Raw genomic sequence first — 60,948 nt, 5'->3', positions numbered from 1 at the left:
GGTTGTTTGGTACGTGTGCCAGAGATGTTCCCTCAGTTCCGTCAGTTGTCTCCCACGGGTAGTTAAAAATCAGACAATACCGGGTTAGAGTCCACAGGTTTATTTGGAAGCATTACTACTTCCAAATAAACCCGTTGGACTATAACCTGGTGTTGTGTGATTTTTAACTTTTGTGAAAGTGAGGACGACAGATGCTGGAGATTAGAGTCGAGTGTGGGGTGCTGGAAAAGCACAGCAGATCAGGCAGCATCCGAGGAGCAGCAGAATTGCGTTTTGATCCACCCCAGTCAAACACCAACACCTCTTCATCATGGTTACGTGATGGGTGTTTGTGACGTTGTTTTGAAGTTGTAGAGGTGTACTGTACCTTTAAGAGATAGGGGAAGCTGGCGAGGACTTAGAGGTATAGTGTACTGAACAATTTAAAAATGTAGCTGGAATTATGTTACCATGGTACAAAAACAAAGTCAAATTCAGCTAATCAGTTTAAGATATGCCCCAGATAACAAAATCCAATTGAATTTGAATTTTACTGTTTGGGATGATATCAAACTAATGAAATGATCCGATGTTTTGGGGTATAAAATCAGACATTTTGAACAGTTAGGGTGAGAACTACAAAGAGCTACCAAGAAGCAACAACTGCTAGCAAAATAGCTGTTTGAGAGATACCTGAATATAAGAAATTTGTGCAGCAGAACACCAAAGTCGACCTAGAGGAATTGACAGAGACAGTTCAACATCCAAAGACTATTACTAGGTTTGAAATTGATTTTGCTTTAAATTTGAGAGAATTTATTGGACCAGTATTGTAAAGTGGGAGGTAAAAGATAGGGCTGAGAGAAAGCAGTTGTAAAAATATGTTGTTTAATGTTCTCTGTTGGATTTAAAGAATAAAACTCTTAAATTTTAATTTAAATAGTGACCTCTGGACTAGTTCTTTGCCTCTTGAAATTTAACAGATTACAGCGCAAGGTGAGCTCCTGTGTGTCGGGTTTAAAGTTAGCAGAGGAGTTTCCCTAGTGTCATAACAAACTGTTCAACCTCCTGGTGGAAGTAGCGTCCAGCAACTGCAGTCCTCAGTTTCTCTCAGTATGTGTGAAAATATTCCTACCACTTTTCGCACCAGTAAAAATGTTCTTCTGTGTCCCATTGACACTATAAAATCAATATTTGCTTGGAATGCAGCAGCAGAAAGTACTCAGCTTATGTGGAGATGTGTGAGCTTATGTTTTAAGTCAATAGCTCTTGATGAAAATTTTTCTTTAGGTTTTCCAGCATTGGCAGTATTTTGCCTTTGTAGTGTTTATGCATGTATTAGGAAGAATTATCACCCTTTTCTAAGTTCAGGAATTTACAAGTCCTACTCTGATCTGACTACGGGAGATGGCTTGGTTTCACTCACCACTCGTTATTCGGTCACCCTTTTGGCTCCAAGAACACATTTTCGACAAGGTAATTTTATAGAAAACTCCAGAGGATTCTGATTCGCAGGGAGTGGAAGAGCCTGCATACTGGAGAGCACACGCTGCGTCTAAGAGACCATAATCTCTTCCTATTAAAACACTCATAGTCTGCTTGAAAATGGGAGTTTTCCTTACTACCCTCAGAACCAGTATTATATTAATTATTTTCTGCTTCATAACAATTAAGATGTACCTGAGAGTTGTCACTATTTATTGCTCCACTGCAGTCAAGTACCACTAACAACGTATCAACCTAGCAGCCCCATCAGCAAGAATTACACAAGTGCAGTTTGAGACTAAAGTACAGTATGATTTTTCTAATTTAGGCAGTACCTTGGGATTGAGGATGCCTTCATTCCACTTGAATGGATTCAGAGAGGGCTGGTGAATCCCCCTGCAAACTGCAGAAGCTGCCACATGTGTAAATGGTGCTTGGAGAGTCAGGGAGTTGAGTTGTTTAATGGTTTGTGCACTTGAGGACCAGGATCTCATTTTACCAGGGAGAATTGATCAGGGTGACCAACTATCCCATAGTAGAGGTAATTGTCTGGTTCATTGGAGATGGAATGCTGCTTGGCCTAGAATTTTGACCCTTAGGGTTTTGCACAAACATTGCAGGTGCCTGTACTCTGCACCTTCCACCTGTTCTCAGGTTCACCAGCAACACCCCTGCTCCTAATAAATCTCTCAGACAGTGTAGGATCTATTTCTGCAACTACTCTTTTGCACAGTTGTACAGTGCTCACTTCACACCTCAGAAGCACCACCAGCAGTACCTTCAAAAGATCCTCCAAATCCAGTAGCAAGAATGTATCATTTCAACAGGAATATCTTCTCCAAAGCCAAGATAATCAGCTTGGGCCACTGAAAACTCAAAACCAGCTCTACAGGCCAGGACTTGTATGCCTGGCACCAGAGTTCCAAAGCAACAACTCTGTACAGAACTTGGGCTTCAGGAGAACAGTGAATTAGGGATGCCCTCAAAGCAATCCTGAAAAGATCAAATATCCTCATTCAGTCACAAAAATCTCTGGCTTATGACTCACTCAAATAATTATGGTAGGCAAAAAATATCAAGACACTTCAAGAACATAGAACCCACACCATATTTACTGATCTCAAAGCAATTTGGGGGATCACCTGATTTTGGGTGAGCTCGTTTGGCTAATACTCAGATATACATGAGGTATAAGTTTATGAACCAACGAACCTTCGGGAGATAGTACTTGCTTGGAAATGGTGCTCCTCATTCATGACAATCACCAGTAAACAGCCACCTATGGTCACTCAAAACTGGATGAACTAGAACATATATTGAACGTACTAGAAGATTTTCTATAGTGTTGCTTACATTGGGTCAAGTATCACTATAAATATTAAGTGAAAGTATGTGAAAATATCGTAATTGTTTTTTTTTTAAGTAGCTAAATAAAAAATGTTTTTCACATGAAATTTTTAAATTACAAAATGATGTTTACTGAAGATGTGTTAAATTATTTCTTGGATAATAGTTAATATTAAAGTTTGAAAATCTTACAGGAAATTACATATTTTCCATTCAATAGCAACTAATTAGTATTTTCATTCACTGCACCTACAGGTGGTAATTTGCAAATAAATGAGAACGTATAATTCTATTAGCTTGATATTCTTTCTGCAGTTAAATTTTATTTAAGATTACTTGAAAATCAAATCAATAATTTAGTCCATATTCAAAAAAAGTTAAACTCAATGTATATTTCCCATCAATTTTAGTCCCATTAACCTTCCTAATATATTAGTTAGTTGTATTTATTTCCTCTTCCATTTTTGTCCCTTGATTATTTAGTATTTTTGAAATACTGTTTTCTACTATGAAATATGATGCAAAATATTTATTCGACTCCTCTGTCATTTCCCGGGAACCCATTATTTCCCCAGCCTCATTGTGAGCCGCCAATATCCACTTTGGCCTCTCTTAATTGGTAAATACTTCAAGTAGCTTTTACTTTCAAGCTTACCCGGTTTATTTTCTCTTCTGTTTAGGTCATCTTTTGTTGGTTAAGATTTTCCCATTCCTTGGCTCACTACCAATGCCTGCCATTGTACATTTTACTTTTAACTTGATGCTATCCTTAAGCCCCGAGTTAATCCCTTTTAGTTTATCCCCTTCCTAGAGTCCTCCTTTCTCTTTGGGATATATCTTTGCTGTGAATCATGAAATATTTAATTAAACATTTCTCATTGTTTCTCAACTGCCTTTATTGGTAAACTCCTTTTCCAGTCAACTCTTCCCTCATTTTTTTGTATTTGCCCTTATTTAAGTTTTAACATAATTGTTTCTGATTCAAGTTTCTCAATCGGAATGCTAAATTCTACCTCATGGTCACTGTTTGAGTAGATCTTTATTCCCAAGACCTTCCATTTGACTTTTCCAATCTACAAGATTAAAGTCATCCGTGATCAATTAACACCTTTTTTTCTCCCCCATATCTTATGTATTCTCTGACACACAGTAGCTCAGTGGTTAGCACTACTGCCTCAACACCAGGGATCTATGTTCAATTCCACCCTTGGGAAACTGTCTGTGTGGAGTTTACACATTCTCCGTGTCAGCATTTCCTCTGAGTGCTTTGGTTTCTTCCTGCAGTCCAAGGATGTGCAGGTTAGGTGGACTGGCTATGCTAGATTGCCCACAGCATCCAGAAATATGCAACCTAGGTGGGAAAAGCAGAGTTACAGACTTTGGGGGAGGGGAGGGGTGTAGATCTGGGTGAATTGCTCTTTGGAGAATATGTGGACTTGATGGGCCAAATGGCCTACTACGCCCAATGTTGTCTTCCCATTGATATTTCTTACCTCCACCGATATGAATTCTATGTCTTCTAATCTAAGATCATTTCTGGCGATTGTACTTACTTTCATCCCAACCCACCACCTTTCCTGCTTGCCCCTCCGTTCAAAAAGTCACACTCACCTGAATATTTAGTTCCCAACTTTGATCTTCTTATAACCATGTCTCTATAATGGTTGTAAGATCAAACCTATTAAACTCCATTCATTTATTTTGTTCAAAGTGCTGTGTACTTTTAAGTAAAGAACTATTAATTTTGCCTTTCCACTATAATTTCCCACCTATGAGCCAAGGAATGGCAGGTGGAGTTTAATTTATCTAACTGTGAGGTGCTTTACTTTAGAAAGGCAAATTAGGGCAGGACTTATACACTTAATGGTAAAATTCTGGGGAGTGTCGCTGAGCAAAAAGACCTTGGAGTGCAGGTTCATAGTCCCTTGAAAGTGGAATCTCAGACAGGATAGTGAAGGCAACATTTAGTACATTTGCCTTTATTGGTCAGTACACGGAGTACAGGAATTGGGAAGTCTTGTTGTGCCTGTAAAGGACATTAGTTAGGCCACTTTTGGAATATTGTGTTTAATTCAGGTCTCCCTGCTATAGGAAGGATGTGGTTATACTTGAAAGGGTTCAGAAGAGATTTAAGTGGATGGTGCCAGGGTTGGAGGGCTTGAGCCATTGGGAGCTGCTGAATAGACTGGGGCTAGTTTCTCTGGAATGGTGACGTTAGAGGCTTCTAAAATTATGAGGGACATGGATAGGGTGAATAGCCAAGGTCTTTTCACCAGGTAAGGGAGTCCAAAACTAGCAGGCATAGGTTAACGGTGAGAGGGGAAAGATTTAAATGGGACCTAGGGGTAACTTTTTCCATAGAGAGTAGCGCACATATGGATTGAACTGCCAGAGGAAGTGCTGAAGGCTTTTGACATTTAAAAGGCATCAGGATGGGCAAATGAATAGGAAGGGTTTAAAGGAGCATGGACCAAATGTTGGCAAATAGGACTAGATTAATTTAGGATATCTGGTCAACTTGGACCAGTTACACCAAAGGATCTGTTTCAATTCTGTACAACATTATGAGCTGCTATTTTTCTATGTTTGCATATTGTCATTTCCTGTTGGTCTCTGGTATTGTGATCCAAATAGCTGCCCTGCACTGCACTGCTGCCATTTTGTTTTGTTTAGTTTTATAAGCCTCAACTTAATAATTAGCTTAAAGTCCTCCCCATAGCCTTAGTTATTCAATTCACCATCACAACAGTCACAGCGTGGTTCAAGTGAAACCCATCCCACCTGAACCCATCACTGGCTGGACCACCATTTATTGCCATTCCAAAATTTCCCAGTGGGCAGTTAGAGTCAACCAAATTCATGTAGTACAGACAAAGTAAGGATAGCAGTTTTCTTCTCCCTAACGGACATTAGTAAACCAGATGGGTTTTTCTGACAATCGACACTGGTTTCAATAGCCATCATTAGAATCTTAATTCCAGATTTTTATTGGATTCAAATTCCACCACTTACCATGGTGGGATTTGTTCCAGGAACCCAGGTTCGTTATCTGGGTGCCTGGATTAGTAATCTCGTGGTAATACCACTATGCCATCATCTCCCTCTTTTCTTGTATAAAAGAATGAGCTAAAATCCCTTTCACCCACATCAATCTTTGAGGAACACATTTAATTCCCCAACTTGATTGATCATCTGCCAGTTTGCTCATGTGCCATGAAGGTTCTGATTATAATTTAGCTCCCAACTATTCAATTTCATTTAGTACCTCCTTTCTGTTCACTCAATGATGGCAAAAGAATGAATGCGGAGGTAATTTTCAATTAACTTTTGATTATGTAATTAACACTTATGATCCCAGCTGATGTTACGACTAGATAAGTCAGATCTCAGAAATGGCTTGATACATTTTGGTTCAGTTAATTAACATCCTGGATAATCAGATTCACACAAGGCTGCAAGCTTTCTTCAAAAAGTTTGTTACACAAAAAAAAGTGAAAAAGCAAACTAGACTATTTACATATAAAACCTATTAGAATAAATGACAACATGTAGCAAAATAAAGTTCAAACTGTCTCCCATCACTATCCACTTCAGACTCAAAGGGTTTCAATTAATTGACTCCTGACAGTTTCTTGGGCTTGGCCCGTGGAGACAATTTGATCAGTCTTTACCAAATATGCAGAGTAGAAAGTAGTTTAGAGCACAAATCTTTTGAAGTTGCAACATTAAGTTAGAACAAAAGAAAATTTTACTTTCTATGCAACATTTTGTGGTATGGTTCTGTGGCTAATTTCTGGCTGATCAGATTTATTCTTTAAACATTAAATGGTCCCAACAGGGTCATAACACAATTTGAACTTAAGTAGTTGTGAATTAGTCCAGAAAGTCAAGTTAACAGGTTGGAGATGAAGAGAGTGACGTGTACATGTCAAAACTCTGCCACATTTTGATGAGAAAGGTGTTGAAGTCTTCTTTATTTCATTTGAAAAATTGGCAAGGCAGATTAAGCGGTCAGAGAACTTGTGGATGCTAGTTCAGACTAAACTGGTAGGCAGTGCTAGTGAGGTATTTGCTGTGCTGTCCGATGACAGGTCAAGAGATTATGCAGATATCAAACAGGCTATTTTGAGTGCTTATGAATTGGTACCAGAAGTGTATAGACAACAGTTCAGAAACAAAGAAGGAACCAGGTCAGACTTATGTTAAGTGTGAAATAATTAAACGGTCATTTTGATAGATGGGTGCGGGCCTTAAAAATAGTTAAGGCATATGATAATTCGTGTGCATTATCATGGAAGTTCAAGAACTAAGAGTGGCATAGATTACAGATGAATATACATTGGTGCAAAGGCAAAATTTAGCTTCTGACAGTGATTTCATCCTCTGAACAATAAAAATTGGGAGAAGGGGAGATCCTACATTACAAAACAAAGATTAGAGCACACTGGTAATAGCTTATCACAGGTGAGAAAAGCCCAAGAGGGTGAAAAGGAGGTGAAAGGCCTCAGGTGTTTTCACTGTGCTGAGGTGGGACATGTAAAGTCACAGAGCTGGACGTTAAAAGAAAGGCACTGTGGGAAAAGATGTGGTAAAAGAAGCAAAGCCAGTGGCATTAGTGAAAGTAGAAAAGGAAACCTCAAGAGGAGCTGAGAAGCTGCAGGAGTGTGCACAGCCTAAGCAGGGGCTGGGTATGGGGTTCATGCCTGATCTCTGTAAAGCTTTACCCACAGAGGTGAAGTCTTACTCAAGAGAACAGGGGGAGAAAGGAAAGAAGTTTAATTGAGAGATATAAGGTCTAATCAGTCAGTCTCTAATGGTAAGAGATAACCTGTTACCCAAGAGTGGTAATTTGTGGGATGGAGGGATAGAAATGTAGTGTTCTTCTATGTAAAGATCAGGTTGGAGAGCCAACTCAAGACTGGGGAAGTAACAGCGGAGTGAAAGAGTGTCAGTTCCAGGAATACAGTTCTCACTACAGGAAGTGATGTCACCAACTCAAGGAAACCAAAACATAAATACAGTTTATTCTTGGGAACGATTTAGCAGGATCCAAGATGGAATTCTGGATTAGTGGTGCTGGAAGAGCACAGCAGTTCAGGCAGCATCCAATGCATCTCGTCCACATCTCACACCTCCGCCCTCAGACCCCACCCCTCCAACCGTAACAAGGACAGAACACCCCTGGTGCTCACCTTCCACCCTACCAACCTTCGCATAAACCAAATCATCCGCCGACATTTCCGTCACCTCCAAACAGACCCCACTACCAGGGATATATTTCTTCTCCCCACCCCTTTCCGCCTTCCACAAAGACCGTTCCCTCTGTGACTACCTGGTCAGGTCCATGCCCCCCTACAACCCACCCTCCCATTCTGGCACCTTCCCCTGCCAACGCAGGAACTGCAAAACCTGCACCCACACCTCCATCCAAGGCCTTAAAGGAGCCTTCCACATCCAAAGTTTTACCTGCACATCCACTAATATCATTTATTGCATCCGTTGTTCCCGATGCGGTCTCCTCTACATTGGAGAGACTGGACGCCTCCTAGTAGAGCACTTTAGGGAACATCTCCGGGACACCTGCACCAACCAACCACACCGCTCCGTGGCCCAACATTTCAACTCCCCCTCCCACTCTGCCGAGGACATGGAGGTCCTGGGCCTCCTTCACCACTGTTCCCTCAACACCAGATGCCTGGAGGAAGAACGCTTCATCTTGTGCCTCGGAACACTTCAACCCCAGGACATCAATGTGGACTTCGACAGTTTCCTCATTTCTCCTTCCCCCACCTCACCCTAGTTCCAAACTTCCAGCTCAGCACTGTCCCCATGACTTGTCCTACCTGCCTATCTTCTTTTCCACCTATCCACTCCACCCTCCTCCCTGACTTATCACCTTCATCCCCTCCCCCACTCACCTATTGTACTCTATGCTACTTTCTCCCCACCCCCACCCTCCTCTAGCTTATCTCTCCACGCTTCAGGCTCTCTGCCTTTTGGGCTTTTGCCCAAAACATCAATTTTACTGCTCCTCTGATGCTGCCTGAACTACTGTGCTCTTCCAGCACCACGAATCCAGAATCTAGTTTCCAGCATCTGCAGTCATTGTTTTTACCTCCAAGATGGAATTGACACCCCTTGTTGTGGAGAAGTCAAAGGAAGACAAGGAACTGAAGAGTTAAAAGAAAAATACCCTGGAATTTTCCCAGACTGCACAACAATAAGATCCCACTATCATAAGTCACAGCACAAAGCAAAAACTCGAGAGAAAGATGAAGGAGTTGAGATTCAGTTAGTGGACACCCTGTTTGATGTAATGGTGCAAGAAAAATCTGAACAGGCAGGGGGTCAGGCACAAGTGTTTAGTCTTGAAAGCCTAATGGACTTACAACAGAAAGATGACACATGCATACTCAGTAAAGGAGGCAGAATGTATTCCTGAGAATTGTTATCTGAAAGATAGAATCCTAAGACGAAAATGGAAACAACAACAGGTTAGTGCAGAAGAGAAACAAGCAGAAGTGCACCAGATTGTGTTGCCGGTAGCATACAGACAGGAAGTGTTATGGGTAGTACAATAGGTGGTCATATAGGTGTACAGAAGACTCAGGCTAAGGTACAAAAGCATTTTTTTTTGGCTTGGACCGCACAAGGATGTGGTTAACTTTTGCCGTACAGGTCATGTGCCAAATGGTAGGTAATCCACAGGCAGTAATAATACCAGCATCTTTGTTGCTAATTCCCCCATTCGAAGAACCTTTTGCGCAGGTTAGGATTGATTGTATAAGTCCCCTTCCTGAAGCTAAAAATGGGAACCAGTACTTGCTAACCATAATAGATGTATCTACCAGATTTCCACAGACAATTCCATTTGAGTATTAAGGCAAAAAGGGTTATAGAGGAGTTAGTAGCTTTCTTCGCGCAGTATGGGCTACCCAGAGAGATTCAAATCAGACCAAGAGTCTAATTTTACTGCTAGGCTGTTTAGGAAGTCATGGATAGCTGAGGCATGCAGCACTTTAAATCAAGTGCATATCATCCTGAATCCCAGGGAGCTTTGGAAAGGTTGCATCAGACCCTGAAGACCATGTTAAGCGACCTGTTAGGATTATCTAAATGATTAGGATAAAAGGTATACCAATGATATTGATTGTCATTAGAGCTGTCCCAAACAAGTCTACTCAGTTTACTCCTTTTGATTTAATATTTGTACATGAAGTGAGAGGGCCATTGAAATTAATCAAAGAGAAATTGACAGGACTGAAGTCAGAGATGTCACATTTAGATTATGTATCGGAGGGGAGGGAGAGATTATATCAGGTAGGTGAGTTAGCTAAACAGCATTTGAACATGGCACAGCATAGAATGAAGCAGGTGGCAGATAAAAACTTGAATTTGGATGTTTTCCTGTGGGGATAATGTATTAGTATTGTTACCAGTGGTAGGAGATCCTTTCAAAGCCAGGTTAAGTGGTCACGATCAAACTGAGAAAAAAGTCAAGTCAGGTAAACTGTCTGGTAAAGATGCTGAATAGAAAAGAAACACTGTAATGGGTATGTCATATGAATATGTTGAAACCTTATAATAGAGTCAGATGTACAGCATGGAGACAGACCCTATGGTTCAACCCGTCCATGCCAACCAGATATCCCAACCCAACTTAGTCCCACCTGCCAACACCTGGCCCATATCACTCCAAACCCTACCTTTTCATATACTCATCTAAACGTCTCTTAAATGTTGCAATTGTATCAGCCTCCATCACTTCCTCTGGCAGCTCATTCCATACACGTGCTACCGCTGTGTGAAAAGGTTGCCCCATAGGTCTCTTTTATATCTTTCCCCTCTCACCCTAAACCTATGCCCTCTAGTTCTGGACTCCCTGACCTCAGGGAAAAGACTTTGCCTATTTACCCTATCCATGCCCCTCATAATTTTGTAAACTTCTATAAGGTCACCCCTCAGCCTCCGATGCTCCAGGGAAAACAGCCCCAGCCTGTTCAGCCTCCCCCCTACAGCTCAAATCCTCCACCCTGACAACATCCTTGTGAATCTTTTCTGAACCCTTTCAAGTTTCACAACATCTTTCCGATAGGAAGGAGACCAGAATTGCACTCAATATTCCAACAGTGGCCTAACCAATGTCCTGTACAGCTGCAACATGACCTCCCAACTCCTATACTCAATACCCTGACCAATAAAGGAAAGCATACCAAACGCCTTCTTCACTATCCTATCTACCTGCGACTCCACTTTCAAGGAGCTATGAACCTGCACTCCAAGGTCTTTGTTCAGCAACACTCCATAGGACCTTACCATAAAGGTGTACAAGTCCTGCTAAGATTTGTTTTCCCAAAATGCAGCACCTCGCATTTATCTGAATTAAACTCCATCTGCCACTTCTCTGCCCATTGGCCCATCTGGTCAAGATCCTGTTGTAATCTGAGGTAAACTTCTTCACTGTCCACTTCACCTCCAATTTTGGTGTCATCCGCAAACTTACTAATTGTACCTCTTATGCTCGCATCTAAATCATTTATGTAAATGACAAAAAAGTAGAGGACTCAGCACTAATCCTTGTCACACTCCATTGGTCCCAGGCCTCCAGTCTGAAAAACAACCCTCCACCACCATCCTGTCTTCTACCTTTGAGCCAGTTCTGTATCCAAATGGCTAGTTCTCCCCGTATTCCGTGAGATCTAACCTTGCATAATCAGTCTCCCATGGGGAACCTTGTTGAACGCCTCACTGAAGTTCATATAAATCCCATTTACCACTCTGCCCTCATCGATCCTTTGTTACTTCCGCAAAAAACTCAAGTTTGAGAGACAGGATTTCCCACACACAAAGCCATGTTTATCCCTAATCAGTCCTTGCCTTTCCAATTACATGTACATCCTATCCCTCAAGATTCCCTCCAACAACTTTCCCACCACTGACATCAGGTCCACTGGCCTACAGTTCCCTGGCTTGTCCTTACCACCCTTCTTAAACAGTGGCACCACGTTAGCTAACCTCCAGTCTACCTCACCTGTGACTATCGATGATACAAATATCTCAGCAAGAGGCCCGGAGACAGGGAATTGTAGAAACAGATGTTAGTTACTGCCCCGCAGAGTGTGGAATCAAATCTACATGTTGTGGTGGCACAGACTTGATGGGTTGAATGGCCTACTTCTGCTCGTGTCTTATGGTCTTAACCGCTTTGTTTTCATAAGCACAATAACATCCATGTTCTTATTCCAGTCACAAAATGTACTCTTAGCAACAGTAATCAAGAGTGCTATTCATGTCAGAAGCATATGGCCATCCTTCTTAAATTTATTTCTATTTAATTTTAATTCCACAATACTTAACGTTCATCTAAAGACAAGCACAATACTGTTGCAATAGTTCAGCTGTGGCATGAGGTTTCAGTTTCCTTTTACATACTGAAACAAACTGTCAGAGAGAACCACAAATCTTAATCTGATGTCACGTCCATACTGCTTAACAGCAAAATCACAAATACATTTTTAGATTACTATCGTTCCTTAATTAAATCAAATTGGTCTATAATCCAAAAACTGGACCCTTGCTAAATTTAATGTATAAATGCTTTAGAGAAAAAAAGGTATAGCCATAACTAGAGCTTTTCATCAATTATTTATTGTCATAATCAAATTTTGATTCAATTTTGATTTTAGTAAAAGAACAGAAGACAAGAAATACAAAAGCAGTGTATAAATGCTCCAACTAGATCTGCATATTCACATTGCAGTGGACAGATCAGTATAAAAATAAGACCCCAGAAAATAAACACTTGTTTGACAAAATATATCATTTTCTCTCAGTGCTACATTGACGATTTCTCTTTACATATTAGTATAAATGACATAAAAAATGTCCAATTCTTCAGCTGTATAACATAAGCAGTGAAGCTTCCAATATATTGCAAAATATTTACATTTGTTAGTTTTATTACTTCAAACTCTAAGCATCAATACCAATTGCTGAATTATAAACCAGAATGCAAAACATCCACCACTGTTGAATGCCATTTGCAAAGGCTGCATCTACGAAAGCCGCTTAAATGCAAAGGAAATGAATCAATTGCAACGATTTTAAAGGTATCTTCTTTCTCTATAAAGAGAGATTACATAAAACATAAAAGATCCACAGTGCAGATACAAATACTTTCATAAGTAAAAATACAATTGCTGGCTACTAATTCCAATTATTACTTTTGAAAAAAACATGCTGACTGGCAAAATGAGACCCACAATTATTCCTTCTGCTTCCAAAACAGCAATGACTAAAGACTTCAAATACTTGCCCCATAAACTTACTCGAATTGATAGATTCTCCTGCTGTTTGAAAAATAATGCCATTTCTATTCCAGAAGTGCCAGTCGAATACTGAATTATATTAAAAGGTCAATGCTTAATGCTTTTTATGAAGCAAAGCACTTGGCTTTTACTCTAATGGACTCAGCCATGGAAGGCAATTGGCAACGTTAGAACATACTGTACTGGTCTACCATGAATTACATATTTATACAAAATTCAAAAAGTGGTTCTGCTCATTATTTTCGGTTAATAAGTTACATTACTTGGCATAATTCCCCAAATATCTTGCACAGTCACATTTTGCATGGAAAAATTCCACACCTAATAACTTTAAAACTTGAAGATTGGCCAGAAAAGGTTGGATAATCAACTCTGCCTCTAAAGAAGCTTTTCATACTCAACTTTTCTCTTGGCATGAAATGTCTGAATTACACAAAATGGCTCAACTGTCTCTCACATATTTGTGGAGGTCATTGTTGCTAAGTGAGCACACAAACCATTTCAAGTGTATGTTCTGACAGAACATGCGTTATGGTCACGCCCTGATATTTCTGGGAAAGTTTAAATGGAAATGAAATGCTGTGGCCCAAAGCACTGCTATTTTTGCTTTGAGGTCACATGGCACAGTTTGTATTTCCTTTACTCTACCACATATCCTCACCTTAAAAGCAAAATTACCGGTCTAGATATCCAGACAAAAAAATAAAAAATATCAAGATATTATATAATGGTGGCCCATAAAGGTGTTATGAAGTAAGTGATACATGGTCAGTTGAGCAAAAGCTTGATCAAAGATATGGGTTCTAAAATGGTACTGCCTCAAAACATTTCCCCCACAATGACCCCATTACAAGGTTTGAAAATGCTCGAGAACCTCAGTGAGCAGAGAGATAATAAATGCCTGTTAAAGCAAACGCAGCTGTTGAAACTTGGTCAAACCCGTGGCAGTCATTACTGCCTTGGATCTTGTGACCCTCTTTTCAACAGGATTTCCCAAAGTAATGTGGTACAGGAGAAAAGAATTGTGGAGAGGTTTAGAAAAAAAAAAGCATTAGGATCTAGATAGCTTAAGGGACGCTCTTCAAATCAAAAATCCACAAAAACAGGGAATTTGCAAGAGACCAGGGAAAGACAAGCGCAAATATTTGGAAGAGATGTGGAAGGGAGGGGGACATAGGAGGGCGAGAATGAAACTTCCAAGTGGTGATGTTCCCACTGCTATCCTGGTTCTTGCAGTTGGCAATTAAGGATATTAAAGATGCCATCTAAAGGAGCTTTGATGAATTTTTGCAGTGTGCTTTGTACATGGTACTCTCAGCTGCTACTGAGTATCAGTGGCGCAGTGTGGATGATCATGGATACTTAGGTATTTTCTTACCAACGGAGATGTTATTACACACCTCTAGAGCAGACATTATTGGCTCCCGGCTCCAAAAGAGTGAGGGGTACCATCTATGCATAACAAAAACCATTTATGGATCTTGCATCCAGGTGCAAATGCACATCCCACCAACTCCACTCCATTTTGAAGTTCAAATAGTATTTTAATAGTATAACTATTTACAAAACCTGACATTACATCCCAGTATAAAACTTTGGGACTAATTGTCCACCCACAATGCTCCAATGCTCTTGCAATTGGCTACTGGTGTGACCATCTTGCACCTTCTCCACAGTAAAACAACTGGGGACCCCCTTTAAGCAAGCTATCAAGACTTGTTATTCATCAGTATTCAAAGTTTTTCAATTTAAATATCTAAAATCTTAGGCTAGTTTCATCCAAATACAAAAAAAATCAAAACGAGCCCAAACAAATGCCAAGGTCACTCAGCTCAGGTAAACTGGTACGACACATGCTTAAAAATCTACATCTAAAAGCATAGAACTGTGAAATAAAGTTGCATTCTGTATAAAGCAGTCCCTCAAGAGCTCACCTGATCAAAGGTATTCACTGTCGAATTCAAGGCCATTGGTAACGCAAGTACCAGATTGTTTCATTTTTCAACTGTGGACCAAACAGGGGGTTTAATTGGGACAGGATTGCAATCAGCCAGCTGCAAAATCAAAAATGAAAACAACAATTTATCAGTACATTTTAAAAGGAATATTTTCAAGCTATATGAAAAAGATCACCTACTTTAACAATGCAAATGACAGAATTGTTTATAATAAAGGTCATTCCAGGTTAGCTTCAGATGCATACTGAAGGTTCTTATTGCGCAGTAGTGTTTATACCTTTGATGAAATGACCTGGGATTTAAGTCCTCCCTACTCCAGGTTGTGTATAATAACATCCAAACAAGTTGATTAGAAAATATCCACCAGCAACACAAAAGTAGCAGTTAAACAATATGAAAATGTTAAAGTAAAGATTTGAGACGGCCCAGGGAATCCCTTGTGGACTCAGACCTGTAAAGCCCCTCTCAGTTCATCCCGGAGATCGCACCCTTTGGAAGTCTGGAATAAAAACCTCTTACAGACAGTTTAGTTTAATTTTAGGCATGCCCTTTATTCACTAATAGCATCACTGTTACAACATAACACTGATACCTATAAACTAAACTAACTAGGTTCAAGTGCTCCAGCAGGCTACTCCGATGTACTGATACAACATGGCTTCCTTTATACAAAAGTTTGAAAGAAATTGCATGTTCCTAATTATACAGATAACAATGAAAGACAATTCATAAAGAAGAAAAGTTAATTGACAGATCTGTGCGCGCTTGACTGATCACTTCTACAGGCCTTGAGCTATCCATCAGGTGGGAAAAACAAATCCAGCCGAGTTCGACATCTGTTGTCGAGATAAGTTCCTGGAAAGAAGTACCAGTCTAAATTAAAGTGGGAGATGTCATAAGGTAACCTTGCACAGCTCATATGTCTGATATCATTGTTTTATGAAATGGCTTCTTCGCAAGGAGGGCAAGCTTTTGACCATAAAATGGCTTCCTGACAGATTGAACAGATTCTGACACAATGTTAGGTTTAGAATAATTTAAATTCAAATAAGACATAAGATCTGATTAGTTAGAATTGACAATGGGACAGTCTAAGGTCTGTAGAGTGTTCTGCAAGAACAGCAAGTAAGTTAAGGCTTCATCAATACTACCTTTTACAGAGTTTGTATATAACAACCAGTAATGGCTACTCAATATCATCATAAAGTCCCAAAATGCAATTAAATTCAATCCATAGCAGATAAGCACTAAGAGTTAATTTTCTACTAGCTCCAATAGCCATCGGCACTAAAATGGTCTCTCTCTCGTGTCCTTTTGAACTCTCAATTCAGGGTTTTGTAACAGCAATGCTTTTTCCTTTGTATCTACCCCACTTGCAAGGGGTAATAAGAATCCATTATAATTAACAGCACCTGACCGTTAATTACAAAGCTTTTAATAGTACAGAGTTCCATTTCAGGGTCAGAATCAAACACTGTCACATTAATTTCACAAGGGAAAAGCTGTGAATGTTATCACTTGGTGTCCTGTCTACAGTACAAAACTCATGTAGTTATACTATCTTTTGGTTACAAGACTCCAAATAATTAAAAGATACCAGACAATGTACATTTCTATTATTCAGTCCTGCAATACAATGAAATGAAATCAAAACACTTTGACATATTGCTGGTAACAAATTGTGAAAAACCAGATGTTACAAGTGGTAACGGTTAAGGTGAAGTGTAATGCTTAGAACCTTAGGGTACTCCAGAGTCAGAGTCACAGTCTGACAGCACAGCCCAAACGGATCCATGCCAAGCAAAATGTCCATCCACACTAACCCCATTTCCCTGCATTTGGCCCATATCCTTCTAATCATTTCCTATCCATGTATTTGTCCCAGTGCCTTTTAAATGGTTGTTCATGTATCCGCCCCAACCACTTCCACCTGCAGGCCTTTCCATGTGTGCCGACCTCTGCATAAAAAAACGTTGCCCCTCTGGTTCCCTTTTATTAGATTAGATTACATACAGTGTGGAAACAGGCCCTTCGGCCCAGCAAGTCCACACCGATCCGCCGAAGTGCACCCACCCAGACCCATTCCCCTACATTTATCCCTGAACCTAACACTACGAGCAATTTAGCGTGGCCAATTCACCTAACCTGCACATTTTTGGACTGTGGAAGGAAACCGGAGCACCCGGAGGAAACCCACGCAGACACGGGGAGAATGTGCAAACTCCTATCCCCTCTGACCTTAAACTAATGCCCTCTTATAGTTAGTTCCCCAATTAATGGGAAAAAGACTGAGGGCTTTCATCCTATCCATGACTCTTATGATCTTATACACCTCCAGAAGGTCCCCCCTCAGTCTCCTATGCTCTAAAGAAACAAGTCCTAGCTTGTCCAACCTATCGCTGTAACTCAGACCATTGCTTCCCGTAGCAAGGTGACCAAAACTGAACATTATATTCCAAGTGCAATCTCACCAACATCTTGTACAACTGCAACATAACTTCCCAACTTCCAGACTCAATATCCTGACTGGTGACAGCCAGTGTGCCAAAAGCCTTCTTCACTGCCCTGTCTACCTGTAACTCCACTTTCTGAGAATTGTGCACCTTAACTCCAAGATGCTTCTATTCCATGACACTCCTTAAAGGCCCTAGCATTAACCATGAAACTCCTATCTTGATATGGCTTTCCAAAATGCAGGACCTCACATTTATCTATATTGAACTCCATTTACCATTTCCCGGCCCACTTCGCCAAAGACATCTCTGAAATGACTTAGAGTACTCAGACCGCTTGGTACCACGGTAACCCACAAACCTACCAACACAGTTCAACAGCGGCTGATGAAGCTAAAAAGGACTCTAAACAAACAACCAGCAAAACGAATGCCATTTATAAAATACCCTGCAAGGACTGTAACAAACACTACGTCAGACAAACAGGCAGAAAACTAGCCACCAAAAGACATGACCCACTATCACTAGCATCCTTATGTACGGATGAAGGAGGACACCACGTCGATGGGGACAACACATCCATCCTAGGACAAGCTAAACAGAGACACACATGGGAATTCCTGGAGGCCTGGCATTCAAACCAGAACTTCTTCAATAAACACATCAATCTGGACCCCATTTACCATCCTCTGAGAAGAACTGGAAATATTATCACGCATCTGAAAAGACCAAGAGATACAAATAGAAAGCAGAACATAACATCAGCGCTTCACTGGAGACACTCTGATGATGTTACCTAGCATGATGACGAAACGTCTGAAAACAAGCCTTCCAGCTCAGCGAGTAAACTTACAACCTGAACCTCAAACAGAACTACAAATAAGACCATAAGACATAGGAGTGGAAGGAAGGCCATTCGGCCCATCGAGTCCACTCCGCCATTCAATCATGGCTGATGGGCATTTCAACCCCACTTACCCGCATTCTCCCTTAATTCCTCGATACAAGAATCTATCAATCTCTGCCTTGAAGACATTCAGCGTCCCGGCCTCCACTGCACTCTGCGGCAATGAATTCCACAGGCCCACCACTCTCTGGCTGAAGAAATGTCTCCGCATTTCTGTTTTGAATTGACCCCCTCTAATTCTAAGGCTGTGTCCACGGGTTACATTTTCCTGGAAAGACAAAGTGAGGACTGCAGATGCTGGAGATCAGAGCTGAAAATATGTTGCTGGAAAAGCACAGCAGGTCAGGCAGCATCCAAGGAACATTTTTTTAATGCAGAGGTCGGTACACATGGAAAGGATTCCTGAAGAAGGGCTCATGTCCGAAACGTCGATTCTCCTGCTCCTTGGATGCTGCCTGACCTGCTGTGCTTTTCTAGCAACACATTTTCAGCTACATTGTCTTTCCAACTTGGTAATCTTTTCATCACCATGGTATAAAATTATCAAGTACAATTTATTACAGCAAATGTAATTCTAGTGCAGTGACACAATTGGCTGGTATCAAATTCTTAAACAAAAGCACTAAAATTGCCATTACTTTATTCCATATTATTACATTGTATATATTATTCCATTTATTCTTCGACTTGCCTCAGTGATCATGATCAGTACTTAACTTTTAAAAACTTTCACTGCATGAAAGGTCCCAGGTGTAAAAGAGTTAGATGAACGTCAAATTTGATAGACCATGTTTACCACTATTGCAACAACTTAAAAATACTAAGACACATACCACTGAAGTTAAAGAAAACAGGAACATGCTTGACCTTAAATCACAAGCATATTCAGTCCTTTGACCCTTCCTCTGATTCGTAGTGCAACAATACATTATAGTTTGTTACATATTGCAAAGCTGGAATCCAAATGAGTTTAACAAAACATGAATTCATTGACAAAACAGGAGGAAGACTACCCAGAATCTAGGAGGTTTCTTAAATAATTGACAACCAGACTAATTCTAACTCGATCACAGGAATATTTATTGTTCGAGTTTTATAACAGCCACAGTCCATCGCAAGTAATCAATTGCTGTTTCTTTGCCACTTCCCATTTCACCATAAATTGTTCTACTGCACAGGTCACCAACTCTTCCAAAAATACCCATGAAAAGATTTCACAATTGACCACACGAAGTAAATCACAGAGCTTACAATACTTAGAATAGAACAACATTGAGCAGTCCTTATCTTTTCCATCTCCACTTAGCCCAGCCCATGAACCAACTGTCACAACTTCAACAGCATACAATTTCAGGTATTGTGTACAAAGTGTGCTTTAGTAACTTTCAGAATAACTACAATACAACATTTTGTAGTGATGTCATGCTCACTAAATGGGTAAACAGATATTTTCTGCCATATTATTTGTAATTATAAAATAATTCTTCAGAAATCCTCCTGTGTAGTAACACAATTTTTTTATATGCCAAAAGCTTGATAAGTGCAAGCACAGGTTATGATAGCATAAAATAATGAATAATTTATTTTAATCCACAACACCTTTTGTCTGCCGGTCCTTAATTGATTGGTCTATGCCAGTAAAGTGTTAAGGGGTTAGTTGCTCTACTGACCTTCAAGAAAGTGGGTTTCCCAGGGGTAGGGAAACCTGTCTTGCCGGTAGAATGTAAAAAAAATTTACATTGTCATCTCCTGCTATTTGGAGTAAATTTACATTCTGAGTAAGAGATGATAATTAGGAAGAACATTGCCATTAAAATGCTGAACACACCCTGCAGTTAAAAAAGCAATTTACACCAGATCTTGCCATTAAGGAATGATCTACATCACATTATGTTTTGAAATAATCAAATCATTACATTGTTTCTTGAGTGGCATGTGACTATGGGGAAGTGGCTGGGAGTTGTCTTGTGGGCATTACTGACTGTGATGTGAAATCTTGCAGAAAGGAACTACTGGCCCCTTTGTTGAGAGCGCTTTGCTTGACACACTTCACAAGCATTGCAAAGATTGTTAAGTGATCCTCCGAAAGCTTATAGTTGCTTAATAAATTTTGGCTGTTCACAGAAGTTGGCGTATTGTAGTTGCATCAAATCTCAAGAAAAAGAACCTAACATAAGGAGAGAGGCTCCGATGGTGGATGATACCTGGCAATAGGTAACTAGTGCTGTCGATAGGGCTGTTAAGATAATGGGGTGGGATATGCGCGGGATGGGACACAGAATTTCAGTTGGAAGGAAGCTTTTAAAAAGAAATCAAAAAGAAACAGAGGTGCAAAGAGGAAAATGATATTCAAAGTATCAAAGAGTGGACAAAAACCTGACAGATGGAATTAAAGTAGCCAAGTGAGAGGTCATGTACCTCGAAAGAATCAAAAGACAGGCTATTATTTGAATAGTGATACTCCCAAATCATGCAGGATCAGGGTGATTGATGAATGATCAGGGTGCTGTCAGGCATGAAGCATCTGCTAACATGCAAGTACTGAAGGCAACAAATGAAAAAGCTTTTTTTTTTGCGGAACAGAGTGCGGGAGAAGCGTGGTCTTTTATTGGACTTTAAGAGTAGGGAATTTTTGTTACAACTGCCACACCCTAGAGAAGAGCACGGTTTTGGTCCCCGTACTGAAAAAAGATATGCTAGCATTGAAAGCAGTTAAAAACGACATTCGCTTGGCTGATTCTTGGGATGAAGTGTTTCACTTATCAAGAACTATTAAACAAGTCTTTATTCATTAGAAATTGAGAAAGAAAAGAAAGAAGATTTTACTTTGAAACATACAGTTCTGAGGAGGACATAGAGTAGGTGACGACAAAGCCACTCATGGGGCTCATCTCAAACTAGAGGACATTATTGCAGAATAAGGATTACTCAAGTAAAACTGAAGTGTGAAGGCCTTTCTTCTCTCACAAGATAGCGAAGGCCTGGAATTCACTCTCTCAAGTGTAGCAGCTAGGTCACTGGAAGTACTTAAAAAGGTGTACAGATTTTTGAAATCCAGGAGTTGAGGCCAATGAGAAGAACTGAGGATTGGGATGGGGATTGGTCACAATGTTGTAGAAGAGTGAGACAAGCTTGAGTGCCGAGAGGAGAATCAGGCCAATTTCTCATGTTCATCTGAAAGCACAAGGAAAGGGATAGAGCAAGTGATGCACTTGTAATGGCCAGTTAGGGGTGCTAACAATGCAGGTGAGACTGGTGAGAACAAAAACACAAGTGGGGCCAAAGTTACTGCTGCAGATGTTGTTTCCATCTGCATAGGAAGGATGCAGATGGCATGAGAGAAGGGGTCATTAGATAATGCAATTGATAAGACTGGACAATGACTTGATATACTTATTGTGTGCTACAAAATACAATGGATTTTAAATAAAAGCTTTTAGAAAGATTATCAGGTGAATTAAACTAGTAGATGGTAATAGATGACAGCATCTATTATCTATTAATTGTAAGAGATGATACCAGTGCATTACCACGAGAGCCCACGTCAGAGAAGTTTGTCCAATAGGTTAGAGAACACAAAACACAGCTCGTGAAATTGACAGTTTATTGCAAGCAATATCGCTGGAAGAGAAACTGACTAGGCTGACACAGAACTGACAGTCTGTACAGGTAGATCAGAATTTCTCTTCCCAGAACGGAGGATGAGACTAGTTTTTATTATAATGCTGCACAATGAGGCTGATTAAGAAATGGGGAAAATACAATGTATCTGGAAATGGAGTAATTTAGTTAAAAGAATGCTAATTGGAAAATAGTTATCAGGTGAATGAACTGTTCCTTCACACAATGCAACATCCTGACAGTATCGATGGTTCCATTCCTTGTTAATGTCCCCTCTGAAGTGGTGAGGTGCTTCCACTGTCTTGTTCTGGGAGCATGTCCCTCCTGTTGCCTCTGCCTGACCTGCTCTTTGCGTGGCTTTGGTATTGCTGGGTTGTGAAAATGCCTTTGGGGCTTTGAGATATCTGTAGTGCTCTGTCAGTGTTAGTGTCAGCTTAAAGTGTATTCCCCTGTCTGCGTGGGCTGCCTGATTTGGCTTGTGAGCCTGCATAGGCATTGAGTGTTTTTTGGTACCATTGGCCAATTTTGCTTTTGTGGGCCTATTCTCAGTTGGCAGGGTGGCAGATCTTTTCCCACAGTCTACATAACATAACTCCAATGAATACACTACCACACAGGCTCAAGACTGGAATTCTAAACAAGGACTGTATAATAGAACAAGATTAGTCGTTAGGAATATGCCTTTGATGATATGTGCTAAATTAATAACAAGATCTGAGAAATGTCATAATTGCCCCTCAATTAGCATTGAGCCTCAAATACAAACACTTAACTAAGACAACAGTCCTTAATTAGATTCAGATCCCAATAAAACCACAGATGTTTGTTTTTTTTAAAAATACTCGAGTCCATTTCGCGCACATGGATTCCGTTAAAGTTGTTGGTGAAAGAATTAGAAACCCTATATTTACTATGGTCCTGCTGTAATACAAGCGAACTTGACTACAGATATTTTGCTGTCTGTTGGTCTTGTTAACAAAGGTATACATGAAACCAAAGGCGTGAATTCACCTTCTGGAGGAAAAGGGGAGTGATATTTGATCTGCAGGATGAGTCCAAGCAAGAAAACAGAAAGAAGTTGGCAAGATCAGCTTTTAGTCATGTGCTGAGTGGGAAGGTCAGAAGAATGGAGCAGTTAGTATCTCAGTCTTGAGATAAGCCTTTAAAAAAGGCACCAAATGGGACAAAAGATAACTGTGGGCTTGTGCAAGGAAGGCTTATGCTTTGAACAGGCAGAGTACCAAAAGGAGGACAGATTAGTGTTAGAAGAGTTTATAAAACAACAAAAAAATGCACAATTTGCTCTTCATAGATGGTAAAAAAAGGTGGAGAAAATAAAGGCCATGGCGGTCTGGATCTAGAGAAGAAAGTGAGGACTGCAGATGCTGGAGATCAGAGCTGAAAACGTGTTGCTGGAAAAGCGCAGGTCAGGCAGCATCCAAGGAACAGGAGAATCGACGTTTCGGGCATGAAACGTCGATTCTTCTGTTCCTTGGATGCTGCCTGACCTGCTGCACTTTTCCAGCAACACATTTTCAGGTCTGGATCTAGAGCAGAGGCAAAACATTCACATAAATGAGAGAGAATTCAGGTTACACAGGCACGTCAATTAGATGACACATTCACACTAAATTGTGAATAAAAACGATAATACTATGAGAAAGGGTGCTAATGCTGCACTCCTTTAGTCCTGAACTAAATGTGTGAACATTGGTCGTGGTTCACAGTCAATTCAATTATTATATTAGACCTTAAACTAATTAGCTGCCATGTGATCAAAATCAACCATTAACTCTCCTCCATAATTCACTTATTAACATTTGTTCAAATACCCGCATGAGGAAAAAGTATCTATCCTTTCAAATAATCTTTTGATAGCCACAATTCATCCGTGATTGCAGTCACAATCCAGATGATACTAGTTTTACATCTATTTTTGAAATCTATTGCAGATTTATCAATCATACTGACAAATACAGTATACTGTTGCAAGCGGGTATCAGAGCCACCCCGCATTTGCCACGGGACTATGCCTACATCGGTAAAACTATAGGAATTAATTGTGTGTTTTAAACGGCAGCCGCAGCTTAAACCCACAGAACTCAGCAGCTGCCGGTCTGCCCACGTGACCGGGAGATGGGAGCCAGAGGACAGATCAAATCCACACAAGGCCTGACACTAACCATGACTCATAGACCGAAACTCTGGAGCTAATTAATATGGAAACCCATCTCCTAATCAAATCAAGAGACTGACTGAACCATCCTGACACAAAGGACAGGCATCCACCAGACAGGAACGAACAGACTAATACACACCAGCACCCCAAGGGAACAAAGGGGGTGCCTTCCTCCAGCCCTCTCTGAGAGACACAAGCTGGACCCATTTACATAATCCAATTAGCACCCTATTGTGTGTACACTGCAACTCCCCTGGGACGGCAGGAAACCCACCATTTGCACCTACTCCAGCGATGATGGGGAACTATCATCCCATTCATACTCAAAATCCTCACATCCTGACAAAGAAAGGTATGTAATGTGTAGCAGCGCGTGGGAACAGCAGAACAGCCGAGATTCGGACCTCTGTTGGTCTCCACCGGTGTTACTGTATCAATAAACGTTACCAATTGTTGAACCTCACTCTGGGCTCGGACTGATATCATTTCATCCACGCTAACACTGTTTAGAAAAAGGGGCACAGAAAATTCAATGCTATAAATGTGACCTGTGGCACCCGAGGAATAAACAGTTAACACATTCATTATATTTGAATTCTAGCACATCTTGATAAATTTGATTGACAGATTATGGTCACAACCAAAAAAATAAATTCAGGACCATTGACCAATTCATCTGTAGAGCTTCATGTCACAATGGTAAACAGGAAGTTTGGTGCTTAAATCCCATTAACATCCTACTAGTGTGGTTAAAAGTACTTTGAAATGGGCTAAGAAGCTCAAAGTAATTTCTGCAGAACCAATGAAAACATCATACCAGTGAAAGTAATGTTTATGCATCATAGACCATTGATTTATATTTTCATAAAGCTTGAATAATAATTTGTTTTTGATATAAGCAATAGTGTCAACCACTGTAGCAGTTACTGTCCAACAAATCAACCGTTTCCAACCAGAAGGAATGCACATATCAATTGTTTAGGAATTTATTTTTAGCCTTTTCGAAAAAGACTTCAGTAGTACAATAGTACAAACAGAACAGCAGAAAAAAAATGAAAAAAGCCCAGAAAGAGAAACAATTGGAGAAAAAAGTCAAGAGAATAGTAAAGATAGAGATTTCATATCCTTATTAAAAGAAAAATTCAAGTCTTTCACAACCAAAGAATTCTAAAATGAAGTGATCAGATACACGACACGCTAAAACTACAGACATTTGGTTATCTATAAACACCAGAATGCTTCAGTGATCAAGAGGAATGAGATTGCAAATTTTGTTAAACCTGCACTGTTCATTTTGTTAAGCTAAGAACAAAGTGCAAGTGTTAACTAGCTGAATAAAACAAATCAATGACAAGAAAATATCCTTGACTGAACCTTTCAGTGGAGATGACCAGGGCACAATACATTAAGAGCGCGATAGCCATAGCACAAGACACTTTCCTCAGGAAACAAATCTTGTAGTCAGTGCTGAAAAGTAGTTATTCAGCCTAAGGCACGAAAAGAAATTTAACATAGACCAAGTAGCTAAAAACATTGACAGCAAACAGCTGTTCAGCCTGAGCATCTTATGACTCCACAGAAGGGAAGAAAGTTCAAGTAATTAATTTCTATTGCCACTTGTAGACACAGTCTGTCTTTATATAACCAGAGTCCACAAGCCTATTGCAGACCTCAAGAACATTTAAAAAGGACACATGGGTTAGTTGAGCCAATGGATTTGACTTCACATTCAAAAAGTCAAAACTCCCAGAAATAAGAACATTAGAAAGAGTAGGCCATGCAGCCTCTCATACCTGCCCTGCCATTCAACATCTGCCCCTCGCCTCAATTTCCATGCCATCTTAATGTATATCAACTCTGATAGCTCAAAAATCTGATCACTTTTTAAAGACTCCCAGGGATCTAGCCTCCACAACCTCAGAATTCCAGACATTCACAAACCTCTTGGAGAATAAATTCCTCACTATCCGTTATAAATGAAAGTTTCTTTATTCTGTAACTATATCCCCCAGTTCAGAATTCTTCCACTAGTGGAAATATCTTCTCAACATCTGCCAAGTTTCAAATGTCGAGATACGTTGCATTTCCAGGCTGAGAGTTAGACTGGGCATTTTGACCACTCAAAAATGTACACATGCTGGCAATATCACACATGCAAGGACACTTTCTCTGCAAAAAAAAAAATAGCCTACAGTTCAGCAGAAAATGTCTTTGACAGAGTTGATTTGTCAGCCAATCAGCATTTCTTTCCTCCTGCAATATAAACTGCCATAGTTTGAAACTTGGCATTCTTGAGAGTGTCCTGATTAGTGCAAGACAAATTTCAACAGATTATTTTAATACTACAATCAGCAAATTTCAAGCAACAACAAAGCAGAACTCTATTGACCAATTCAAATTAATTAGTTGGGTTGCATGAAAGTGCCACAGCAAAGTCACTTTGTGCAGTGCAACAACACAAGCGGTAGCTAATATAAAATAACGTGACAAAAGGGAGACTCCTCCTCCTGACAAATTATTTTAAGTGCAATTGATTTTATCATTATCCATACAGTCAAATCTGAGAGACTACTAAATCTACTTCCCTTATTCTTAACCTTGATTCAGATAGACTAATAAACATGTGATGAGAATATGGAATCAGCTACCTGAGGTAAGCACATATAACATAGTGTATTTAAGTGGAAGCTAGACAAGCACAAAGAAGGGTATGGAGGAAACATGAAACAGGTTTGAATGCAGCATAAACATCAGCCTTGAATGGTTGAGCTAAATGGCTGGTCACCATATTAATGCAATACTGAATAAGGTTCATAGGAGTGTTCTCAGACAACATTATGGTTCCTGTCCTCCTTGACAGAAATAATCATAATGGAAACAAACTAAAATAAAAGATAAAGAATCTTAATCTTTGCATCATGTGATAAATAATTCAAACTTTGTCATCTTTGATACAATAATCTCAAACAAACCACTGGCATTCTTTCATTCAAAACCTATTTAATCTGCTTGATCTATGTTAACAATTATCTTCAGTCCGCTTAGTATTACGACTTATAAGAAACTGAACCAGAGGATCTGCAAAGTTGAAATTTAATAGTTACAACATGGGATTCAAGCCAGGCAACTAACTGATCCAATATCTTTAGGAATAGAGATAAACTATATTTGAACACAATGACAAAGCAAAGCTTCAGGAAACTTAAATCATACAATACAAATACTACCCATGAAAACAGAACACTAAGTGGTAAATGTAAAGACTTAGACAGTAGATTCTAAAGAATTGTTCTAGCTTGAGACCAGAGAATAAAAACATTCGCTACCCAGCCTCAGGCAACATTTTGCAAGCTAATATGATTCCTGCCGGTGGATAAGTCAAATCTCAGAAGGAAACATAGCTTAATAGATCATATTATTGCAGTTGATTACTATGGTGGTTAGTTCACAGAAACATGCAACAGAGAACAAAGATATTTTTTAATTGAAGAGTGAGTTTATTGCACTAGAACAAGCTGTATCTATTTCCGGATTAGTGGTGCTGGAAGAGCACAGCAGTTCAGGCAGCATCCAAGTAGCTTTGAAATCGACGTTTCGGGCAAAAGCCCTTCATCAGGAATAAAGGCAGTGAGCCTGAAGCATGGAGAGATAAGCTAGAGGAGGGTGGGGGTGGGGAGAGAGTAGCATGGAGTACAATGAGTGAGTGGGGGAGGGGATGTAGGTGATAGGTCAAGTAGGAGAGGGTGGAGTGGATAGGTGGAAAAGAAGATAGGCAGGTAGGACAAGTCCGGTCAAGTCAAGGGGACAGTTACTGAGCTGGAAGTTTAGAACTAGGGTAAGGTGGGGGAAAAGGGGAAGTGAGGAAACTGTTGAAGTCCACATTAATGCCCTGGAGTTGAAGTGTTCCGAAGCAGAAGATGAGGCGTTCTTCCTCCAGGCGTCTGGTGGTGAGGGAGTGGCGGTGAAGGAGGCCCAGGACCTCCATGTCCTCGGCAGAGTGGGAGGGGTGTTGAAATGTTGGGCCACGGGGCGGTGTGGTTGATTGGTGCGGGTGTCCCGGAGATGTTCCCTAAAGCGCTCTGCTAGGAGGCGCCCAGTCTCCCCAATGTAGAGGAGACCGCATCGGGAGCAACGGATACAATAAACGATATTAGCAGATGTGCAAGTAAAACTTTGATGGATGTGGAAGGCTCCTTTAGGGCCTTGGATAGAGGTGAGGGAGGTGGTTTGGGCGCAGGTTTTACAGTTCCTGCGGTGGCAGGGGAAAGTGCCAGGATTGGAGGGTGGGTTGTTTGGGGGCGTGGACCTGACCAGGTAGTCGCGGAGGGAACGGTCTTTGTGGAAGGCAGAAAGGGGTGGGGAGGGAAATATATCCCTGGTTGTGGGGTCTGTTTGGAGGTGGCGGAAATGTCAGCGGATGATTTGGTTTATGCGAAGGTTGGTAGGGTGGAAGGTGAGCACCAGGGGCGTTCTGTCCTTGTTATGGTTGGAGGGGTGGGGTCTGAGGGCGGAGGTGCGGGATGTGGACGAGATGCGTTGGAGGGCATCTTTAACCACGTGGGAAGGGAAATTGCGGTCTCTAGAAAAGGAGGCCATCTGATGTGTTCTGTGGTGGAACTGGTCCTCCTGGGAGCAGATCCGGCGGAGGCGGAGGAATTAGGAATACGGGATGGCATTTTTGCAAGAGGTAGGGTGGGAAGATGTGTAATCCAGGTAGCTATGGGAGTTGGTGGGTTTGTAAAAAATGTCAGTGTCAAGTTGGTCGTCACTAATGGAGATGGAGAGGTCCAGGAAGGGGAGGGAGGTGTGATATCTATGACAGATAAAAAGTTCTTAAACAGCAAGACAAATTTTCAAATGATCTTTTTAAGAGATAGTCAACTCAAGAAAATTTAACTTCCACCTCAACTCAGTATTTAGATAACCCAAGTCCTCCAATTCCTTCTCCTTGTAAAATGGTGCCCATAAACATTTTCAGTTCGAAGAAAATTTGTCAAAACTAACTTGGAAGTTCACATGAAGACACTTTGGTTAGGGTGACTGGCTCCCTTGAACAAACACACGATGTTCCTGCTTGGAGCTTTTCTCCCTCCTGAACAAAATCCTTGAATCTTCTTTTCTGAAGTCAAAACTAAACTGTGGCTTTACAGCCTTTTGTAAACTCAGCAACAAACACTCAATCCATTAATGCCAGAAGGGTTCGCCAAAGAATTTGACAGCAGTCACATGTCTTCTTGAATTGGTGCACTTTGGACACTTTTCAACTGACTTTTTAAATCTGTTTAAAACAATGACCTTCGCAAATCTGACCCATATCCTTCTGCTTCTATTTTGAAATTCAGAATTGAAATTATTGACATATAATACATCTTTTTGGAGCTTGGGGTGGAGGAAAAGAAAACAGATTCTGTAGTCACTATTGTTGCTTCCATTTCATTCTTTGCTAGTCCACTGGTTTACTTGGATTTACTGTCTCTATCAAAAAAGGCTTTCCTGTTTTAACTACAATTTAGTTAACTACTTGTATACAAGGTAAGTACTTTCAGGAACAGAAAATATGCGAACGTGGGACTTTTATACACTTTCATTTTCAAAGTACATCACATTGACCATTTTGTATTTCATAGTGCCACCTGCTGGTCTTTTTCCCAATGCTGTAAATTGCAGATCTAAAAATAATCAATCAAGTTAGTCAAATCTATAAATATAAATGCTAAAATAACTGAATTTTGAGCAAAGTGACAATTGTGGAGTTACATTTGACTATGGCGGATTACCAGATAAATTATTGAAAGACTAAAGTAATTGAGAAATAATCCAAGCTCTTATCTTCATCTGATTTGATACACATTGCTCAATTGACATGACCACAGTAGTTTTTAGGAATGACCAAACGTCAAGCAGGCAATAGAGGGTTACACTTGAAATTGATTGCAAGGATCTGGAACAGGATACAGTTGGATTTGCATTCTGTAATAAAGCATTTATGCAATTTTTTCATGTATGAATGTAGTCTGGTAACAATTTCTACATTATATCAGTGTTAGCTCCAATAATTTTTACATAATTAACCTCTCCAATAGAAAATCACCCACAAGGAACTGGAGTGAAAAAAATTTCATTGCATTCATCCCTTTCACTAATTCAAATAAACCAAAGAACCAATGCCTGAGAACAAAAAAAACAAATTGCTGGAAAAACTCAGCAGACCTGGCAGCATTTCAGCATCAGAGTCTTACAGCAGGGAAAAAGGCCCTTTGGCCCAAACTGGCCCATGCCGACCAAAACATCCCTTCACGTTAACCCCATTTCCCTGCACTTGGCCCATGTCCAAATGCCTTTTATATGGACCCACCTCAACCATTTCGGTATGTATATCACTAAAGAAAAATTGCCCCTCAGGTTTCCTTTTATTCTTTCCCTTCTAACCTTAAACTAATGCCTTCTTTTCCATGATTCCCCAAACCTGAGAAAAAGACTGTCTGCATTCACCCTGTCCATGCCTCATGATCTGACACACCTCTAGAAGGTCCCCGCTCAGTCTCCTACCCTCTAAGGAAAACAGTACTAGTTTGTCCAACATCTCCCTGTAACGCAGGTTGCTGAATCCTGGCAACATGCTTGTAAATTTCTTCTGTACTCTATCCAGTTTAATAATATCCTTCCTTTAGCAAGGTGACCAAAACTGAACACAATACTTCAAGTGTCGTCTCATCGACATCCTGTACAACTGCAACATAACTTCCCAACTTCTATATTCAATGCCCAGACTGATCAAGGACAGTGTGCCAAAAGTCTTCTTCACTGTCCTGTCTACCTGTGATGCCATTTGCAGAGAACTGTGAACCTGAACTCCAAGATCCCTCTGTTCCAGTACATTCCATTCACCATAAAACTCCCACCTTGATTTGACTTTCCAAAATGCAAGACCTCACACTTATTGATATTAAACTCCATTTGCCATTTCTTGGCCCACTTCCCCAGCTAATCAGCACCAACCCTGTGGCACTGTACTAGTTACAGGCCTCCCGTCTGACAAACATCCACCTCTGCTTCCTACCATCAATCCAATTTGCCGGCTCACCCTAGATTCTATATGATTCCAAAGGAGCTTACCATGCGGAACCTCATCAAAGGCTTTACCAAAATCCATACACACTATGTCTACCGCCCTGTCCTTATCAACCTTCCTGTTCTGAAGGAGGATCACTGGACCCAAAACGTAACTGCTTTCTCGCCACAGATACTCCCAGACCTGCCAAGCGTATCCAGCAGTGTGCGATTTTGGCACTAATTCAATTGTTTCCACTGCCAACATACCCTGTCTTAATAACTGTACAGACAGGATCAGAACCACCTTATACGATTCAGTTCAGATACATTCTAGAACAGCAAATTCTAAGGTCAACATTATTTGGTGGAGTAAGAAAAAATATGCATAATCAATGTGGCATAAAAGAGTGCTTACAGCAGCGTTTTTAGTTTGTAGCTTTTTAAAGTTTGTCACTTGTAACGTAAACCTCCAGAAGCAGCAAGTACTTTGACAGTCACATTATGAGACATTCCTCTGTAAAAATATCAATATTTCAAACATTTTACCTTTCAAATTGCAAGAGGATATACATGGGAAGTAATAGTGTGACCAATATAAAATTCAGGAAATGTGGTTTTAATTATATGTTTTATCTGAAGAATATACTGCTGTTGTCTTTCTTAGATAATGTGCTTTTGGCCTAACAAGAGCATGGGTTTCATTTTGTGATCGCCAAGCAACACTTTCAGAAGAATCATGACAGTCTTCTATTCAGACTTCTACCATTATACTAATATTCATAACTTGCTTTCAAGGTCAAATAAAAATAACTAATTTTGAAACAAGATTAAATGTATAAAAATTATTCAAACTGACGGTCCATAAATTTAAATTCAACATAGATCAACATAGTTTGGATAATGAAGAATTTCTAAACAGGGATTGCTATCTTTAACACATTTAATTGGAAAGTAAATTATCAGTCCATATTGTACTTGAAATAACCTTCAACAGGAAGTGACTTGTTTATACTCACAAAAGATAGCAGCAAACAGCACTTGTCACCAGCATAGTGTTAATAACACTGGAAAAAATAGAACATTGAAGTACATGGTTCAGATTATTTGTGTTAAATTTAGCATTTCTTCCTCAAAACATTGACCAGTTTTCTCCAAAATTATGAAACTGATTGAAAGTAATTAAACATTTCCATTCAGTACCTTTTACTCATAAAACCACATCGGTTTAAAGGCAATGTTATTGTGTACACAAGGGTCAGATAACACCCCTGTAACCAGAGGTTAATTCCATTTTCCCAGATTAAATGAACACCAGTAGAAAATGTGGTGCACTTATTTCTATGCCAGAACTAATGCTCTGCTGTTCCATACGATTTTACGTTTTTTTTCTACTAAATATGAAAATTAGCGTGCACTTAGTTCAGCATTACAATATTGCATTACACAAATTGCAATATTTCCTCCAAAATGTGCAGTCAATTTTGTTTTTATCTTTGACCCCAGTAAACCACTAACCACATGTATATTGCAACAATGCTACTGTAATTTGGAACAGTAATATTTAGCACCAATAGTATCACACGTGGTTTAACAAAAACAATTAACATTTTAAAACAAAGTTACAAATTGTTTCAAACTCAATCAATGAAAACAAAACTATAATCAGAACACACCCCTGAATCATTCTTCTAGAATTAAATAAACAAGTTAGCATTTGTTGGTCATCTTTCAAAACGATTCCTGCCCTCTCTTGCACACCCACCTCCCTTATCATGGTTTAGTCCACTCACTTTCCATTCCGTTGTTTCCCATTTCTCTCCAAAACTTAACATTTACTATGGCCAAGGCAAACTACCTTCATCACCTACTTTTCTCATACCGCACCAATGAGAGAATACAACAATTGACTCGATACGCATGGCACTTTCTTAAGTTAAACCCATTCTCAAAAGTACAATGTTACTAGTTACTTATTTCTTTTGCTCTCTCTTGCGTCAAAGGGGTCGCATTGTTGCCAGAAATGTCTCTTTGCCCCAGTACTGGGCCATTCTCTTAATCCCCTTTAATGGAGAAGCTTCTCTCCCACATCCACACGACAGGACGGCACCCCTCACCTACACCTACACCCCCAGCCCCAGCCCCAGCCCTTTAACTGAGTCGGCTTTACCTTCCTCAGCTTCGCAAAGAGTAATCTACCGCCTGAGCCGGTGCCCCACCCCCAACCAGCCTCACCCTCTATTCGGTCCTTTCGGGATGAACCAGGGCACAACACCGCCCACAATACCCCAGAAAACAGTGAGAACGATGATGGGCACCGTCAGACCACTGTAACCCATGGCGAAAATTCCAACCCGTCTCCCGGAAACCAGCCACAGGAAATGACGTGCGCAGCACCGCCTCCTTCGGTCATGTGCCCGATCCGTACCGGACATCACACAGAGCTTCTGACTGACTGACTGCAGGCGACATCCAATCAGAAGCGTGGAAGGAGCCGGAAGCCCCCGCTCCGTCGGCCCCGCCTCAATCTGACTGTTGGGGTGATGTGATGTGATGTGACGGTTGGGGATCAGCCCTGACCCTGGGAGTTGAGAATGTGTTGCTGGAAAAGCACAGCAGGTCAGGCAGCATCCGAGGAGCAGGAGAGTCGACGTTTTGGGCAAAAGCCCTTCATCAGGAATGAGGCTAAGAGCCTTGAGGGGTGGAGAGATAAAGGGAGGGGAAGGTGGCTGAGAGTTCAATAGGTGGATGGAGGTGGGGGTAAAGGTCGGACAGGAGCGTGGAATGGAGTGGGTAGGTAGGTAGGTAGGAAGGAAGGAAGGAAGGAAGGAAGATGGACAAATAGGACAGATCATGAGGGTGGTGCTGAGCTGGAAGTTTGGAACTGGGGTTAAATGGGGAGAGGGGAAATGAGGAAACTGGTGCAATCCACATTGATGCCATGGGGTTGGAGGGTCCCGAGGCAGAAGATGAGGTGTTCTTCCTCCAGGCATCAGGTGGTAAGAGATTGGCAATGGAGGAGGCCCAGTACGTGCATGTCGTTGGTGGAATGGGAGCGAGAGTTGAAGTGTTCGGCCAAGGGGCAGTGGGGTTGGTTGGTGCGAGTGTTCTGTAGATGTTATCTGAAGCACACTGCAAGTATGCGTCCTGTCTCCCCAATGCATCGGGAGCAATGAATACAGTACATGACGTGTGGAAGTGCAGGTCAAAATTTGGATGTGGAAGGCTCCTTTGGGGTCTCGGATGGAGGTGAGGGGGAGGTATGGACGCAGGATTTGCAATTCCTGCAGTGGCAGGGGAAAGTGCTGGGAGGGGAGGGTGGGTTTTTGGAGGGTATGGACCTGACGAGGCAGTCACAGAGGGAACGGTCTTTATAGAAAGTGGATAGGGGTAGGGGGAATATATATCTGGTGGTGAGGTCTGTTTGTAGGTGGCGGAAGATGATGTGATATCTACGGAGGTTGGTGGGGTGAAAAGTGAGGACCGGGGGTGGTCCTGTCCTTGTTGCAGTTGGAGGGGTGGAGTTCGAGGGTGGAGGTGCAGGAAGTCGCTGAGATGCACTGGAGGGCATCATCAAACACATGGGAGAGGAAATTGTGGTCCTTAAAGAAGGAGGCCATCTGGTGTGTTCTCTGGTGGGGCAAGTGCCACACCGGTTTAACTTGGACTGTCGCAGAAATGTTCTGATGCAGATTAGTCCATTCGCCCTTGGAAGTCCAGAATGGCATCATGATTTAGCATCAAACCAGAAAGTGCTGGAGAAAATCAGCAGATCTCACAGCACCTGCGGACAGAAAGATCCAGTTGACGTTTTGGGTCAAGTAACCCTTCAGAAGTGTTACTAGTAGGAAGGAAAAGGTGGTACATGCTGAGATGGAGGGGACAGGTATTCAGGCACTTGGATTATTGAATTTGACACTCAGTCCTGAAGGTTGCAGAAGTGTTCTGCGAAGGGACTATGCAACCTTCAGCACTCAGTACCGAGTATCACATTTTACAGCCTGGACATCTAACATGTCCTTTTACGCACTCCAGTATCCCTGGTCCTGACTTGATATGGATTGCTTTGCTCACAGCCAACCCAATTTCACCTAATGTTCCATTATCAGCTTTCCTGTCTCCTTAGCTCACCATTAACTATCCCTTTGTCTGCCTAACTACTGTTTTCTCTCTCGGTGGACTCCACCTCCACCTATCGCATACTATGTTTCCACCTCCCACCTTTAACATATATACGTTTTCCTTGCTACTATTGGTTCTGAAGAAGGATCCGAAATATTAACTTTTACTCTCCACAGATGCAGATCTTGTTTCAAATTTCATGCAGCTGCAGTTTTTTTTTAATTTCGTGCTGTTCTCCGTAGCCTTGCCATATGGTAATTATTAAAATAAAAACAAACATTTGTTCGAATACCTTGGACCCCTCTCCATATTTCCAGGCAGTGCAATCCAGAACAGAAACATTTTTGTTTGAAAAACCTTTTTTCACATCACATTTTTTTACAGGTCATTTAAAATCTGATTTTTGATCCTTTTACAAATGCTCATGATTTTGAAAACTTCTTATAGATTCCCTCTTGGTTTTCTCTCCAAGGAGGCTAGCTCCAACTTCTCCAATCTAGCCTTGTAACTTGAAATTTCTCAGCCTTGGAACAAATCTCGTAAATCTCTTCTGCATTCTCTTCAATCTGTTCATATTCCTCCTATACAGTGCGGCCCAGAACTGTCCAGCTAAGTCTAACACGTGTCATAATTTCAGAATCACGTTTCTGCTCTTGCATTCTGTGCCCTATTAATAAAGCCCAGTGTAAAGTATTAGTTAACTTAGTTAACTCTCTGCCTGTCATGTCTCCTTTAGTAATACATGCACGTATATGTCCAGGTCTCTCTGCTGCTTGACCCCCTGAAGTATTGTACCTTGTATTTTATATTGACTCGCCATGCTTTTGCTAGGAAAATCTGTCACCTCATACTTCGCTTCACCTGCCACCTACCTGCCCATTCTCGAAACTTGTCTATGTCCGTTTTTAAGTTCTATAGTCCTTTTCGTGGTTTACAATGCTTTGAAATTTTGAATCATCCGCAAACTGTGAAATTGTCCTCTGCATACCAATACATAAATCTGAATATGCATATATACCAGGAAAAGTATAGATCTCAACACTGACTCCTGGGTAACTCCACAACAAACTACTGATATTTCTCTAGTCTGAATTGCATCCATTGACCATTACACTCTGCTATCGCTCAGCCAATTTTGTATCCACCTGGTTACTATCCCTTTTATTCTATGAACCATAAAATCTCTCTCGAATCGACTCTGCTGCAATGTGTCTGGAAGACCATGTACACAACATCAACAGCATTATCCTCATCAATTCTTTCGTTACTCCTTCAAAGAACTCAAAGGTAATCAAACATGATTTGCCCTTTAGATATCCATGCTGACCCTTCCTAATCACCCTACCTTTTTTCAAGAAATAATTCTATTTTCATTTTTTTTCTGGAAGCTTCTCAACACTGAGTTAAACTAATTGGTCTATAATTTCTGAGCTTATCCTTATAACATTCTGAGAAAAATGGTGCAATGTTTGCAATTCTCCAGTTTTCTGGCACTTCCCGAGTGTAGGGAAGACTGAAAGATTGCCGCCAGAGCCTCTGTCATATCCATTCTCACTTGCTTCAATATCTTGGATGCATTTCATCCGGTCCCAGTGCCTTGTCAATTTTAACACTTCCTCGTTATCAATCTTGACCCCTTTTAATGATAGCAACCCACTCTGTCGCTGTGGTATGGGCAGCATCTACATCTTTAGTAAAGACAGATGCAAAGTACTTAGTGTGCTTTTTCTTCGTGTTATAAATCCTGTTTCTTGCTCTAATTAACTCTATTCCTTTTGCCAGTCCTTAACTATGAGTATACACACTTTGGATGCTCCTTTATTTGGCTGAAAATCTTTCTTTATAATGTCTCTTTGCTTCTTTAATTTGCTTTTTAAACTCACCTTGGTTCTCATCTGTTTTTCAACTACCTGAAACCTGTCATAATCACATTTTTTTCTTCTAAAATTCTAACCCCTCTGCCAGTATGCATTGCATTTGTTTTTCCTCCCTTTCCCCTTTGAGGGAATATACTTTAGCTGTGCCAAATCATCTCCTCTATTAAGGTAGCCCAATGTTCATTTCCAGTTTTCTCACCAATCCTTTGCTTCAGCATATCTTGCCCAGCTCCATTCTTGACCTATTGTAGTCACCTCTTGGCCAATTGATTTTTTTTAACTCTTGACTGACCATTGCCATTGGGCGAAAGTGAGGACTGCAGATACTGGAGATCAGAGTCAAGATTAGAGTGGTGCTGGAAAAGCACAGCAGGTCAGACAGCATCCAAGGAGCAGGAAAATTGACATTTTGGGCAAAAGCCCTTCATCACCCTGATTCTCCACTGTCATCCTAAACCTTATGATACCTAAATGTTCCCCTACTGACACTTCATCTACCTGGCCCAGCTCTTTTCCAACAAGATATAGCAGTGTTTCCTTTCTTATTGGACTGGGTGCACATCATTGTAGGAAATTCTGAGCACAATCCAGGAAAGGTTGCCCCACACTGCCTCTTACACGACAGGAATATAAATTTGGATCATCTTTCCAGCCATTTATTCATCTGCCTAATCATATTTCTGTACTCACTTGCACATGGGGTACTGGAAATAATCTGAAAATTGCTACCCTTGAAGTCCTGCATGCTAATTTTTGTTTGTAAGACCGCATCCCCCTTCCAACTTAAGTCTTTGAGCCCAAAGAACTCCACGACCTTTAGCTATTCACCATCTCCCAGAAAAATTTCCTGCAGCTGCTCAGTAACATCCTTGACCATGGAATCAGGGAAGCAATACACTATCCTATACTCACATTTACTGTTACAGAAAACCTGTCTAATTAATCTCCTATCAGTATTGGTGCCAGAAATGTGGCTCTGACTACACTCTCTTAAGGAACTAGTGCCTTCATCAACTTCCAAAACAGAAAAATGATTTGTGAGCAAAACCCACTCCTGCACTACCTGCCTGTTTGTTTTGGACCACCTGGCAGTAAACCATTCTTTTTCTTTCATTCAGCCTTACATGGTCATGTCCATCTTCATAAGTTTCATCCTGACAGACATTCCACAATTTCTGTTCTGAAACCCACTGCTCAAGTGTCTGCAGCTGCCAGCTGCACTTAATTGTATAATGAAAACAGGCATTCAAGAAGCAGTTAGGATGGCAAATAGTATTTTGGCCTTAATTGCAAGAGGGTTTGAGTAAAGGAGCAAGGAAGTCTTACTGCAGCCATACAGAGCCTTGGTAAGACCACACCTAGAGTATTATAGTCTCCTTACCTAAAAATATGTATTTGCCAGAGAGGAAGTGCAGCAAAAAAATAACAGACTGATTTCTGGATAAGCAATTTTTTCATATGAGGAGAGATTGGGTCAATTAGGGCTATAATCACTGTAATTTGGACGAATAAGAGAGGATCTCATTAAAACATAAAGTTCTGACAGGGCTGGCCAGCCAGGCTTTAGGGATAATGTTTCCCTTGTGTGTCTCGAAAGAGGAGTCATGATCTCAGGATAATGGGTTAGGCCATTTCAGACTGAGATTGAGAAATTTCTTCACTTAATAGGTGAACCACCTGTAAATTCTCTACCGTAGAAGGCTGTGGAGGCCAAGCCACTGAATGCATTTAAGAATGAAATAAATTTCTGGAGGCTAAAGAGATCAATGGGTTTAGGTTAAGATTAGTTGTGTGGTGTTGAGTTGAAGTATCATTTATAATTATGCTGAATGGCCAAGCAGACTCATTGGGTTAGAGACAAAGAAACTGCAGATGCTGGAATCCAATGTAAATAAACCTGAGGGTGGTCCTCACCCTCAACAACTTTTCCATTTCCTCCAAATCCAGAAGTGGCCATGGGCACCCGGATTGCCCCAGTTACGCCTGCCTCTTTGTCGGCTGTTGAATAATCCCTCTTCAGTACCTACACAGGCACTGTGCCCCAACTTTTCTGCCGTTACATCAATGACTGCATCGGTGCAGAGTGCTGCACCCAAGCTGAACAGGACCAGTTCATTGACTTCGCCCACAACTTCCATCCCACCCTCAAATTCACTTTGTCCATCTTGGACACCTCCCTCCCCTTTCTTGACCTGTCCGTTTCCATCTCCGGTTACAGTCTCCAGGCTGACATTTACTACAAATCCACAGACTCCCATAACTACTTGGACTACACCTCCTTCCACCCAGTATCCTACAAGGACTCTATCCCGTTCTCCCAACTCCTCTGCCACCGCCGCATCTGCCCAGACGAGGAGACATTCCACTCCCAAGCATCCTAGATGTTCTGTATTCCTGATGAAGGGCTTTTGCCCGAAACGTTGATTTTACTGCATACAACGCATCATCCTTAAACACTTCCGCCAATTCCAACTGGACCCCACCACCAAGAACATCTTCCCTTCCCCACTCCTCTCTGCCTTCCACAAGACATTTCCCTTTGACAGTCCTTCGTTACAGCCACTCTTCCCACCAAACCCCCGAACCCCCAGCAACTGGAAAAGATTCAAAACCTGCTAGTATACTCCCCCCCTCACCTCCATCCAGGGCCCCAAACAGTCCTTTCAGGTGAGATAAAGGTTCACCTGCCTCTCTTCCAACCCAGTTTACAGTTTGCTGAGTATCTCAGCCAGGCCAACAGGGGCAGACCAGACCTCACAGTCACCGCCCATTTTAATTCCCCTTCCTACTTCCTTTCCAATGTGACCATACTTGGCCGCCACCAGTGCCACATTGAACCAGACCGCAAATTGAAGGAACAACACCTCTTCTGCCTGGACAGCCTACAGCCTGGAGGACTCAACATTGCGTTCTCCAATTTCAAATAACCTCCTTCCTCATCCCACAACTCCCTTCCCAGCCCCTCCTCCTCCCTTCCACTGTTCCCTGTCACCAACTGGATTCATTCCTCCTATTGACCAACCAGGTTGTACGCTGTACCTGTCTTCACCTATCCTCACTTCACTACCCTACCCCGCCACCCCCTTTATCTGCAGCTCCCACACACCCACCCCTCGCCCTGAAGAAGAGTGACACCCAAAACGTCGACTTCACCATTTTCTGTTGCTGCCTGGCCTGCTGTGTTCTTCCAGTCTCCTGCCTGTCTACAAGCAGACTCATTGGGTGGTCTACGCCTGTTCCTATTTTCTGTGTTTCACTTAAAATAATTTCACATAAATCTGTGATATTCATGTTTCTGAGAGGACTTCCTGTATTAGACAAATGCGGTAATTGACTTTGACCTGAACTTCACTGAAACTAGGATAATGACAATTTGCCCAAAATGGTTAGATCCCAGTTAAAGTACAATCTAATGAGTATATTTGTAAGCTGAAAAACATCTACTTCTCTTCTTCAAGCTGGCAACTCATGAGGCAGTTAAATAGGACGGGTCAGCATGGAATTAAGTTTCATAGGGCCTTATCAGAAAAAAAAATGATTAAAGTATTATAGCCTGTGAGGTGAAACACTTTCTACTGCAAAATCTCTGTGTTAGGAAATGGAATAACATTTAAAGTAAAGCAAATCTAAAAATTCTGCTTCCTGTTCCCTAATCTACAGATCCTTCTCTTCCGACTTGCAGCCTCTTAGAACATAGAACATAGAAGAATACAGCGCAGTACAGGCCCTTCGGCCCTCGATGTTGCGCCGATCAAAGCCCACCTAACCTACACTAACCCACTATCCTCCATATACCTATCCAATGCCCGCTTAAATACCCATAAAGAGGGAGAGTCCACTACTGCTACTGGCAGGGCATTCCATGAACTTACAACTCGCTGAGTGAAGAACCTACCCCTAACATCAGTCCTATATCTACCCCCCCTTAATTTAAAGCTATGCCCCCTTGTAATAGCTGACTCCATACGTGGGAAAAGGTTCTCACTGTCAACCCTATCTAACCCCCTAATCATCTTGTACACCTCTATCAAGTCACCCCTAAACCTTCTTTTCTCCAATGAAAACAACCCCAAGTGCCTCAGCCTTTCCTCATAGGATCTTCCTACCATACCAGGCAACATCCTGGTAAACTTCCTCTGCACCCGTTCCAGTGCCTCCACATCCTTCCTATAGTATGGCGACCAAAACTGCACACAATATTCCAGATGCGGCCGCACCAGAGTCTTATACAACTGCAGCATGACCTCAGGACTCCGGAACTCAATTCCTCTACCAATAAAAGCCAGTACGCTTCCCTTTCTCTAATTCTCCAGCTTGTAGTTGCTCCCTCTCCCTGACTTTTCACCATGTGTTCATTGAGATCATAGCTGATCTCTTAGCTCCATCCATTTGCCTTGGTTTATTATCCATCCTTCCTGTTGTCCAGCAGAAAAGTCTCAGATTTACAGTTATGAACTGATGTAGAAATTGCTTTTTATGGGAGACAGTTCAATTCTTAAACCACTCTTTACTTGCAGAAGTGCTTTCTAACTTTTCTTCTGAATTGGCTGGCTCTGATTTTAAAATCCTACTCTTCCCTCCCAGTGGAATTATTCTATCAACTTCCACATTTCTCAAAATATTTAAAACCTCATTAAACATTAAACTATTTTGATTAAACATTAAACTATTTAAAACATTAAACTACTTTGATTGTCCAGGATTATGTGAAGATTTTGGCTTTTTTTTTTCAGGTGTGCTTTACATGTTAAATATTGGTGAAACCCCAACAATGTGTGCCTTTAATTCCGATACCAGCTTTCAAAGAACCATTTAGCAGAGTCTTCAATCTAAAACCAAAAGTGAGAAGCGGTATCTTTTAGTAATTATACACGTGCTGACAAGATTTCCTGAATCAGCATCTTTGTGGAAAATTATGACAGAAATAGGGGATAACCTAGCTCAAAGACTGCTTTCAGCGTAGGATTCAAGTTTCAGTGAGAATTAGATTAGAAAGGTTTCCGAAAGTTTGAAAATTATGCAATAAATAATGAAACTAGTGCAGATAAAAAGACTAAAGAATGGACCTATTATTTGTCTTTGAGGAATCATTAAAAGGAATATTTACTAGATCTTATCAAATCTGAAAGAAGTTGATTTGCAGATGTTTTGACCCCAGTTTAGGTGATATCTTCAGTGCTTTGGAGCCTCCTGTGAAGTGCTGCTGTAGTGTGTGTGTTCTGAAATTTATTTGGTTCAGTTTCTGCTGTTTCCAGTTGTTCGTTGTAGTGGCCAGTATATTGGGTCTATGTGCTTGTGTTGGAGTCTGTGGATGAGTACCATGCTTCTAGAAATTCTTTGCAAGTCCTCTGTTTAGCTTGTCCTATGATTGTTGTATTGTCCCAGTTGACAACCAGCACACAAGCTAAAAACCTTGAAAATCTAAAAGAAACTCAACGATATGCAAAATGCAGTAACTACTCCAAACAGGAAGAAAAATCAGTGATGTTAATTCATTAAGGCTATGTCTGAAGTAGTTGCAAAATATCTGAATTAAGTTTAAATAGTGTTAAAAACTTAAAGATAAAAATTTTAAAATAATAAATGAAAGACTACATCTTTGAAGAGCAAAAGTTTTAAACAAAGTACTTTTTCTTCAAAATTGACTTTATATTGCATAATCTGTAAAAAGACAAAAGGAGGGGAGTGTGCATAGTCAGAATTTATCATTGCATTGTTGGTGTCAACAGACTCCTTGAGACGTTAGAGATAATATGACAGGGAGGATAGTAAGGTAAAAAGTGTATTTATGATAATGAAAGAAGTAAAGGGTAAAAATAAAATCACAGAACAATTCTAGAATGAACCAGAAATTGAAAATTTAAATGTTGACTCTCCAGTAATCAAATTGTATAATAACAGTGTACTTAAAATGTTAGATAGAATGTTGTGCTGACTTCTGGAAAACTATCAATGACTTACAAAGGCTTTAACAGACTCATAAATCAATTTATGTAAATATGCCAAAAAAGTGTAATTGGCTATACATGATTTTAATGTTAGAATTGCATTATCCGTTAAATAATGCCCTCAAGGATACAATACAGAAAAGTTAGCTTAAGTAGGGGGACGAGATTAAGTTCACATTGGACAATGACATTATTGAACAAAGTCAAAGTAGCTGGAGCTCGTTTAACATGATGATACTGAAATGAGATGAGTCACACAGATATATGTTATCTCCAAGTCAAGAGTGGACTGTTAATCTATTCCATCAATAAAGTTACTCAATGAAATAATTGAACATGCAAAATTCATCATAAAAATTGACTTGCTAAAGGATATTGGCAAGTTCCATTGACTGATAAAACCAAGGAAGAATCTGTTTTTATAACATAACGTGAACTTTATTTATGGAATGCAAAATGCACCAACAGTTTTCCAATGATTATTCCAAAGTCATTGAAGTACTCTGTAACCACTTTGTTAGCATCAACAACTTCAGCCCAACTTGGGAATTATATTTACACCATTTGTAAAAGCTATGCTATCTGCTGCAAGCCATTCTGGTCTTAAATCTGGCTAAAAAAAGTGAATTTGTCAAAGCGAAATTAACTTATTTGGATAACATTGGGACAAGATGAAGTAGCACCCAGAGCTGCTAAATTAAGGCTATTTTGGATTTTCCCGTGCTTAAGTCATTCATGAAATTTTGCAATATTAGCAAATGTGGGTGTTATCTAGAAATTTCTTCCCAACACAGCACAGTAGCGGTTCCTTTATTCATTAAAAGCAAAAAATTTGAGTGGACACAATGCCTTTCATGACTACAGGATATCTCAATATGCTTCACAGTCAATTAATTACTACTTGATTGTAGTCACTGTTGTCTGACATAAAATGGAAAAACCATTTTTTCATTTACAGTTCCTACAAATGCAGCGAGATAAATGATCAGATTATTTCTTTTAGTCATTTGTTGTGACATAAATGTTGGTCACCAAAAGGTATCTACTTGTTCTTTTAAATGTCATGGGATATTTTCTGTCCATTTGGGAGGACAATCTCTTCAAAATATTGCATCTTCTTGGAAAACTAAATGTTCTCTTAGGCTACTAGTGGACTGGAAAAAACCAATGGACCTTGGTCTGTATGCCTGATATGCAACCTATCTTGTAAATACCTAGACAATTGAAATTGTACTGAGCCACTTCAGAGTGCAATATACAATATGGAGAAGTTGAATTTTATTGAACTTTCCGTAATATTCAATTTGAACCTTTGTTTTAAATGACAGAATTATTATGGTGCAGAAAAAGGCCATTTGGCCCATCATGTCTGCATCAGCTCTCCAAATGAATATCATGGCTTATTGTAATTTGAACATTTTTCATAACCTTGAATATTATATCTGTGTAAATAATTATCTAATGTCCTCTTGGATGCCTCAATTAAACTTGCCTCCATCCCAATTCCAGGCATGGCTTGATTGAACTTGTTTTCTTCATAATTCCAGACAGAGTTCTCACATTCACATTGATTTCTTCTCCAAACCATTTTAAAACTGTGCCCTTGTGTTCTTGATCATTGTATGAGTGGAAACAGTTTCTTCCTGGAACATACTTTTACAAATGTTATGATTAATGTATATGTTTTTAAATCTAAAATTATTCCCTTGGCACAACACTTAAGAAAAACACTCCAAAATCATTTGAGACAAGATTGACAGGGAATACATGTTTAAAGGGAAATATATGTTCATCAAAGAATAAACCACTCTTTGATTCAATGTTAATTTAAAAAAATACTGTTATATACCTGTGGATTTCACATTAAAGATGTTTACCTAAATACAAATTCTCATTTTGTAAAATCAGCAAACTAGTTCAGCACTAGATTTTCTATTTCTCTACAACTTGGCAAACAAAGTGTACATTAAGAACCTGAGGGACTATTCATTTCAATCTTGTGATTTTCCTTTCCTAAGATGGAGGAAATTTATATTTTAAGTTTAGTTCATAAATCTTGGAGAAAAACCTTTGTCAGAGTTGCAAAGATTGATTGGGCTAATAATCAGGTACAAGGTTAGGGTGGGCGCCTGGTTTTCAAAGAGAGCTAGGAGAAAGCGAGGACTGCAGACACTGGAGTCAGATTTGAAAAGGGTAGTGCTGGAAAAGCACAACAAGTCGGGCAGCATCCAAGGAGCAGTGCAACCCTTTTTGACTCTTTCAAAGAGAGCTGTAAGTTTTTATTCTCATGAACTCCTTCTTCCACAATATATTGTTCCCTTTAACACTACCAGTTCTAAACTCTCAAAAACCAGTTCTCCAATCAGTCCTCCACAATATACAGTAGCTGGTGTTCTTCATTGCAGAAGTGTACAACATTGTCAGGACCCGAGGCATTTTTTGATTACTGCTGATTCAAACACATACCTCATCATTCCCTGTATCCTCTCAGTACTGATTAAAGTTGAATTCCAATCCAAAGATACTGTATCCCATTTTCCAGTGCTCTCAGAGACATGACCCAATTCTGATCAATCAGCAATATAAATTGCCATATCAATGCATTAACAATGAACACCATGAAACAAACTTTCAATTTTAGAATGTAGCGTTCTCTCAATTTATATCTAAATAAAGATATTGAACTTTAGTATTACGATGGGGAAAAAAGGCAACACATATTCTATTTTCATCAGTTGCCACTATGTTTTTGGATGCTCCAAATTTTGAGTTCTGCTCTTTTCTGTTACATCATGCTTGCATCATAATACTGCAGTTCACATCATTTTGTACTGCATCAATTTCTAACAGTAGGAATTTTCATATTCAGGATTGAGATGGAGGTGGAAGATAAGAATCAAGTCCACCCCTTGCCCCAGGGATCTCTGAAGTCTCATAAAGAGTCGACAGGGAGTAAACCGGAGACCAGTGCGAGCAGCAGCTCCTTTTCCCCTCAAAGTGAGGAGAGTTTGATCCGAGCACTGGTTGATCTAGTGACCACAGCAGCAAAAACAGCTCAAAAGGCAAGAGAGAGTGAGAAAAAAGCACAGCTTGCTTTTAAATATTCTGAAGAAGTGCTTTCTTATGCTAGTGATGTGACCGATAATGCTGAACAAACGTTATTAACAGCCAAAACACTATCAGAGAGACTGGTCAAACATACCTCCTACTTGGACTACCAACAAGTGTTCCGCTCTGTTTCAGACCTTTCCACAGATTATGCAACATTTGCACAACTTCTACAACTGTCAAATGCTGGTGATGACTTTGCGAACTCACGTTTATTAAAAAAGGGCAAAGCATCGAGATATGGGAGAAGTGAGTCAAAGAGGGAGCGACTGTGCTTCCTCTGCCACTCGTTATCTCGGCGTGAACCTGACAATTTCTCTCAGAAACGTTCCCAGAACATACCTCAATTGGGCGATAATTATGAAGGAATGATTGAAGCAGACGATGAAAATACAGATGAGGACGACTTAGCACTTGGAAAAGATATTCACCGTAAACCTCAACTCACCATGTCTGCTGGGATAAACAGTTCCCATCATAAGCAGGTGGAAGCTGTCCGCAAAGAAGAACACATGGGAGGAGCCTTTGTGATCAGCAGACGCAGATCTCCACGAAGATCACCTTCTGGTGGCCTTGATGGGCTTGTGTCACCACTCCTGACTGAAGATGAATTAACAACATTGAAACCATTGAGCCGTTCACCCTCACGCCAAGGATCGACAAAGGTAGTTTACAAGATGATCCACAGAGACAAATCACAGGAAAATTCAGATAGTGATATTGAACATTTAGAAGAACCAGTTCGCGTCCACAGCTCCTGCACAGAAAATAAAGGTTTAGATACTTCCTAAAATTCTTCGTAGCAAAACCAGATAGCATATCTGTCAAAGTGACAGCTCTAAATAAAAAAATACATTTTTTTTGTACAGAGTTTGGTTTTGCTGAAGCAATGTTAGCTCTTCTTTTGCTATCAGTGTTGTCCAATATTAATTAGGAATCCAAATATGGCTCCATCAATCTTGATTCGTAAAACAAAATGAATACAGTAATTGAAGGCATAATCTCATGACTCATACTGTTGATTAAAAAAAAACAAAGTGTATACTTATTTTGATTTTTGAGTTTGCTTTACTTCCTTTGCGCATGTCATACCTATAAACATTTTCCGCAACGCTAATGAGAACAAGGTATTGATTGTAACTGATGGACAGAAACTTTGAAGTGGTACAGTGTCTGCGAAATTTATGTCATAATTCCAAAGGTTCTTGAGGCTGTTTAAGCGTTGAACTGAATTATGGTAGATTCTTGCTAAGCAGACACTAAGCGCATTTGATTTTGATTTGATTTATTATTGTCACATGCATCCAGGTAAAGTGAAAAGTTTTGTTTTGCCATACAGTACAGACCATACAAAGTGCACAAGGTAACAGAACAGAGTGGGGAATACAATGATATGATTGCAGAGAAGATGCACAAAGAGCAAGTTCAACATTAAATTTGAAATATGAAACGCCTATTCAGAAGTCAAAAACAGTGGGGAAGAAGCTGGCCTTGAAAAACAGTGATCCTGAAGCTAGTCAGCAATTTCCATTGCACAACAGTGTGATATCACATGTATGTTGGCTACATGAGCATGTCAAATATTAGCAAGCATGTCTGTGTAATCAAAGAGATATGATACCAATGAAAAGAAATAAGTAGGCAAACAGATAACAAAATCATAGATTTCCTACAGTGTGGAAGCAGGCCATTCAGCCCATCAAGTTCACACTGACCCTCCAAAGAGCATCCCATCCCCTTAAGCTATCTTTGTAAGCCTTCCCAACCCACATAGCCTGCACATCCCTGGACACTATGGGCAATTTATCATGGCCAAACCATCAAATGTGCACATCTTTGGACCATACAAGGAAACTGGGGAACCCAATGGAAACCCAACATGGGGAGAATGTGCACACTCCACACAGTCACCCAAAAGGTGCAATCAAACTTGAGTCCCTGGTGGTGTGAGGCAACAGTACTAATCACTAAGCCACTGTGCCGCCCATATTTTGGGAGAAAACATTAGCAGACTTGTAAAACAATGGAAATTAAACAGAAGTGAACAGAAGCTGCTACAAATGACATTCCTGATTTACTCACCTTCATGACACAGCCATCAGAATTAATGTTGTAATTGCATTTTACTTTTTATTTCAAATTCTTGAATTACATTAAGCAAATAGAAAATCTTTTTATTGCACTTTAAGTTAACTTTACAACATAGTTTTATTGATTGTAGCAGTGGGGAACAAATCATCAGTGGCATTTTAGCTAATTAGTATTGTAAAGTAATATGCAAGTTGTCCTAATCTCACCCCTAAATATTCAGTCTGTCCAATATAGAGTTCAAGTTTGCTATTAACAATTGCACCAAATGTTCAGAAAATGCAAGATGGTTGATGATGGCACATTTTTAATTCAATCAAAGAAGGGCGGTAAAGACAAGCCAGGGAACTATAGACCAGTGAACCTGACCTCAGTGGTGGGCAAGTTGTTGGAGGGAATCCTGAGGGACACGATGTACATATATTTGGAAAGGCAAGGACTGATTAGGGATAGTCAACATGGCTTTGTGCGTGGGAAATCATGTCTCGCAAACTTGATTGAGTTTTTTGAAGAAGTAACAAAGAAGATTGATGAGGGCAGAGCAGTAGATGTGATCTATATGGGCTTCAGTAAGGCGTTCCACAAGGTTCCCCATGGCAGACTGATTAGCAAAGTTAGATCTAGCCATTTGGATACAGAACTGGCTCAAAGGTTGAAGACAGAGGGTGGTGGTGGAGGGTTGTTTTTCAGACTGGAGGCCTGTGACCAGAGGAGTGCCACAAGGATCGGTGCTGGGTCCTCTACTTTTTGTCATTTACATAAATGATTTGGATGCGAGCATAAGAGGTACAGTTAGTAATTCTGCAGATGACACCAAAATTGGAGGTGTAGTGGATAGCGAAGAGGGTTACCTCAGATTCCAACAGGATCTGGACCAGATGGGCCAATGAACTGAGAATTGGCAGATGGAGTTTAATTCAGATAAATGCGAGGTGCTGCATTTTGGGAAAGTAAATCTTAGCAGGACTTATACACTTAATGGTAAGGTCCGAGGGAGTGTTGCTGAACAAAGAGATCCCAGAGTGCAGGTTCATAGCTCCTTGAAATTGGATTCGCAGCTAGATAGAATAGTGAAGAATGCATTTGATATGCTTTCCTTTATTGGTCAGAGTATTAAGTACAGGAGTTGGGAGGTCTTGTTTCAGCTGTACAGGACATTGGTTAGGCCACTGTTGGAATATTGTGTGCAATTCTGGTCTTCTTCCTATCGAAAAGGTGTTGTGAAACTCGAAAGGGCTCAGAAAAGATTTACAAGGATGTTGCCACGGTTGGAGGATTTGAGCTATAGGGAGAAGGTGAACAGGCTGGGGCTGTTTTCCCTGGAGTGTCGGGGGCTGAGGGGTGACCTTATAGAGGTTTACAAAATTATGAGGGGCATGGACAGGATAAATAGACAAAGTTGTTGTGGTTCTGTTCGCCGAGCTGGGAATTTGTGTTGCAGATGTTTTGTCCCCTATCTAGGTGACATCCTCAGTGCCGTTTCCGGTTGTCAGTTCCAGCTGTCCGTTGCAGTGGTCGGTATATTGGGTCCAGGTCGATGTGCTTATTGATTGAATCTGTGGATGAGTGCCATGCCTCTAGGAATTCCCTGGCTGTTCTCTGTTGGCTTGTCCCATAATAGTAGTGTTATTATATTATACTATACTATTATACTACTATTATAGGAGAAGCCAAACAGAGAACAGCCAAGGAATTCCTAGAGGCATGGCACTCATCCACAGATTCAATCAATAAGCACATCGACCTGGACCCAATATACCGACCACTGCAACGGACAGCTGGAACTGACAACCGGAAGCGGCAGACTCAAACCACTACAAATGCCAGAAGAAAGATCACAGAAGTGCTTCACAGGAGGCTCCCAAGCACTGAGGATGTCACCTAGATAGGGGACGAAACATCTGCAACACAAATTCCCAGCTCGGCGAACAGAACCACAACAATGAGCACCCGAGCTAAAATCTTCTCACAAACTTTGAAAATAGACAAAGTCTTTTCCCTGGGTTTGGGGAGTCCAGAACTAGAGGGCATAGGTTTAGGGTGAGATGGGAAAGATATAAAAGAGATGTCAGGGGCAACTTTTTCACGCAGAGGGTGGTACGTGTATGGAATGAGCTGCCAGAGGAAGTGGTGGAGGCTGGTACAATTGCAACATTTCAGAGGCATTTGGATGGGTATATGAATAGGAAGGGTTTGGAGGGATATGGGCCGGATGCTGGCAGGTGAGACTAGATTGGTTTGGGATATCTGGTCGGCATGGACGGGTTGAACCGAAGGTTGGACCAAAGGGTCTGTTTCCGTGCTGTACATCTCTATGACTCTATGACTCATTGGTCAATTCTTCCAAAATCCAACTTTCTGGCACACTAATAATTACATTTCAGTAACAGCCCTTAATATGCATCAAATCAGCACTGCAACTGTATAATGTATTACTTCTCAAATAAGCAGGTGTTCACAGCCCTGGTTCAGAGATCATATGTATTAAAATTAAAGCTATGTTAACAAAGAGTGCACTGTAATGGCACCAACAAATGAGATTTGCATATATCAAACTTTATCTTAATAGGATCACTTAAAAGTCAACAGTACAAACAGTTCCAAGAAAGTGACAGTGTTTTTTTAATTGAAAAAGACTTAATTTTTTACAAAATTATAAATTTACAAAAATAGTATAATAATCCTCTAGAATAACAACCGTAACTATAAGCCAACTACTTCTCTACTTTACAAAACAAATTTTAAAATCTACCCATACTGCAGTTCAATAAATAATTAAAGTGTAATTAAATTAGGTTGAATTAAATGAAATTACACCACTCAGTGCAACCCCACCGAAGCTCCCCATCATTAGGAGCATCAGTTAACATACACTTATTTGTTCGGGATTCTTCCTCTTAGGGTCCCCAGCCCACCAGGCCCAGTCTTCATGGCTATACAAAGGCCCTAATCAATACAGCCAACAAGTCTGCATCTATGTAGTTCAAAAAGGGCCGCCACATCTTATAAAAAGTTTTGTTTTTTGGTGCACCATACTTGTAAGGAAGTCCAAGCGGACATGTTCCATAACTAACCTGCACCATCCTCACAGGCCTGGGGATTTCTGAGATCCAGCTCATCAGAATGTTCTTCCTCGCACAATATGTAAGAATATTAAACAGTTTCCTCCCATGCTCATCTAAAGAAGGCAGATTTGGCAGGCCCTAAGAGTAGGGATACTGGTTCTACCTTGACTTTGATTCCCAAGATTCCCCCCAAAACATTTGGGCTAGCTCCCCAATACCTGCAAAGCTTGTGGCATGACCACAAACAATGGGTGAGATACCAATGTCTATTTTGCATTTGGGGCACATCAAAGGTGTTCCTTTTTTAAATGTCGCAAGCCACTCTGGCACCAACTAGGCCCTGTGGAGAACCTTCAGTTGCATAGCCTACATTCTATTACAGATTGAAATCTTTCGCACTTTCTCTCAAATGTTCTTCCATGTCTCTGACGACATCTCCACTCCCAATTCTTGAGTCCAGATCCCACAGAGCCATTCGATGTCTTTTGAGACACCGCCTCCCAGTAAATGGTAGAGGATGCTAATTGAGAGAATACCTGTGGACCAAAGTACTCTCCTCTCCACATGAGACTTATAGGGATTAGCCAATAGTGTAGTCTTTTTCTGTATAAATTCCCTAATCTGAAAATAACGTAAGAGGTCCCTACTGGACAACCCGTATTTATGGCTTAGCTGATCAAAAGACATCATGACCTCCCCCTCAATTAAGTCTCCCAAACAGGAGACTCCTCTAGACGCCCATAACCTAAAGCCAGAATCCATCGATTATGGCCAAACACCTGGCATTCCTAGTATGGAGTAAAAAGGGAAGTTTTATATATGATAAGTCCAATCATTCATGTAGGATAATGGGGAACTTATTTGATATCTCTTGAAATCTAGGAAGTTTACATCCCCATTCCCCCATGGAAGTGGCAGTTTAGCAAGCCTGCAGTATCAGATGAAAGACCCGAGCCAAGCGTTAAGTCTCCGTGACACTTGCCTGTATCATCAGAGGGAGTATTCACATGGGAGATAATAAGCAAGGAAGAACATGCATTTTAACCAGAGCTATTCGACCCAACCAAGATATTGGTAGAACCTCCCAACAATGAAGGTCCTGTCTTAGCTTCTCAAGCAAATGCACAAAATTAGCTTTATATAATTGATCACAGGCAGGTTTAAATATAGAAAACTTCCCTGTGACCACCTGAAATGGAATCAGATTCCACCTTCAAGATCAGTTACTCCCACAAGACCCCTCACGGGCATGGCTGTAAAGTTGATTTTATACCCGAAGAAAGAGCCAAATAAATTAATATTTCATATAATATTTCCCACCCCGATCCCACCTCCTGGGCAACAATATTGGGGTCGCTCTGGATAGCCTCCACTAATGACTCAATCACTAATGTGAACAGCAGCGGTGAACGGGAGCATCCTTGTTGACTGCCTTTACCAATACTGAAATTGTCAGACCTTATGCCATTAGTAAGGACCGCTGCCATAGGATTGCTATATAACACTGCTACCCATCTGGCATAGACATCCTCAAGACCAAACTGTTCCAGAACATGAAAAAGGTAAGGCCATTCCACCTGGACAAATGCTTTCTCTGCATTCGGGGGAGACTAACAAGCCCAGAATCGACCTCCGCTGCTTACCTAGACCATGTTCAGCACTCTCCTATGTTGTTAGAGGACCTACGGCCCTTAATAGAACCTGCCTGGTCCTCTTTTACAATAGAGGGAAATACCTTCTCCAACCTTAGTGCTAGCGTTTTTGACAGAATTTTAAAATTCATGTTTAGTTGTGGGATGGGCCTGGATGAAGTGAGGTCCTCTGGGGCTTTCCCTCTCATGAGAATAAGGGAGATATTAGCTTCTCCCAGAGAGGACGGGAGGCAGTCCTAGCTGTACAAATAATTGTACATATCCAACATTGGCCTGGCCAACATATTTATAAACTCCTTATAAGACTCACTTGGGTGCTTTATCACTTTGGAGCTGCCTTGCCGCCTTCTGTATCTCTTGCAACGTCAGATAGGTATTCAAAATGGACGCCTGATCCGATGTTACATCTGGAAGATCCAAGTTCTTAAAAAAGGACTCCATCTTCACCAACCTGTCCTCACAGCCCTCCAACCGATACAACTTAGAGTAAAATTTCCTAAACGCCTTGTTAATATTTTTGGAATCACAAGTGAGAGTAGCAGTACCCTCTCTGATGGATGTGATAGATTGGGTGAGGCGGGGGGGGGGGACCGGTGGTGAGATGGGGCACTCTTCTTCCTGGCCCGGTATGCCAAGTATCTACCCAGCTTATCACCATACTCAAATAGCTTCTGATAGGTGAAGGAGATCTCTCTCTCTCCACTGCCTGGGTGAGTGCAGAGTTCAGAGCAGCCTGAAGAGCTGTAATCCTTTTAGCTTGGTCACAGGCGGCCTGTCAAGGTACGCAGTCTCAGATGCCTTCAACCAGGCCTCAAGCATACGCTGCTGCTCTCCCCGGTTCGCTGATTAAGAAATAATTATACCCCTTGCACAGGCCTTGGCAGTCTCCCAGAGCACAGATGGGTCACTGGCTATACCCAAATTAATATCTCAGAAAATTTTAAACTCCCACGAAAAGTACTCAATAAACTTGCTGTCCTTCAAGAGAAGAGGATCCATGCACCAGTGCTGCAACCCCGTCCCATTACCTCTGGCCTTAACCTCCAAACACACTGCCACATAGTCAGAACTATGTTCCCAACTCTACAGGGCAGTACCGAATCCAAGAAGCCGGTGGATCAAAAACAAATCAATCCTTGTGTGGCACTTGTGTGGGTTAGAGAAAAAGTTAAAATTCCTACCCTCAGGGTGAAGGCATCTTCACACATCTTTCAGCCCCAACTCTGTACATAAGTCCACCAGTTGTTTGGATTGTGGGAGGTACCTGGGAGACCCCTGGACATCATGTCCACCTCAGGGTCCATAAGATGATTGACGTCTCCCCCTATAGCCATATGGCTCACTCCAAGGGCCATCAACCTGGACAGTGCATCTGTTTAAAATTTTAGGGGGTGTGCCAGGGGCAATAAACATTCAAAATACCATACTCCTCCCCATGTATTAGAGTTTTGAGGATGACAAATCACCCATATTCATCCTTAATTTGGTCTAACATCGGAAATGAGAGATTCTTCTGAATGAGTGTAGCTATTCCTCTGTTTTTAGAATTAAAAGATGAGAAGAACACCTGGCCAAACCCTCATTGCTAATAACTTTAAATGTTCCTTATCATCTAAATGTGTTTCTTGCAACAGAGCGGTATCGGCTCTCTCTTTTCTAAGATACAAAAGTATTTTCTTTCTCTAATCGGTGAGTGACTCCCTTTAATATTCCAGGTGCACCATTTAAACGAGCAACTAACCACAGCCACCTGAAACAGCCCAAGACCACCGACGGGAAGGACCCTATCATAACGCGCTGAGTGGAAACACTAAAAGATTAATAAAATCCAGAAAATACAGCAACAAAAACAACTAAAGCAAAACTTCTAGAATATATACCTTCAGTAAACCAACACAAAAAAACAGGTAATAAGAGACTTTTCCCCTTGTCCCCAGGGAGCGCTCACACTACGCACTAACACCTCCATGGCTCGTTCTAGCTGAAGCCGTGCCCCTAACCCAGGCAAAACAAAAGTAAAGAATACATGTATCTTACAAATAAGGAAATTAGAGTTGGGTATTCAATCCATCCCACCCATACATCAACCCCAATTATTACTGATAAAAGAAACCAACCCAAACCAAGAAAAAGGAAAAAAGGGAATAATAAAAAATGAAAGAAGAAAAAAGACCCCCATATATTAAAGGAGCAAAACCAGGTAAACAGGGTAAACAGAGAAAACAAAGGCAACATATTGTCGATATTACTTGAACCAGCCAGTCTACTTTAAAATGTCCAGGAAGTCCTTTGCCTTTTCTGAAGAATCAAAAATATGCAGGGACCCTCTGTGGCTGAAAGGCAATACTGCTGGGTACCTGACAGAGTACTGAATATTCAAGTCTCTTAGCCTCTTCTTTACTTCATCAAAGGTCTTCCTCTTGTGGATCACAGCCGCAGAAAAGTCGTGTAAGAACATAATTGTAGGTCAGTGCCTGTGGATCCTTCCCCAGTATTCTGGAAGCTTCCAATACCATTTGCTTGTCTCTATAATACTGAAATTGAACTAGAACCAGGTGGGGGTGCTGGTCCAATCCGGGTCTGCGCACCGCAACTCAGTAAATTCGCCTCGACTCGCACTCAGCCCACCTCGACTCCCAGTCCTAAGAACCGTGGGATCCATTGTTCTAAGAAGCTGACTGACTGATCCCCTTCATCATTCCAGCAGCCCAATAACATGGATAGTCTTCCTCTGACCTCGATTTTAGAGGTCGTCGACCTACTCCTGTTTTTCCAGGGACTGGATCCGACCTGCTGAGGTTTCTGCCACAGTTTCTGATACTGCAGTCCACTGCTCAACCTCCTCCACACGCTGCCGAAGTCGCTTGGTCTCCTGCTCATTCTTTTGCAGCATGGCCAAGATAGGTTCTAGCCTAGGCTGTGTCTCCTCCATCGCTGACTCAACCTTTTCTTGGAGTTTAATGAACTCCAAAATCAGACTCTGCCGTGCAGGAAAGTTCAAAGGAGCTTCCAAGGAGTTTGACACTGTGGCCATGGGCGTGTCTGATGCTGCAGTGGAATCCCCTATTTGTCATGATCCACGAGGGCCCTTTTCCTTTGGTCATCTTCCTTGGTTGCTAGAAATAATGTACAAAGAATCTGGGTACTTAAAACTGCCGATTTTTACTAAAATGGCTCGTAAAGTGAAGGTAAAAACACCACTTTGTCTGGGTTGTGGTGCAGAGCTTAGCAAGGCAGACCTATTGGATCGCCGCCATCTTGAGACAGTGATTTTTAATTTTGTCAGTGCTGCCTATGGTAGGGAAAATCATAGTTTACATCCCCATCCTCCTGATTAAAATGACGCATTTGTCAAATCACATGAGAAATTAAACCAGATTCATCTGTAGCAGGCAGAAAAAACATAATGTAAAAAGAGCAGAAAAGACATTACAAAGCACTTAACAAGAGCAATAGGGGAAACAAAATGCCAGTGTCAAGGATGTCTCCGAGTGGGCACAGGATATTCTGAAGGGGGGAGATGAGCAACCAGAAGCTGTAGTCTGTATTGGTACTAATGACATAGGCAGAAAGAGAAACAAATTCATGCAAAGGGAGTTCAGGGACTCAGGTCGGAAGTTGAAAAACAGGACCTCTAGGGTTGTAATCTTGGAACATAGAACAGAACAGCACAGTACAGGCTCTTTGATCCTCGATGTTGTGCCAGCCTTTTATCCTACTCTAAGATCAGACTAGCCTACCTACCCTTCATTGTACTATATTACATGTGCTGATCCAAGAGCCACTTAAATGTCTCTAATGTATCTGACTCTACCACCACTGCTGGCAGTGCAATCCATGCACCCACCAAGAACCTACCTCTGACATCTCCTCTAAACCTTCCTCCAATCACCTAAAGGTTATGCCCCCTTCTGATAGACATGTCCACCATGGGAAAAAGTCTCTGGTTTTCCACTCTATCTGTGCCTCTCATCATCTTATACACCTCTATCAAGTTACCTCTTATCCTTCTTCCGTCCAATGAGAAAATTCCTAGCTCCCTCAACCTTTCCTCATAAGACATGTCCTCCAGTCCAGGCAGCATCCTGGTAAATCTCCTCTGCACTCTGTCTAAGGATACCACATCCTTCCTATAATGAGGTGACCAGAACTGAACACAACTGAACAGCATAACCTCACAGCTCTTAAACTCAATCCCCCTGTTAATCAAATCCAACATCTACGCCTTCTTAACAACCCTATCAACATGGATGGCAACTTTGAGGGATCTATGGACATGAAGTCCAAGATCCCTCTGTTCCTCCATACTGCCAAGAATCCTGCCTTTAACCCTGTATTCTGCATTCAAATTTCACCTTCCAGAGTGAATCACTTCACATTTTTCCAGGTTGAATTCCACTTGCCAATTATCAGCCCAGTTCTACTTCCTGTCAATGTCCCGTTACACCGCCCTTCACATTACCCACAACTCCACCAACCTTTGTGTCATTGCTCAGATCAGAAGAGAGATTAATGATGCACTCTGGCTTTTATAATAAAATACAGTGTTTTTATATATTATTTCAATAATCATATACAGCATGATCACCGTGCCCTTCCCCTTATTCTAAACATTCAATCCTGTGAAACACCTGATTAATGATAGGCATTCCTATGGACAGCCCCAGGTTCCTGTGATCTCATGCTGTTTAACAAACATTGGGATCTTTGTATTAATCTTATTAATTTGCATTCCAAAGTTACTGATTATCTTCCTTTGGGTCTGTCCCAGACTTGCTTATCTCCCAGGACTGCTTGAATTCTGTTACTCATTGTATTCCATGAGCCATCTGTCAAATTCTGTTATTCCTCTCATATTTTCCATTGTCCCAATGATTTTATATAAAATACAAAAGACAGTTAGTTTTAACTAACTGTTATGAGCTTCATAGTATTAATTTCCCATTATAAAGTTAGTTGTACCTTTTAACGAATAAGTTGCGAGCAATCTATGATGTTCAGGATGTGCCACCACTGCTGGATCCTTTCAGAGATAAGGAAAACATTTCCCAAGACTAATTGACTTTCACATCTAGGTTTAAATGTTTTTCCCCTAATGCTTCGATTATACTTTGGTTATATGTGCATCTATGCTTACATTGAAATCTCTGTGATTATCAGATGAATCTTTAACTAGAAGCTATTTCTTAATATTGTGAATAATTTCAAAGGAACAATTGATTACAACAAAATAACTTTAGCTGTTGTTTTCATAGGCTGTTTAATGAGTTAGGGTGGCTGGTTTATGGACTGAGATTGACATCCTTTGTTCTAACTGGCGTTGTTCATCTAATGGGACAACATCCTTTCATTAATGAAGCTGGAATCATTTGTCACATTTTAATGAACTGTGTCTATCCTTGGATAGCCTCTTATTAAACTGGTCTCAATAGTTGCCTGCAGGACCTCCCATTCACCTTGGAGTAGCCTTGTTCAAAAGTTTCATTTAATTGCTGGCACAGGCCGTTTAATTCTATTTAACCCTTGTCAGCCATTTTGTGTCTTTCAAACATGGGTTGCCCTTACAGAGACTAAGGCCAGTAAAGCTAATGGGTAGAAGAGATAGGGAGAGGTTAGTGAACACGGCAGAACTGGCAATTTGAGGTGCATTTGTTTTAATGCAAGGAGTATGACAAGTAGGGCAGATGAACTTAGAGCTTTGGTTAATGCATATAACTATGATGTGTTAGCTATTATAGAGGCTTGGTTGAGAAATGGACAAGACTGGCAGCTTAATGTTCCTGGATTTTGATGTTTCAGATGAGATAGAGAGGGATGTAAAAGAAATGCGGAAGTTGTGTTACTGATAAAGGAGAATAGCTGCACTGAGGGAGGACACGTTGGAGGGCTAATCCAGCAAGGCCACATGGGTAGAGCTAAGGGATCAGAAGGGTGCAATCACTTTGATGGGAATGTGCAACAAGCCTCCCAAAAGCCATTGGCTGATAGAGGAATAGATACGTGGATAGATAATGGAAAAAATTAAAAACAATAGGTTGTGGTGGATGATTTTAACTTCCTCTATATTGATCAGGACTTCCTGAGTGCCACGGGTATGGATGGGGTAGGGATGAGACGGAGATTCATTAGGTACGTCCAGGACAGTTATTTGAAATAATATATAAATAGTCCAACCAGGGAAAGGGCTAAACTAGACTTGCTATTGGGGAATATTGGTCAGGTGATCAAAGTTTCAGTGGGAGAACATTTCAGGAACAGTGACCATAATTCTGAAAGTTCTAAGGTACTTATGGATAAGAATAAGAATAGTCCATGGTGAAAGTACTAAATTGGGAGAAGTCTAACCACTACAATATTGGACAGGAACTGGGGAATGTAGATTGTGAATGGCTGTTTGAGGATAATTCTATATCTAGCATGTCTTTGAAAGGCCAGTTGATTAGAGTTCAGGACCAGCATGTTCTTGAAAAAATGAAGGATAAGGATGCCAAGAATCAGGAACATTGGAATGAAAGAAACATTAAGTGTTTGGTCAAAAAGCAAAAGGAGGCATGTATAAGATTTAGGAAACTGAAAACAAACAGAACCCACAAAGAAAACAAAGATAGCAGCAAAGAACTCAAACAAGGAATTAGGAGGGCCAAAAGGGTTCTCGAAATATCTTTGGAAAACAGGATTATGGAAAATCTCAAGCTGTTTTATACATATACAAGAAGCAAGAGGGTAGCTAGGGAAAAGGTAAATCCATTCAAGGACAAAGGAGGGAAATTGTGTATGGAGCCAGAAGTGGGTGAGGTCCTTAAAGGATAGTTTGCATCACAAATGAAGTCATGGTGAATGGTGAGTCTCAGGAGGGATATGTTGATATATTAGAGCATGTCAATATAAAAAAAGGACGGTGTTGATTATTTTGAAAAGTATCAAGGTAGACAAGTCTCTTGGACTTGATGGGATCTAGAACATAGAACATTACAGTGCAGTAGAGGCCCTTCAGACCTCAATATTGCGCTGACCTGTGGATCCAATCTGAAGCCCATCTAACCTACACTATTCCATTTTTATCAATATGTCTATCCAATGACCATTTAAATACCCTTAAATTTGGTGAGTCTACTACTGTTGGAGGCAGGATGTTCCATGCTCCTACTTCTCTCTGAGTAAAGAAACTGCTCTGACATCTGTCATAAAGCTAGTCCCTTTTTTTCTAAAAGCTGTTCCTTGGCTTAAGAAGACTATGTCCTTGAATTTTTTCAGAGGAGCAATAAACCAGGCTGGATTCTGATCAGGATTTTGAGAGGCCTTATGTTTATATGCAAATAAATGAGACTTCAGGCCAAAGTGGTCATGTTTCAGAAGTGACCTGTATAATGAAAGGGGAGTGGTCAGCTCTCTAGTTGAGCTGAGTTGAGCAGTTTAATTCAGTCTTGAACTGGGAAGTTCAACAGTGAGCTGTGTGAAAACTCTTTTCCTTTTCTGCCCTTCAACTTCAACCTGTAAGCATGTGTTCCATTTATACTGGTTTTTAAAGGGAGTTTGCTTATTAGGATTGTTGTGTATATTCAGAACAGCATGATTAAGTCTGTTGGATAGGCTGAGTTCTGTAGGGGTTCTTTATTGTTCTTTGTGTTTCATTGTGTAATTCTGTGAATAAATTTTTGTCTGTTTTAAAATCCAGTAGTCAACCTAGCTAACTTAATCCAGGTAATTTTCACTGTACACGTACTGAAACAAATTACAAAGTTATGGTCTGGGGCTGCCTGCTTAAGAATGTTTCGAGTGGT

At 40.8% G+C, this 60,948-nt stretch overlaps 1 protein-coding gene across 1 annotated transcript; it reads right to left on the bottom strand.

The window, feature by feature from the left end:
* Positions 1-12,443: 12,443 nt before the first annotated feature.
* Positions 12,444-33,699, bottom strand: atp6v0e1 (ATPase H+ transporting V0 subunit e1). Its single transcript, XM_072591009.1, has 4 exons — positions 33,543-33,699; positions 32,327-32,374; positions 15,074-15,193; positions 12,444-12,933 (listed from the first exon to the last, which is right to left on the bottom strand). The coding sequence occupies exons 1-3, from the start codon at positions 33,644-33,646 to the stop codon at positions 15,100-15,102; spliced, it is 246 nt and encodes an 81-aa protein (XP_072447110.1). The 5' UTR covers positions 33,647-33,699; the 3' UTR covers positions 12,444-12,933; positions 15,074-15,099.
* Positions 33,700-60,948: the final 27,249 nt, after the last annotated feature.

Source organism: Chiloscyllium punctatum, chromosome 20 (genome assembly GCF_047496795.1).
Source record: "Chiloscyllium punctatum isolate Juve2018m chromosome 20, sChiPun1.3, whole genome shotgun sequence".
Lineage (NCBI taxonomy): Eukaryota > Metazoa > Chordata > Chondrichthyes > Orectolobiformes > Hemiscylliidae > Chiloscyllium > Chiloscyllium punctatum.
The sequence above is the reverse complement of the archived record's forward strand: the minus strand, read 5'-3'. Positions and strand labels throughout refer to the sequence as shown.

Excerpts from the sequence above, each read along its gene's own strand:
- atp6v0e1 (XM_072591009.1), bottom strand. The coding sequence starts at position 33,646 with ATGGGTTACAGTGGTCTGACGGTGCCCATCATCGTTCTCACTGTTTTC. Across the intron at positions 32,375-33,542 it reads CCGAAAGGACCGAATAGAGG|TGTTATTAACACTATGCTGG; the intron begins GTGAGGCTGGTT and ends TATTTTTTCCAG. Across the intron at positions 15,194-32,326 it reads GCTGTTTGCTGCTATCTTTT|CTGGCTGATTGCAATCCTGT; the intron begins GTGAGTATAAAC and ends TTGATTTTGCAG.